The sequence below is a fragment of the Xyrauchen texanus genome, chromosome 11 (assembly GCF_025860055.1).
Source record: "Xyrauchen texanus isolate HMW12.3.18 chromosome 11, RBS_HiC_50CHRs, whole genome shotgun sequence".
In the NCBI taxonomy this organism is placed as follows: domain Eukaryota; kingdom Metazoa; phylum Chordata; class Actinopteri; order Cypriniformes; family Catostomidae; genus Xyrauchen; species Xyrauchen texanus.
This window is the reverse complement of record NC_068286.1, coordinates 35,250,179-35,306,819: the sequence shown is the minus strand read 5'-3', so window position 1 is coordinate 35,306,819 and position 56,641 is coordinate 35,250,179. Positions and strand designations below refer to the sequence as shown.

Genomic DNA, 56,641 nt, shown 5'->3' with positions numbered 1-56,641 from the left:
GTAACATAAAAAGGCAACAGAAACCCTAGCCTGAAATAAGTTGAGGCAAACAACGGTAAGCTGAACACTAATCCTCAAATATTAGCTGATTTGATCTTTAAAAAACAACATCGCTGTAACAACATACTCATGCTACATACATATGTCGGTGTGTTACATAAATATATAAAATAAATGCATTTATTGACTACTAATTACCAGAAATCGCAGTTCTGTCACTCTACTCTAACAGTTTGGAATGACCGCAAAAGCACTTCCTGGAACTATCTGAAGTCTACGTGAATCACGTGACGATCAAGCATTTAGAACATAAGTTATGACCATAACTATGGATCTATGAGACCGAGCGATGACCGTCACCACGGTCTTACCTTGAATGATGCCATTCTTCCGACTATCCTCGAGACCTAATATCAACAATGTCAGGTGACTGACCTTAGGGGTTGGCTATATAACATCCAGGTGAACCAACCACTTCCTCTTGCCTGGAACGCCCAGTTCGTCCCGAGTGACAAGGGATGGTGACGGTCATCGTTCGGTCTCATAGATCCATAGTTATGGTCATAACTTACGATCTATTTCGACCTCACTCAGACCGTCACCACGGTCTTACCTTGGATGACTTATACCACCAGGTTCACGAGGGGTTCATTTAGTCAAAGATAATATAGCAGACCCCAAAGAATTCGGATTTGCTAAGTCTTTAGAGAGGTCTTTAGAGAGGGGCTGAGCAAGGGCCATACCCACAGTTGTAGTATCTCTGGTTTTGGGTGCCAGATTTGGCCCTCCGCTTGGGAGAGAAGATCGGCTCTCTTTGGTAACTGCCAAGGTTGACAAGGTTCGGAAACCAATGCTTTTTTGGCCACCTGGGGGCCACAAGTAAAACTTGTGATGACCCAACGCTACCCTGTTGAGCACCAGGTGAATCAGAGGTAGGGGAGGAAAGGCGTACAACAATCCCTCCAGCCATTCTTGAGATAGTGCATCTATCCCCAAGGGACCTCCCTGGTTGTTCAGGGAATACCATAGATCGCAATGAGTAGTCTCTGTAGTCGCAAACAGATCGACCCTCGCCATTCCGAACTGACTCCATATGATTCTTACCACTTCGGGATGGAGACGCCACTCTCCCGGGAGAGGTCCAGTTCGAGACAGCAGGTCTGCTGCTCTGTTTGCTACTCCCGGTATGTATACTGCTCTGAGTGATGAGAGCTTCAGAAATGCCCAAGAGAGTAGTTCCTTTGTCACCTGGAGACATCGCGCTGATCTGGTGCCGCCTTGGTGATTGATGTGGTACACTGCAGACATGTTGTCTGTTCTCACCAAAACATGTTTGTTCTGCAACAACGGGAGCAAAGCCCTCAAGGAGAGATGGACTGCCTTGAGTTCCAGCACACTGATGTGCTCCGAGGTCCAAGGGGATTCCCAGAGTCCCCTGATGGACCTGCCTTCCCAAACTGCTCCCCACCCCGTTAGAGAAGCATCTGTCATTATCACAGATCGCCTTGCTGGGATGTTGCCTAGAGGAACCCCTTGTGATGGTAACGTCTTCGTATTCCAAGGGCGTAACATTTGGATACATCTTCGTGTAACCTTTATCTTCACATGCCTTTGTAATTTGGGATGCAAGTGGAAGTTGTTCAACCAACGTTGTAGTGGACGGGCTCTGAGAAGGCCGAGTGGGACCACAGTCACTGCCACTGCAATCATGCCCAATAATCGCTGAAATTGAATTAACTTCATTCTCTTGTTCAGACGAAATGACTGAGCTAGACTGGCCAACTGTTCCACCCTCTGGGGTGACAAAGATGCAGTCATCAGTTGGGAATCCAGCGAAATTCCCACAAACACTGTCTGTTGTCTGGGACTTAGATTGCTCTTTTCCCAGTTCACCTTGAAACCCAGTGACTGTACATGTTGAAGGACCATTTCTGTGTCCTTCAGTACTTGGCTGCGAGGAGGAGCACAAATTAGCCAATCGTCCAGGTATGATAGAATTTTCAAACCTGCACATTGAAGAGGACGAAGGGCTGCAGAAACCACTCTGGTGAAGACCCTTGGAGACAGAGACAGGCCAAATGGAAGGACCCTGAACTGGTAGACCCGATCTTGAAAAGCAAAGTGAAGAAACGGGCAATGATCCTGACAGATGGGTATGTGGAAATATGCATCCTTTAAGTCTATGGAAGTGAACCATTCTCCCGGTTCTATGGATTCCAGAATTTGAACTGTAGTCAGCATTTTGAAGGGCAATACTTTTATGAATCGGTTCAGCTGTCGTAAGTCCAGAATGGGTCGAAGTCCCCCGTCTTTCTTTGGTACTAGGAAATACTTTGAATAGAACCCAGTGAGCTGTTTGCTGGTACTTATCTGTACAATTGCTTTTTTCTGTACTAAGACTGTGATTTCGTTGGCCAAAATTTGTGCCTGGACTGGGTTTCTGACTATGGTCATTTGAACCCCTGAAAAAGTAGGAGGGCGCCGCCGGAACTGTATCCTGTCTTGATGGTATCTAGAACCCAAGGATCTGATGTTACCTTCTCCTAACTGTCCAGGCATAGTTGGGAGCATTCTCCGGCGACTCCAAGACCGCTATGCCTGGCCTCCCTGAGGTTTGAAACCCCTGGTAGTACGCCTCTTAAATGACCCTCCCCTGACTGGAGTATGAGACTGGTCAGTTTGGGGAGCCTGGTAAAATGGTCTGGTGTCTCGATCATGGAATTGGTAACCCCTGGTTCGCCTTCTGTCATACCCCCGAGTTTCTGAACGAGGAAAGTGTGGGGGCTGAAAGGAATGGGCTGCTCTATGGCCATATTTGGTAAGTCCACCAAATGTCTGCTGAACTGATTCCCTTCTGCGTCTTGCTTGATCAGCAGTGTCCAGCAGAGACTGTGAATCAGTGTGAAATAACCGACCTGGAACCACTGGCATATTAGTCAGGTCCTTCCTAATAGCATCAGGCAAAGATGTCTGCGCCAACCAGATTTGTCTTCTGGCTAAGATAGACATGGATGCTCCAATATCCCTAGTAAGCTGTGAGTGTGTGATGAGTGCTGTGTCAATTAAACTCATCATATCATGCTCTTCTTTATTAACAACCTTCCTCAAAGCAGCCAGAACTATTGCTAAAGCATTTCCTGATCGAGCTGCTCTGGTAGCTGCATTATACGCTTGGCTCATTAACCGATCGGTCTTTTGACACTCTTTACCAGGACAACGAGGGTTATCTGTAACCTTATCAGGTCCCAAAGTGGTTAAGGCTGCGATCTCTCGCTCCACTGACGGCATGTTCCCCATACCACTCTCAGGGGGATAATCCAATTTAACAAACCGCCTGCAACCTGCATTAAACTGGGGTGCAGCCTTTGGATTATTCCAGGCTTTCCTCAGCATCTGGGAATAATCCTCAGCCACAGGAATGGACACAGTAGGCTGTGCAGGGGAAATACTCGTCCATACACCTTGTGTGGGGGTTGGAGCTGTAGCTTCTTCCTGAGCACCAAGGCCCAGGATCCTTGCTGCACTTAAAATGCGTAAAAGAATGTCAGAATGCAGGCTTCCTTCTGAAACTTCGGACCTGGATTCAGCTTCCTCATTGTCGCCAATATCCTCCTCACTACCATAAAGGGAATTATTTGCATGCAGTGACAAGGCATCCATAGAATCATCCCTCTCTTCCTGATGTGGTGTTAACTCATCTCCAGGAGAGGGTGCAATAGGGGCTGCAGATGGCTGTGTGCTTATTGAAGTGTTACGTGTTTCAACCTTACCAGCTAAGTCACGTAATGCTGCCAATATTTGTAACTGAGTATCGTCCTTGGGCTCTTGCACTACCGTGGCCTTCTCCCGTTTATCTTGAGGCATGTCAGAACTTGGAGACCTGATCGACTCATCAGGCCTCTTGCGTTTGTGAGAGGGACTACTGGGAATAATTTCTTTGCCACCAGTTAAATGTTTGGCTCTCTGCACTCTTTCCTGCAAAGTTAGCTCTATTGCAGCTGCACAGGGGTTTTCGATATCATCTAACAGATGTTGCATACCCAAACAGGAGGGACATTCACGGTGCCCATCTCTTGACTGTATGCCAGTTTGGCAAAACCAACATCTTGAGTGACTCATAACAACAAGCCAGAGGTCAAGTCACTCATATAATAATGGTCTATGATAAGAAAACTAAATAAATAGACAGATTAACTGTAAGAATCACAGTATTTTAATTAATTCTTGGAGTTGAACTGCAAGATTTTAAAATAAACTACCGGCATTTAGTTGAAAAACACAAGCGACAATGCCATTAACATAGATTGTGACGAATCACCATTCATTAATCAAATCAAACACTTCCTTAAACTGCAGGTATTAGTTAAACACAGTTAATCAGATATCCTTAATATATATAGATTGTGACAAATCACTTCATACTCATCTTTCAAAATAAGTCTGCGAACAGAACTCCTTGAAAATCATATAATCTATTAGAAAATAATATATCCATCACTCTACGTGCGCACACGCAGTAAACAAGATGGAAAAACTCTCTCCTGCTGCGAACAGCTGACCCAAGAACCAATAATAAATACCTGTAAACAAGCTGAAAAAAATAAAGAAACACTCACCGACGTGCGGAGAAAACCACCTCAATCCTCAGGCACTGTATGTGACTTGTTTTTTTTTTTTGCATAGCCGAATTTCAAACATTACAAGTAAACATGCTACTAAATGGACAGAAAACATGGACAAGTTCTTGATAAGGAAAAATACTGACTATGGTTAACCTATGTGGGATAGTGGTCCATGTCTCTCACTGTGCCTATTGTCCTGTTCATTGTTAAAAATTTCTTGTACTGTCCCGTACTTTCTGCACATGTTTGCACATGCACTTTATATAGGTGTGTGTATATATATATATATATATATATAGGTATTTTATTTAGTTGTGTAGTCTCATGTGGTCCTGTGTTTGTACTATGTTGTTTTTATGTAGCATCATGGTCCTGTAGGAACGTTGTCTCGTTTCGCTGTGTACTGTACTAACTGTATATGGTTGAAACGACAATAAAAACCACTTGACTTGGTGTGCCATAGAATTTTTTAAGTCATAAAAAGTGTGCCGTGGCAGAAATAAGGTTGGGAAACAATGGTCCATGTAACACACTCATTTAGCAGGTCAGAGAAACACAACCAGTCAAGCCCCATGCACACACCTAACATCCCTGGGTCCTTCAGCTTCATACGGAGGAAGTTATCATACAAGCCCTGTAATAGAGAGAGAGAGAGAGAGAGAGAGAGAGAGAGAGAGAGAGAGAGAGAGAGAGAGAGAGAGAGAGAGAGAGAGAGAGAGAGAGAGAGAGAATGAGACAGAGGAAGATTAATTTGCATATCTTTGCTTAGAACCATCACTATTTACATACTCTTTTTAGAACAGCTGGGTGTCTATTTGTGTCAGGCTAGACTGATTGTAAACATACTGCAACTTCTAGAATTAGCAACACACAAAAAAAAAATTTAAACATTTTTTTTATGGTTGCAATGTCACCACCATATATATATATATATATATATATATATATATATATACATAATATATATATATATACACACACACACACTTTTTCTTTTTGGCCAATTCATCATTTACTGTTATGGATCATCACAATGTAATGCAGGCCTTGTAAATTGGCTGTTATTGATGAATGGGGCACCTACTATTTTGGACTCGTCAGTAAACCAACAACCTGTGTTTACATAGGAATCTTAAAAGGTACAGTTAAAAAAGAAAAGGCCCATTCAATTTTATGGGTCAGAGAGAGGGTGGGAAAAAAATGTTTCTTTAAAATTATAAGCTGACCTCAGGGAAAAACTAAAAAGCTAGATAAATATAAATCATCTCTTAAGTAAGTTTATCATGCTCTCCATTAGACGAGACCATAGGTAAGATGTGCTGAAGTCTTTGTGCGCCATCTTTAGGCCCCACCTCATCAAAACCTCCAAAAGGATCTCCACCAATCCGCTTCCTAAATAACAAAACCAACAACCGAGGCCTCAAACTTAGAAGTGCAGCAATCAGTGACACAAACCAGTGAAACACATACACAATATAAAGTACAAAAAGCTGTCAAAAACCATCTATAATTTATCCTAATGAACTACTGTATATTACTTGGAAGAATCATTTATTGTGATCATAATAAATACATTATGTATTTATTATGTATTTAATGAACATTGCCGTCTTACATCATATTGATGTTGCTGCCATTTAAAGGAACAGTTCACCCAAAAATGAAAATTTAAACATCATTTACTCACTCTAATGCCATCCCAGATGTGTATGACCTTCTTTCATCTGCAGAACACAAAGATTTGTAAAATAATATTTCAGCTCTGTTGGTCCTCGTAATGCATGTGAATGGCGATTAGAACTTTGAAGGTCCAAAAGGGAAATAAAGGCAGCATGGATGCAATCCATAAGACTCCAGTGGTTCAATTCATTTCTCCTGAAGTGATAATGATAGGTGTGGCTGAGAAGACCACCAATAGGTCAAGTCCCTTTTTACTGGAAATCTAATTTATGTATGTATACGTTTATAAAATTGCTTTAAGACGCTTGTATATAATAAGGGCATTTCCCACTGGTGGTACTAAAGCCCATTTAAGGTACTTTTCCCCAGAACTAATGCTTTATATCACTTTCACACCTAAGGAACTATAGTTCCTTGAAGCCAATTTAGGGAACATTTTAGCTCCAACCAAAACCAAGTATCCAAAGAGAATCACCAACCATGCGGTGTGTCTGACTTCATGAGGAGACAAGATTTGAGTTTTCATCGGATATCTACTGTTTGACTATAAAGAAAAATGATTTCTGGATTACTACATCAACTTTTTCCTGGGATGATGGATATAAACAATAAGATGCTTATCGAGAGTGGGTAATTTAACTTTATAATACATTAAACTGTCATTAATCTAGTACACTGTACATGAGGGAAGTATTGCATGCCTGTTACTGCATGGCTAATTTGCATCAAGATGTATTTAGTCAATAAGTATTTCAGTACAATAATTTATGTTGAGTCATAAAAGCCTTTATTGTAAAATATTGTGTTGATAAATAGATTTATAGTGAACTTTCAACATGTTGTCCGCTGAGTTCAGCATGTGCTGCGTAGTTAAACAGAGTTTTTGCCACTGCGTCTCATCTCGTACTCTGGCTGCAACACGGAGCAACGCATGGATGCTTCACGTAACCTGAAGACACAAGCTGCATCAGAAAACTGGAAAATGTTGCATTCAGAGGCTGTACAAGGATGGATGAAGGCAGGATGAAATAAGGTGTTCAGAGAGTTCCATTCATCCAAAAAACAATGTTGTTTAAACCATTAACTGATAAGGCAGCAGCCTACGTTTTCCTATGCAGCCAAAGTTCATATAAAACAGCCCTAAACAAACAAAAGTGCAGCTCTGATCTCGGCGTCCTCCATCAGTGTTGTTGAATTTGTTGTTGTTGCTATTGAAATGTGCATGCAAATAACATCAGAATAATAATGGTTGATATTAGATGATGTCACTATGTTGGTTACTTTATGAGTGCAAATGAAATGGGAAAAGTTTCCTCAGGTGTTCCGTTCCTCGTAACAGTTGTCATCTAGAAAGTTACTAAGGGAAAGGTACCAAGACTGTAGGTGTGAAAGGGCCTAAAGTAATGCTTCACCTCTGCCAATCTTTGAGCCAAGCAGGAGGGCAGTGTTTGTGGAAAGGTCAATAGCTTGCGGTCTCAGTGGCATCAGAGCTGGAACATAACTGACAAGAAAGACAGTCAATTAAAAAAAAAGATACTATAGGCTTCTTGCACTGACATAACTATGCAACTCTGTGAGAATAAAGTCATAAAACCACACATAGAAGAACATCTTCACATGACAAAATACACCCTACTGAGCGAGGACCATAAAACGCAGTTACATACCTCACTTCAAGTAATTTTAGAGTCACTTAAAACCAAGTAATGACTTGTCCTGTTCTGTAATGTAACTGACTGGTAACACAGTCTCATTCTCTTTCAGCAAAGTCAAATCATAAGTAAGATTTAAGAACTTAGTAAAATACTGCATTCTTTCAGAGGCATAACCCCTCCCAGGTGTCTCACAGAGAGTGCATCTCTGTATGCAGATTAAATGCATTCTTTGTAAACATAAAAAGATCTATTCAATCACAAGTTTCAAAGGTCCACCTTCAAACCCCTAAATTGTAAACTAAAACCTGGATAACATCAAACATACACATCTGAAATAACAATAGAATCACTTGGTATTTAAGGAGAGATGACAAAGAAATCGGGGTTCTCTTTAGTCAGACGATCCCACTCATTGTGTAATTTTAATAATGGGAATCTGCATTCAGATCTCCTGCACAGATTGATGTGTGTAGTTTCTACAAGGTAATTGCTATTTGAATTTCTTATGTTTTGATAAAATGTCTAAATTGGACTTATTGTCTAATTGGAATTGATGAATTTAATATTTTACCTGGTAAATAAATTGTTAATAATTTGAATTTATTCCGATTTACTCTGAAACTATTGCCTTTAGTAGATTACGTTAAATCCATGTTTCCGCAAATATACGACCAGGTTAGTAGCGGACTAAAGCTCAGTTCTGAGTGGATCATGAGGAACACAACTGAGACTTTAGAGCTCCGAATAACAAATTGGCATTATTTCAAGTGTACTTAAGATAGTACAAGCTCGATAGGGAATTTCCATTTAGGACAACATGAAGTTGTCTACCAAGCCTTAATAGGGTGAAGTCTAAACCTCTGGTTATAGTAATATTTTCTAGCTAAGTGTACATAGGAAACTATGCCATGATTATATAAAGCTATATTAACTTAGGTATTGTTGGTCTATCTTTGTAAATGTAGTGGTCATGACCTCTGGGTAGAAATAATGTTACTATCTAAGGGCACTAAACTAAATATTTTTAGATAAAAGGGCAAGAGTGAGCAGCCACCTAATTAGTATTTAGTAAAGTACTGTTTTAATGACCAATACTGGCATATTTGTGACCGTGAGATCCGTGTACACTGCTGGCGTAAGACTCTCTAAGCAACAGGAATCCAAATGAATGAGTACAATATAAAATGGAGTTAAATATGATGATTAAATGTTAAGTCAAATTTAATAATAACTAAGATTAGAACATATCCTTAGAAACTTTTATAATTGGGTGGATTCCCTATTCCTCCTTTACCTTATTCCCCTTCCCCCTTACAGGTAAATAGACTTCAATGTAAAAAAATCTAGCATTGCAATTTAAAAAAAATACAACAAAATAATATAATGTTTTTTATGATATTTTCTTGTCTTATTAAAAACACACATTTAAAAAAATAATAATAATAATAATTTTATAAAACACGTCCACCATTTAAATAAACATGCCTTGTATCCTGTCCTTAAGTTAAAACGTCCCATAGAATGCTAAAGATAAATATTTTTAAAAAGTCCTCTGGCTACTTTCAGCAATATAATTTAATGAAAAAATAAAAAAAAATAAGGGGTGTATATTTATCAGAAAGCGATATTACATTCTGTGTTAGATGTAGGCCGATATATCGGTTTGAATTTTTTAAAAAAATGCATTCCTATTAACCTAGTCACAAAACAAGATGTTTTTCTTTCTTTGTTTGGTGAAAAACTCAAGACTAAAAAGATGAAATCAGTATTCCAGATACCAGTGGAAAACACAAATGTTGATATCGTTGGGCTCAAAAACCAATTGTAACCAAGCATAGCATAAAGATTTGGTACGAAAAGCAATTGCTAATAAAGTGGATGTTCAGTATATATTACACTACTACAACAACCAAATACTATTTTATAACAAAAACTGTACTATTTTATTTCTTTTGACATTACAATACTATAATTGTCATTATGCCATGAGCTATACCTATATCTTGCCATTTGTTTCATCAAAAAAAATTGTTTCAGGTGGCTGGTGTTTTCCCTTAAACAAAATAAAATCTGTATTGTCAAATTAATTGTATCTTGCATTGAATTACGATCTAAAATCATAATTGTGCAATACACAACATAAGTAACTGATCAAATGTACCTATTCAGCAGCTGTCAGTTTTTTTAGATTCTTCAACCACTTGTCGATGGAACCAAAAAAAAAAAAAAAAAAGGTAAATTTTTTTTTACAGATTTCCCTATTATCACTATTTAAAAAGGAGTGGTTTACCCAAAAATGAAATTTCTCTCACCTTTTATTCACCCTCTTGCCATCCCAGATGTGTATGACTTTCTTCTGCTGAACTTTTCAAGAATCAAGATATTTAAAAGAATATATCAACACTGTAGGTCTATTTAATACAAGTAAATGGTGACCAAAATGTTTAAGCTCCAAAAAGCATATAAAATCAGCATAAAAGAAATCCATACAACTCCAGTGTTTTACATCCATGACTTCTGAATTGACACAATTGGTTTTGGGTGAGAACGGACCAAAATAAAACTCCTCTTTCACTATAAATCTTGACATCAGCAGTCTCCTTGGCGATAATAATTTAAAGTTTAATTATACCACCTAGAGTCATCTACTATTATTATTCTACAGAAGAAAGTCATACACATCTGGGATAGACTGAGGGTGAGGAAATTACTTTCATATTGGGTGAGCTATTTGGGTGAACTTTGTTTGTGCATGCATGCACACATTCTTACTCTCTCTGCAATTTGTTCTTTCAGCACTTCTATGGAAACAGCATCAGTCCTAGTCCATTCAGTGAGTTACGGAAGCCTGTTGGGTCTGGCACCTATGAAATTAGAAAATGCAACTCATAAAACAAACTTTATCCATTACAATTGTTTGTTTGAAAGGGTTTGTGGGGTCACAAACCTTATCCTCTTCCTTGCTAAGATAGACTCTGCTCCCCGTGGAGTCTGTTACAGTGATGTAATCTCCGATTGCGGGCGGGCGTTTCTGGGCATGGCGTCTTGCTGCAGTGACCCTATTTGGTGACTCCTGCAAAGCTGCTTGTCCACTAATATCACCAATATAGAATTTTTGGCAAATACCACAACCAATGTTTTATTTATTATTATTTTGTCGTGTTATAGTCAACAATGCCTATATTATACATTTATTATTTTGGCTGATTAAAAACTTCACACATTGTTTTCTATTTATCTTCGAAATAGAACAGTATATGATTAACTTATCTATGAGAACCAGCGTCCACATGTGGACATTGTATTTTGGCTTCGCTATACACAACGCATATTTTCAATTAATTTAAACAGACTAAATGCTGTTCATAAGACTCTACACTGGCATTTAAGGGTTAAACTTCAAGCGCACAGAGTCATGTGACACAGCAACATGACGTTGATTTCCGTGAAGCGCTTCTACAGGCACAGCGCCAAGAAATGTGACTCTGGTAAGAACCCACTAAGTTTTTGATTGAAGCCTGTTTGGTTGTAGAATGGCATGTCTAGTTTGATATGCTGCTTTAAAAAATCCATATATTTTCCACATGTCAGCGCAGTGATACACATGATGTCCACATATGTGGAAAAAAAGGACCTTATTCCCTCAAAACTTGAAAAAACATGTTAGTTACTTTGAATAAATATTATCACTGTGCAATAGGTTCTATTCATTAACATTAGTAAATGTATTTCTATACAGTGCTGTAAAAAATATTTCTATTTGATAATCAGACATTTTCTGGTATAGAGCAGAATTATTTTTCCCCTCAATTATTGCAAGTCACCCTGGCCCTGAAGAAGCAAAGCATCCCCACACCATCACACTACCACCTCCATGCTTGACCATAGATAAGATGTTCTTTTTGTGGAATTCTGTGTTTGATTTATGCCAGATGTAACGGGACACCTGTCTTCCAAACAGTTCCACCTTCAACTCATCAATCCACAGAACATTCTCCCAAAAGGTTTGAGGATTATCAAGGTGTGTTTTGGTAAAATTCAGATGAGCCTTAATGGTCTTCTGGGCTAGCAGTTGTTTTCGCCTCGCCGCTCTTCCAGAGATGGCATTTTTGACCAGTGTATTTCTGATAGTGGAGTCAAGAACAGTGACATTTATTGATGCGAGAGAGGCCTGCAGTTCCTTGGATGTTGTCCTTGGCTTTTTTGTGACTTCCTGGATGGGCTGTCGCTGTGCAATTTTAGAAGGAATTTTAGAAGGTTGGCCACTTTTGGGGAGATTCACTACTGTGCCAAGTTTTCTCCATTTGGCAATAACGGCTTTCAATGTGGTTCTTTGGAGTCCCAGAGCATTTGAAATAGCTTTGTAACCCTTCCCAGACTGATGTATTTCAATCACCTTTTCCCTCATGTCTGGAATTTCTTTCAGCCTTGGCATAGTGTGGTACTGAGTGAGAACTTTTAGCCAACTTCATGCTGCTAAAAATTGTATATTTAAGTGTTGATTTGATTGAACAGGGCTGGCAGTAATCAGACCTGGGTGTGTCTTGTCCAGATGAACCCCATTCTGAATGCAGTTTCATAGATTTTGGATAATGTTTCACACAGGCGCAGATGGTATTGGATAACTTTTTTGCTTCAATAAATAACATTATCATTTAAAAAACGTATGTTGTGTTTACTCAGATTGCCTTTGTTATATGTTAGATTTTCTGAAACAATTTAGTATGAGATATACACAAAAACAGAAGAAATCATACTTTTTCACAGTACTGTATACTTAGTGCATTTTCACATTGAAAATAAATGTATTCATCCGAAAGCTGAAAGCTGTTGCTTTCAGAGGCTTTATATGGAGTTAGGATGAAAATAAGGTGCATTTCGAACTGAAGTTCTGAGTGCAGATAGCACAATGGAGGTCATTCACTAAACAGCAAGGGAGCATCCTATAGCTTTTTTTATAGCAGATACATGAAAGTGCATTCACTCGTAAAATCTGACCAAAATTTCAGTTTCAGGCTGCGGATGATGTTTGGCACACATGAGACAATAATAATCAGTACATAGACTCAGAATTTTAGAATGCTACATTTTATGTTAACATGATTGGTAGTGATTTGATGATGCTGGCTATTCCTTTCTATCAGAATTATTTATTTAGCTATATTGAAAATCAACTGTAATTTCTATTTCAAAAACATGAATAACTAACACTCCTCAACAAAAATTAAACTATTTGGTGAAAAAAATAAAAATAAATCACAACTTAGTACAGCTGTACAATTTTTAGGAAAACGATTTGCTCTAGAAAACAAATTGCTTGTTTATTGGGTGCTACTAGTTACAAATCAAAGAGGGAAGTTGCAAATGCACACAGCAGTCACGCAGGGGTCTCATCTGAACTTAAATCAAGCATTGAAACAATGTTTATTATGTTGTAACATGTCCTCCAAACGTAGTATACTTGGTTAAAAATTATACTAGTCATAACTAGTTCAAAATATAAGCCATGATATCATAGCTACTCCAATGTAGAATGCCAATAGTGTAAACATTGGCTGAAACTGATGTATCGTGCATCCATACTTTGACACTAACACGAAGCAATTTAACACTTTCAAAATGTTCGTCACAGTTATGAAATAGATAGATATTACAATTGAAAAGGTGGAATGACACATTAAATGCTTTGTAAACTAGCTATAAACGAAAAGGCAGTTAGCATTAATACTATCAGCGAGTGGATAAATACACATCTGTCTGACTCACAGTCCATTTCAGCCATCACTTCCAGCAAACTGTTGCTCAAAATGATCTTCAATCCCGTACATTTCATCATATTCGCCCATGCTTGTAGTTTGTAGTCTATTTTGTCTGGGAACGGTTAATAATACAAATATTTTTACATATGAAGTGGCAGAACGAACAGAACCTTTCGCGCAAAAAAAAATTGTGTGCGTTCATGTATTTCCGGTTCCTTTAGAAGACTCACATCCGCTCGATAAAAGCAAAGTCTCTGATAAAAGTCCTGCTAGCAGAGCTGCAAGATACGTTTCTATTTCAAACGCTAAATAGTTTAATAAGTTTAATAAGAAAGAAAAATGTCTGCCTTGTAAATGTGTCATGGGCCAGAAATAGCTGTTTGTTTGGCGTTTCCAGTTACTTGCTTCTGATATGCAATGTGTGAATAATGACAAAAAAGGGAACCAATCACATCTGCAAAACCGTAAACATTAATGATTTATAATACAATATTTTGCATGTACCGCAGAAGGCGCCACAACGCGGTGGACCGAAAACCCCACAAAATTGTAGGATTTGTTTATGTTTTATTTAAATAAAAAAAACAGGCTTAACTTTTAAGCTAAGCTACTATTTAAACTACTATTTAATAATGCGGGGTTTATTCTAAATTTGCTTGTCAATTGTCACCATCGTCCTTTTTAGTAAATTGTATCTGAAAATTTTATATTGGCATACATTCTAACGAAAGCGTGTTACACATGGTTGCACATTGGTTGCACATATCAAATTGGATCGAAGCAGAGGTTAGTATGGACCCCGCGAAAGGACGACACGCAGTACCGTGAAGTTGATTACAAGTTTTTTAAAGGATTGAAATGATTTAGAAACGCGTTAATAACAAGATGAAACAAAATTAGTTTAATAGCAATCAAATATTATAATCAATTGAAAGCCGTTTTTAACTATATTTAAAAAAACAAATCGGCATATATTTTTGTGATCCTTTTTTGAATGGCTTATTATAAATGTACAAAAGAAATGTGAATTCTACAACGTAAATATTTGTATTACAATGCCAAATAAAAGCCTTTTATTTTGCTTGGGAAACATGTATTTATAATTTCACACTTACTGTATTTTGCAATGTAAAATTATCATTGGATTACTCGAGCTGTAGATACATTTCTCTTCCACTAGGGGGCAGAAAAGTTCATTGTTAGCAAGCAAACGTCCGAAATATTATGAAATTCAGGTTACTCTGCATGAACACCTTTATGAACTTGAGGGGAATTGACTTCATGCATACACTACAAATGGGTTTGACAACAGTTGAAGTAATTGCAAAAATGGCACAAAAATTGTTTCCTAATTCAATCAAATCTAAACATTTTTTTAGGTAAGCTTAAGTGTCTATATACTTTTTGGGGCCACTGAATATGTTATTACTATTAATAATAATATTAATATATATATATATATATATATATATATATATATATATATATATATATATATATATATATAACCTGTATATGTTGTATATATGTTACTAAATATGCTGGTATATCTACTGTTAATCATTATCTACATTATTCTTGTACATTTTTAAATGACGAAACAAAAATGTCTAAACATGAATGACTAAACAAAGATGGCATAAAGGATGGCATACATTCCAGCATGTCATTTTACTGAATTAGTCGATGAGAGAGAATATTCTATGTTGAACTTCCAAAGTCTCTGTTTTAGAAAAAAGGGAACTAACTGTGCTGTCATCAGGGCAACACTGTTATTGTTCCACGTGTTTTTAAATGACATCCACTTTTCTCGAAACCCCGCCTTTCAACTCATTGCAGCAAGACGCCATTGGTCATACGTGCCGTCGGACAGACATGGCCGCGCCTTCTCATTTTTACTCTAGGCTGTTTGATTTGAGTGACATCACCAGTTCCGTCCCAACGCGGAAATGTGTAATATTTGTTATAGTATTAGGTATAGTATTATATGATCAGTTGTCTGGCTTGTAACGGTTGTACAGTAAATTAATCAGCATGCTGTTGTGAAGTTTTTCCGGTACTTTGTGATAATGGCGTTTTGTTGGAGTTTAGAGCCTATTCGACCTTAGTATGTATTAACTGACACGCACCAAGAACACGCAACTTTAACCACTGACATAACTGTCAAAATCAGGATGAGAATTATGGACCGGAGACAAATGTTGCTGTTGTTGCTCTGCCTCGCGGGAATCGTGCAACAGGTAAAATCAAGGCTCCAGATCTCATGTGTTTACCACTTCGTGTTGCTAGTAACCATTGGGAATTCATGGGATATGTGTGATGAGCTATTTTTGGCATGTTTAGGGGAGCCAGTGGCCCCCGGAATGATGGCAGAATGACAGCATTGGGAGGTCCGATTTATTTGAGCGAATCGGATCAGTCGGATGGTTCGTTCAAAATTAACCTGTTAAAAGATTCAAACGGGAACTAAATGCTAACGTATGTTAATATAATTTATGAAGTTAAAGTGTTAATTATTCCCGATATTTAAAAAAAAAAAAAATACTGTTTCACCTCACTGCCATTTTTACTTGAAATTGTTCAACTCTAGAGATAGGCCTACTGTCACTTTGTTTATCGGTTCGACCAGTAAAAATAATCTGTTCATGCGTGGTGATCATACAGTATATTTTGCATATAAAGAATCGGTTCAATTGAATCGGACAACAGGGCGAGTTTTCCGTGCACTGAATTTCAGTAGCAACGATTTGGAAGATGGCTCTAGGCAACATTATTAGTTCTTTATGCTCATTTCTATTTGTGCTTGTTCCGCGTGAACTTTAATATTAAATGAACCTGAGCACGACGCCCTTATAAGATCGCGCGTTTTGTATTGAGAGCTCGCGCGAAGCATCGTTCCTGGAGCTGGTGTATGTGAATGGCAAGACGATTTAGATTTTAATACACCCAGCGTTACTCATTGTAACTGTATTTTTAAGCATACTAGTCATATTAGAGAGCTCTACAATATATTATCTACTAGTAAGAATTTCAAGTACAGATCGGCCTATTATAGATTTTTTTTTTTTACTCAAAATAATTATAAATACAGAGCTCTATAATTAAAGTTTTGCTAGTAAGAAGAATGCAATTCCAGAGCTCTACAATTGAATTACAGATTTCTGTTGCAACTAGTAAAATTTCCAGTTAATGAGTTCTGCAATTCGATTCTTACTAGGAAAAATATCAGTTACAGAGCTCTCTTACTAGAATTATTACTAGGACACACTAGAAAAATTTAACTGAAGAGCGCTCAATTGAAATTCTTTTAAACATTTAATTGTAGAGTTCAGTAATTAAAAATGAATATGAGTCAGTCAAAACAAATGACAAGTAAATGTTCAATTGTAGAGCTATTTTATTAGGATTCTTACTTGCAAAAATCCAGTTAGCGAGCTCTATAATTGAAATTTGTACGTGTAAAAATGCAATAATGATGAGTAATGCTGGGAAAATGTAAAAGATATGTGTATGATTTGGAATAATTCAAAGCTCAGGCAATGGCAAGGAGAGCAGAACATTATTATGCTGAAAGAAAGTAGGAGTAAGACATGAGTGTGCATTTGAGTGTGTATTAAATGAGTGGCCTAGATCACACAAGTTCAACGGCTGGGCTTCATGTTCAACATCTTTAGTTTGAACTGAGTGAATATCACTACAAGTTTTCTTTTTGTCCTTAGGGTAAATATATGGTATCCACTCAAATAATAATAATACGAATATACAAACATAAATAATAATAAAATAATACAGGGTTGGTCAGGGTGGTCAGATATATCTCTTACAGTAATGAGCTGAATTTATGTGTAGGAATGTACATATGTTCAGAATATACAGTATGTACATAAATATGTTTTTTGTTTCAAATGTGATTAATAATTTTTGTATATCTAGCATGTATTATATTCCAGTGATAATTCTATTATATGTAAGTATTTCATAAATAGGGATTATTTCCTAAGCAAAATATATGTAATTAGGTATATTGGTATATGAATTGCAAGCCTCAAAACTCCACCTCAAAATGTAATAAGAAGAGAAAATCTAGAAAAATATTAATTGGAGGAAAGGAAGGAATGTAATCATGAAATATTTAGAAAAAGGAATAACAAGATTTAAAAATGTTAATTAGAGCAAGGGTCACAAGAAATATAAATACTGAAGAAAAAATGCAATTAAAACTTAATTAAGTCAGGCAGTTTTTGGTAAATACAGGAGTGGCCTGAATGACTGTAAAGCAGGATATCCTGGTTAATAGCCGTTTTCTGTTACCTGAATACACAAACATATACATCTCTCTCTCTCTCTCTCTCTCTCTCTCTCTCTCTCTCTAAGGATATTTCAGGCTACATATCAGGTTGCAATTATTTTCATCTTTACAGTGTGGTGTTTGAGTATGTTGTAGTATAGTTAAAGGGATAATTCACCCCAAAATGGAAATTCTCTCATCATTTACTCACCCTCATGCAATCCCAGACGTGTATGACTTTCTTTCTTCTGCTGAACATAGATTTTTTGAAGAAAATCTCAGCTCTGTAGGTGCATTCGATGCAAATGAATGGTGGCCAGAACTTTGAAGGTCTAAAAGCATATAAAGGCAGCAAAAAAGTAATCCACATGACTCCAGTGTTTTAATCAATGTCTTCTGAAGCTATATAATAGGTGTGGGCAAAAAAAAAAATGTTTGCTATAAAAGCTAGAAAGCTTTTCACATTATTCGTCTTTTGTTTTTGGCAATTTGCATTCTTTGTACATATTTCCACATACTGGTCTGGGCAGTGAAAGATGTAGATTTTTAGTAAACAAGGACATATTATATTAATTTGCTTCTCGCCCACACCTATCATATAATTTCTAAAGACATGGATTTCACCACTGGAGTTGTATGGATTACATTTATGCTGCCTTTATGTGCGTTTTTGTGCTTCAAAGTTCTGGTCACCATTCAGGTGCATTGAATGGACATACAGAGCTGAGATATTTTTCTAAAAGTCACATTTCTAGGTAACATTTAAGAAAGAAAGTCATATATATCTGGGATGGCATGAGGATGAGTAAATCATGAGAGAACTAAAATTTTAGGTTGAACCAACACTTTAAATGTGTTTTATTCTTGTTGCAAATGCAAATCAGTAAATGTCTCCAGGCTTGAACAGGTCAAGGTGATTTGATGTTATGGTTTCTCTCACAGTGTGAGGGAGGAAGTTCAGTTTCTCTTCCAGAATCTCTGCTCTTTGTTTCTACACTGGATGGAAGTCTACATGCTGTCAGTAAACAGACAGGAGACATCAAATGGACACTAAAGGAAGGTATGTGTTGTATCAAAATCCATGCTTGGGAGTGTGCATTATGTTTTTGAGATTCTCTGTTATCTTCTTCAATATAAAATGGATTGCTCCGATACTGGATGCTGGATGCAGTTCAGTTCCTGCTATGCTAAAATACAATATAGTAACATCTTTGACACAATGCACCTGTTTTACAGCACTATTCATTTTAGTTCACATGTTAAGGATTATATCTTCTAGTGGATAAATACAATTTTCTTCATAAAATAAGGTTTTAGTGAAAAATGTTGCCCTTCATTTTTTTTATTATGTTGCAGTCTGTATCTGTAGGATAAGTACCTGCCAAACAACTTCTATAACAATTTCAATCTCTTTCCTAGATCCCATCATACAGATTCCTGTCTATTTTCAGAAGTAAGTGTTTAAAAGCTTCAGAAACAAGATATATTATATGTGTGTATTAAGCCATTTGACCTAAAGTGGGTTTTCTCTTGTAGGCCAGGCTTTCTCCCAGATCCCAATGATGGCAGTCTGTATGTACTTGGAGGCAAACACAAAGAGGGTCTTATGGTGAGTGTATTTATGAGAAAGTGGGAGATTTAATGTATTATACAGTATCCATACTCTTTACGTATTTATGCACTCATTTTGTTTATAGAAACTACCATTCACAATTCCAGAACTAGTCCAGTCATCTCCGTGCAGAAGTTCAGATGGAGTTCTCTACACAGGTAACTTGAAACATGTTTGTGTGTTTGTTAGATTTAAAGGGATAGTTCACCCAAAAATGTAAATTCTCTCATTACTTACTCACCCCTCATGTCATCCCAGATGTGTATGACTTTCTTTCTTCTGCTGAACTCAAACAAAGATTTTTAGAAGAATATCTCAGCTCTGTTGGTCCATACAATACAAGTGTTTTTTTTAGTGAATCTAAAATTTTCTAGTCTTGCTCCACTCTGAAATTAGATACTTTGTTTTCTGTGAGTGCTTGTATAGAGTAAAACATTATATTATACAGGAAGTCTGTCCATTGAGAAAAACCAAAATAAATTTCTAAGCATCAATCCATGTCAAATCAGATGAGCTGTTGCTGCACAGACCCATCCAACATTGTCAAATGAGTGCCTCAAAATGAGCAAAATATTTTACTATACCCTTGTTCATGATTTGGATTTTCATAATTGAAAAAGATCAAATTATTTATTAGTATCCTTGGTCTTCTACTGAGTGCAATTAATGCCCCAATACCACCCACAATTTTTTAATTTTTACAAATTTAGGGGCACATTATGAATCTGTTTGTATCCTGAGGAGACTATGAACCATTACTACTTGAAGGGTTTGTCTATGTACCGGTATCTACCAATTTGTATGAGGCCACCAATAATAGCTCTTAAGATGACTCACAAACAACTCGAAAATCATGGAAACCCTTAAAGCAAGTTTATGAAATGATCTGTGAAATGCTGCATACCTTTAGTTTTCTCATTCATTGTATAGTGTATATTTCCAGGTAAAAAGCAGGACACTTGGTTTGTGGTGGATCCTAAGACAGGCGAAAAGCAGACAAGCCTGAGCACTTCCTCTGCAGATTCGATCTGCCCCTCTGCCCCTCTACTGTACATTGGTCGCACAGGTCAGAACAAACATTGCTTCTCTATTACAACCCAACACACTCATGCTTGTGCATTTCTGTTCATTTTCACACCCAATTCCACTTTAAAGAGGGCTGTATACACACTAAGTCATTCTCACACTGCATACCTCTGCTTCATTATAGTATGTAGTCATTTATCAAACACTTTTACCCAAAGTGATTTACAGTACAACTGTTACAGGAACAACCCCCCTTGATTTTGAATGCCCTGCTCAAGGGTATAATGGAGATAGCTTATGTCTTGTTCCTTGCAGGGATCCAGCAACTTTTAAAGCTATAACCACTATAATCACTTTTTGCTGCCTGTGTGTATACAATATATATGTGCTGTAATGGCCATTGACTTCCTATTTATTTGTCCATAATTCACTCATATATCCTGTATCTGTGTGCAGAATATATGATCACCATGTATGATACAAAGACTCAGGAACTCCACTGGAATGCCACCTACAATGACTACTCCGCCCCTCTCTATGACGACAAGAAATATGAATATAGTAGGTTTTACACATTGCATGAACATGCAAAATTTTGGAATGTTTAAATATTAGGGGTGTAAACATTCATTGATACATTGCTATATATTGACCTGGCAATGAATATTTAATAACTCAGTTACAGATTTTAATAATAAATTATCATTGCCATAATAATACCCTATATATTATGTGTAAATTTGTATGCAATTATATTTTATAAATAATAATAATAATAATAAGTTATCTATTTTTGGAAGTAATAATCAGCCTATTTTTGGTTCTTTATTCTAAATCCACTGTGGTGTAAATCAGGGGCCTTTAACAGGGGGTCCGTGACCCGTGATCGTAATCTTGACCAACCATTTTGGAGATTTCGGTCTTTCCCCATTCACTGGCATGCCATTTGTTTGCATAGCTTAAAATAGCTCCCCAGGAGCGTTCCAAATATGGCTGCAGAGTGAACTGACTTGCTAAAAAGACTTTGGCAAGCCTCAAGCCAGTTTATTTCGAAGGAATGTAATTGTATTTACTGTTGATTTTTTCATTTACATTTGCATTGTGCTTATTTTTAAAAGAATTATTCGACAAACACAAAAGCAAAGAAGGCACAATATATAGAGGGAGAAACATGAGGGAATGGTGCAGACAATCAAACTGACAAGGACAAACAAGGTGGAAAAAACAAAGAAGAGCGCATGGCATACAAAAACACAAAACTGAGAGAAACATATTAACTGATAACAGGAAGGAGAGGGCTTTCAGCCAGAGGTTGTGACATTATCTGTCTGTCTGTCTGTTTGTCTGTCTGTCTATCTATCTGTCTGTCTGTCTGTCTTTTTCTTTTTATTAAGGAGCGGGTATGGAACAGTGATTATCAAGGAAAATTAGAAATGTCATTTTGTGTCAGAAAAGTTGCAGACCCTTGCTGTACATTATTTAATGATTATTTCAGTAGCTTTGTGTAACAAATCAGGTTCTTAATGTGTAAAGGAGGAAGCAGGGACCGGGTGAACAGTCCACGTCAGACATTTAACAAACGCTTTTCAGCATCACATTCAATACACGCACTGCTTTTCAGCAGACACATTCTAAATGAAGACATACACACACAGACAGCTTTGTGCATCTCTCTCTCGATCTGCAGCTCCAGCTCCATCTTATCCTTCTCCTCGGTTGATGGCGATCCTTCTCCCCCAGCCATCCCACATCGCTCGGGCATGCCCCCCGTTTGCCACACTTTGCAATATAAACATCATTAAATATGTACAATGGCTGCCAAAAGTTTTGAATAATGTACAGGTTTTGCTCTTATGGAAAGAAATTGGTACTTTTATTCACCAAAGTGGCATTCAACTGATCACAGTGTATAGTCAGAGCATTAATAATGGGGAAAATTACTTTTACAATTTGAAAATAAATGTCAGAACTTCTTAAACTACTTCAAAGAGTTCTCGTCAAAAACTCCTCCATGTGCAGCAATGACAGCTTTGCAGATCCTTGGCATTCTAGCTGTCAGTTTGTCCAGATACTCAAGTGACATTTCACCCACGCTTCCTGTAGCATCTTACGGTCAAGCTAAGTTTTAATATTAAGTTTCAAAAGTGGCTATTTCTTTGTAATTCTTCCCATAAGTCCTGCATCCCTGAGTCTTCTATTTACTGTTATACATGAAACTGGTGTTGAGCATGTAGAATTCAATGAAGCTGTCAGCTGAGGACATGTGAGACATCTATTTCTCAAACTAGAGACTCTGATGATTGTTTAGTTGTACATCTGGCTTTCCACATCTCTTTCTGTCTTTGTTAGAGCCTGTTGTCCTTTGACTTTAAAGACTGTAGTGTGCAACTTTGTATGAAATCTTAAGTTTTTGGGGAAAATTCAAGCATTGTGTAGCCTTAATTCCTCAAAACAATGATTGACTGACAAGTTTCTAGAGAAGTGTTTCTTTTTTTGCCATTTTGGACCTAATATTGACCTTAAGACATGCCAGTCTATTGCATGCTGTGGCAACTCAAAAACAAACACAAAGACAATGTTAAGTTTCATTTAACAAACCAAATAGCTTTCAACTGTGTTTGATATAATGACAAGTGATTTTCTAGTACCAAATTAGCAATTTAGCATGATTACTCAATGATAAGGTGTTGGAGTGATGGCTGCTGGAAATGGGGCCTGTCTAGATTTGACCAAACAGTATTTTTCAAATAGTGATGGAACCAATTTCCTTCCAAAACAGCAAAATCTGTACATTATTCCAAACTTTTGGCCACCAGTGTACATACAATAATATGGAAGCCTACAATACTCATTTTATAGCCATAAAACGCAACACTCAATTTAATAATACAATACGTATGTAACAGAGGTCCCAGCTCCACCTCTCTACCCAACAAGGGGTTTTTGACCCAAAAATGATTGAAGACCCCTGGTGTAAAGTGTCCATCCATTAACATTTTGTCTTCAGCAGGGCTGGGTAAAAATATAGATTTTCCAATTAATCACCATATTCATATACATCCAGATATTGATTCTTAAAATCCCAGGAGCATTCATTTTCTTTTAAAGTTTTAAAGTTGACTTCAGTCGATTATTAGGCTAAATCTGTTAAATAAGCAGCAATTGTAGCCCTGTTTTTATTTTTTTAATTAATATTTTTGTACTGTACCAAGTTGAAAGGTTCCTTGTATAATTTTACAGCTGAATCAATGTTGAATAGAGAGCTTGTGAATCTGAATCGAATCAACTATGGAAATCTGTATCAATACTCAGCCTTAGTCTTCAAATTTATCTTTTAATAATTATGATACATTTTGAAAAAATAAAATCTCAGATTTCTTGATTCATCACATCATTTAGTATAGATTCACAACTGCATCAAATAATTGACAGACAAATATTTACATCCCTAGTTAATATGCTAGGAGTGATTACTGATGTTTGGTTGCTGGTATGTGTGTGTTTCACACAGAGATGTCTCACTTTGCATCCAGTGGGGATGGTCTGGTGGTCACGGTGGATCGAGACTCTGGTGAGGTTTTGTGGATGCAGAAGTTTGATTCTCCAGTGGCAGGGTTTTACCTCTGGAGTCAGGACAGTCTGCGGCGAGCACCTCACCTGACAGTCGCGACAGAAACCCTACGTTACCTGACCTTCACTGCAGAAAATACGCAGTCCCACACCATGAAGTGGACCTACCAGTTCACAAAGGAGCAGCATAGCACCAACACTCAGCTAGTGTAAGAAACATTCCCAGAGAAAGACTTTTAATCTTACAGTGGTATTTTAAAACACTTGTATTATATGGAGCATTTTCCTGCTATTTTTAAAGAATTGAATGCAATGAATAAAATTAATATTAAAACGTCATTAACCACTTAATTTTCACAAAGTGTCTGCAGAAATATGCTCTAAAATTACATTATTCAGTTTTCCTTTTCATTAACATAACATTTTGAAATTGGCTGTGCTCATGAAAATTTAAATTAAAAAATAAAAGATGAAATAAAAAATACAATTAAAGCTGAACTTTCCATTTTAATTTGAATATTGGCACTATTATTGCATAGCTCACCCAAAAATGAAAATTCTCTCATGATTTACTCATCCTCCTGGCATCCCAGATGTGTATGACTTTCTTTCTTATGTATAACACAAATTAAGATTTTTAAAAGAATATCTCAGCTCTGTAGGTCCTCACAATGGAAGTGAATGGATGCCAACATGAAGCTCCAAAATACACATAAAGGCAGCATAAAAGTAATCCATATGACTCCAGTGGTTAAATCTATGTATTCAGACACTATATGATATGAGATATGTGTAGGTGAGTAATTTGTGTAAGTAATTTCTATCATAAATTCTCCTCTCTTCCCAGTAGTGGGTGATATGCATTAAGACTGTGAATCACCAAAAACAGAAGAAGAAAAATGGGAAAGTGAAACCAGAGATTCTTTTAATTACTGAGATAACATCCTCCGCAGATCTATCATAGGAGAGAGCATAACAGTGAACTAGCATGTTAGTAAGTCACCATTTGCATATACCATACAAATAAATGGGGAGAGCCATAAAGAATAAGAATCAGAATGAGCTTTATTGCCAAATACTGTATGCTTACACACAGAAGGAATTTGTCATGGTGACAGAAGCTTCCAGTGCAAAGAGAATGCAACCATATATACATACATACAAACATATACATTTTAATAATGGAGTTGTCTGGAGTACTTTGATTTAGCCCTTATGTGGATTTTGGCACACATTCACTTTTACAGAGCTGAGAAATTCTTCTAAAAATCTTCTTTTGAGTTCATCAGATGAAAGAAGTTCATGCACATCTGGGATGGCATGAGGGTAAACCATGAGAGCATTTTCATTTTTGTGTGAACTATCCATTTAAGAAAATGCTTTTGGGAAAAAAATATCCATTTCGTTTTCATATTTGCCTTTTCATTTTAATCTTGGCTATCTTTCATCAATATTGCAGAGAAATTGGCATGTCAAATCAGCAATGGCATTTTAGTTTTTAATTTGAGAGGGACGATATATTGGCAATTTGAAAATGAAAATAAAATGTTTTTAATTTTATCGCATATTTTGCAGACACTGTGGAAAATGAATGGTTAATGAGGTTTTAATTTTAATCACGGCATTCGTTTATTTTAAATGGCAGGGGGGGGGGGGGAACTCAACCGTATTAGTGTTTCTTGTTAACTCAACTTTAAAGTAAATAATTTAAATAATTAACTAATAATTTAATATTTTAAGTAATTTATTCAGGTTCCATTGATAAAGTTTGGGATACCCTGATTTTAAGGATAACTGATTAAAGCAAATAACAACAAACTTAATCAAAAGATTACTGATGTTTTTTATTGTAATAAATGATTGTTTGTGTGCGTATATCTCAATAGTCCCACTCTCTATGTTGGCAAGACGGACTCTCATCTCTATGCTTCTACCTCCCTTGTACACCAAGGAGTGGCAATAGTGGTAAGTTCTGCTGTCCATTTGATAAATATTTTTTAAGAAAACAAAGAAATACTTAAATTTGATTAAACTTGTCCTGTTACCATGGCAGCCAAAAGGTCTAACTCTGGCTCGTATTGAGGGGCCAGTCACATCTGAAGTCACAATGGGGAATGGACTGGCCGAGTGCGAGATCATGCCCAGCACGGATGTGAAATATCCACCAGGAAGCACCAGATCCCTGCAGAATCACTGGCTGCTGATTGGTACGGCCTACTCACACACTTGCACGCACATCATGTATGTTTGTGCATACTTCAAGATAAATCCATTTGTAATGCCACAGTCCATTTGTTCACCCTGACTCTGTCTTAAAAAATATTGTCATATTCTTATTGTAACAATAAGAGAAACAACTTACTGAAGTGCAAAGTGTAGTGTTGTTGGAGCACGTATTCTTTTGACATAAAAGGGCTGCAATGCTCCTGTCGGTACACACACAGGTTCGAGCCCTGTCTGTGTAATTTCCTGATCCACACACACTTACTCTTTTTACTTTACTATCTAAAAAAGGCAAAAATAATATAGTAGAAGCTCAAATGAAAATCAAATGTGATTAATTAAATGAGTAATTAAAGTGATAGTTCACCCAAAAATGTAAATGCTCTCATTGTTTACTCACCCTCATGCCATCCCAGATGTGTATGACTTTCTTTATTCTGCTGAACTCAAATGAAGATTTTTAGAAGAAAATATCAGCTCTGTAGGTCCTTACAATGCATGTGAATTGTGATCAGAACTTTTAAGCTCCAAAAAGGACATAAAAGCAGCATCAAATTAATCCATACCACTCCATAGGTTAAATCCATGCGTTCAGAAGAGTTATGATAGGTGTGGTTGAGAAACAGATCAATATTTAAGATATTTTTATACTGTTAATCTCCACTGTCATTTCACGTTCTTTTTTGTTTGTTTTTGGCAATTTACATTCTTTGCGCATAGCACTTGCTGAGCAAGGAGGAGAATGTGTAGTAAAAAAGAAATAACGATCTGTTTCTTCACCCACATCTACCAAAACGCTTCAAAATATATGGATTTAACCACTGGAGTCTTATGGATTCATTTTGTGCTGCCTTTATGTCCTTTCTGGACCTTCAAAGATTTAATCACATATGCTTGCACTGAATGGACCTACAAAGCTGAGATATTCTTCTAAAAATCTTTGTGTTCAATGTTCAAATTAATACATTTACTGAATTATTATTTATATATACAGTTGAAGTCAGAAGTTTACATACACCTTATCAAATACGTTTAATCTCAGCTTTTCACAATTCCTGACATTTAATCGTAGAAAACATTCCCTGTCTTAGGTCAGTTAGGATCATTACTTTATTTTAACAATTTGAAATGTCAGAATAATAGTAGAGAATGGTTTATTTCAGATTTGATTTCTTTCATCACATTCCCAGTGGGTCAGAAGTTTACATACACTTTGTTAGTATATGTCAGCATTGCCTTTAAATTGTTTAACTTGGATCAACCGTTTTGGGTAACCTTCCACAATAAGTTGCTGGAATTCTGGCCCATTCCTACAGACAGAACTGGTGTAACTGAGTCAGGTTTGTAGGCCTCCTTGCTTGCACGCACATTTTCAGTTCTGCCCAGACATTTTCTATCGGGTTGAGGTCAGGGCTTTGTGATGGCCAGTCCAATACCTTGACTTTGTTGTCCAGAAGCCATTTTGCCACAAATATGGAGGTATGCTTGGGGTCATTGTCCATTTGGAAGACCCATTTGCAACCAAGCTTTAACTTTCTGGCTGATGTCTTGAGATGTTGCTTCAATATACAGTATCCACATAATTTTCCTTTCTCATGATGCCATCTAGTTTGTGAAGTGCACCAGTCCCTCCTGCAGCAAAGCACCCCCACAACATGATGCTCCCACCCCCATGCTTCACGGTTGGTATGGTGTTCTTCGGCATGCAAGCCTCATCCTTTGCTTCCAAACATAACAATGGTCATTATGGCCAAACAGTTACATTTTTGTTTCATCAGACCAGAGGACATTTCTCCAAAAAGTAAGATCTTTGTCCCCATGTGCACTTGAAAACTGTAGTCTGGCTTTTTAATGGTGGTTTTGGAGCAGTGTCTTCTTTCTTGCTGAGCAGCTTTTCAGGTTGTGTTGATAAAGGACTTGTTTTACTGTGGATATAGATACTTGTCTACCTGTTTCCTCCAGTATCTTCACAAGGTCCTTTGCTGTTGTTCTGCGATTGATTTGCACTTTTCTTACCAAACTACATTCATCTCTAGGAGACTGAATGCATCTCCTTCCTGAGCGGTATGATGGCATGGTGTATATACTTGCATACTATTGTTTGTACAGATGAATGTGGTACCTTCAGGCATTTGGAAATTGTGCCCAAGGATGAACCAGACTTGTGGAGGTCCACAATGTTTTTTTCTGAGGTCTTGGCTGACTTCGTTTGATTTTTCCATGATGTGAAGCAAAGAGGCACTGAATTTGAAGGTAGGCCTTAAAATACATCCACAGATACACCTCTAATTGACTCCAATTAGCCTATCAGAAGCGAACTGGCTAATTGCCTAAAGGTTGACAACATTTTCTGGAATTTTCCAAGCTGCTTAAAGGCACATTTAACTTAGTGTATGTAAACTTCTGACCTCCTGGAATTGTGATATAATCAATTAAACGTGAAACAATCTGTCTGTAAACAATTGTTGGAACAATTGCTCATGTCATGCACAAAGTAGATGTCCTAAATTACTTGCCAAATCTAGTTTGCTAATATGAAATCTGTGGAGTTTTAATGACTTTAACCTAAGTTTATGTAAACTTCTGACTTCAACTGTGTATGTATTTATATATATATACACTCACCTAAAGGATTATTAGGAACACCATACTAATACTGTGTTTGACCCCCTTTCGACTTCAGAACTGCCTTAATTCTACGTGGCATTGATTCAACAAGGTGCTGAAAGCATTCTTTAGAAATGTTGGCCCATATTGATAGGATAGCATCTTGCAGTTGATGGAGATTTTTGGGGTGCACATCAGGGCATGAAGCTCCCGTTCCACCACATCCCAAAGATGCTCTATTGGGTTGAGATCTGGTGACTGTGGGGGCCATTTTAGTACAGTGAACTCAATGTCATGTTAAAGAAACCAATTTGAAATGATTCGAGCTTTGTGACATGGTGCATTATCCTGCTGGAAGTAGCCATCAGAGGATGGGTACATGGTGGCCATAAAGGGATGGACATGGTCAGAAACAATGCTCAGGTAGGCCGTGGCATTTAAACGATGCCCAATTGGCACTAAGGGGCCTAAAGTGTGCCAAGAAAACATCCCCCACACCATTACACCACCACCACCAGCCTGCACAGTGGTAACATGGCATGATGGATCCATGTTCTTATTCTGTTTACGCCAAATTCTGACTCTACCATCTGAATGTCTCAACAGAAATCGAGACTCATCAGACCAGGCAACATTTTTCCAGTCTTCAACTGTCCAATTTTGGTGAGCTCTTGCAAATTGTAGCCTCTTTTTCCTATTCAGTAGTGGAGATGAGTGGTACCGGTGGGGTCTTCTGCTGTTGTAGCCCATCCGCCTCAAGGTTGTGCGTGTTGTGGCTTCACAAATGCTTTGCTGCATACCTCGGTTGTAGCGAGTGGTTATTTCAGGCAAAGTTGCTCTTCTATCAGCTTGAATCAGTTGGCCAATTCTCCTCTGACCTCTAGCATCAACAAGGCATTTTTAGCCCACAGGACTGCCGCATACTGGATGTATTTCCTTTTCACACCATTCTTTGTAAACCCTAGAAATGGTTGTGCGTGAAAATCCCAGTAACTGAGCAGATTGTGAAATACTCAGACCGGCCCGTCTGGCACCAACAACCATGTCACGCTCAAAATTGCTTAAATCACCTTTCTTTCCCATTCTGACATTCAGTTTGGAGTTCAGGAGATTGTCTTGACCAGGACCACACCCCTAAATGCATTGAAGCAACTGCCATGTGATTGGTTGATTAGATAATTGCATTAATGAGAAATTGAACAGGTGTTCCTAATAATCCTTTAGGTGAGTGTATATATGTAATACAGATAATTTTTTGGATTTTATCACCAAAATATACTTGCAGAAAAACTGATATCAGTTGGTTATTGTTTGCAATGAGTTTTAATATTCGTTCAACCAATATTAGTTATGTTTTAGAAACAATGCATGGTGCATATGTACGTGTGTGTTTGTATGGACAGGTCACCATGCAGTCCCTCCTTTGGCTCACACCACCATGTTGAGAGATTTCCCAGAGAACCTGCAGCGCTCTGGTGATGTCATCCCACCTCGAGGTCCTGGATCTTCTTTCCGTCCTTCATCTCAACCAGTGAGTCAAATGCACGGTTCCACTTGCAAGGATTGTTTCACCCAAAACCAAAAATTCTTCATTTACAGTACTTACCTTCATGTCCTTCCAAATCTGGATGACTCCTTTTCTTTTGTGGAACACAAAAAGAGAAATTTACAAGAATGCCCAAGCTGCTCTTTTCCATATAACACAAATGGATTTACACAGCAAAGCACCAAAAGTGACACCATTAAAATATGTTGTAGGTCTCCAATCTCATTCGTGCTTGTTGACACTGTAATTTGCTGCCTTAATACATGAAGTGCCACATTTGGCATCAATGGTATTTGGTCACTAGACACAAGAATCGATAATGTTTGAATTTTTAAGCATGGTAGATTGTTTTTAGCAGGTATTTCAGTGAGCATCACTTAACTGATATAAGTGTTTTTTTAGTTGGTTATGGTTATACGTTTTAAGGTTCAGATAATGGAGTCTACAGTTGATTGTTGAAATCTCATGCATGACAAAACTGCAAGCATGCCACAAAAGGTCCAAGCACAAACTTGTCATGTTTTGTTTACAGTTGCCACCGGTAACACACCACAGCTCTTCTCATGTGTTGCCTGACTCGTTAAACTCTGACCCCATGACTGTGCTGGTGGTGACACTGCTGTTGGGAGCCTGGATCGCCTTTCTACTGACACACAAAAGGGTGAATAAGAGAACGTGTTTGTGTATTAGTGCTCTGAATTCGTTAATCTTGTATGTCTTTAAAAGAAAATCCTAATTAATGCTCTTTTCAGGGTTCCCACAGTCATGGAAATATCAGGGAATTTTTAAATTGTGATTTCCAGGCTTTAAAAAAGTAATTCATGAAGAACTTGATTCAATCTAAAAAAGTCATGGAAATTTCTGTAGACATTTTTCTAGTTATGCTTAGCTCTAAAAAAAATCCATCAAGTAGAAATTGCTCTTTGTGAGTGCATTCTCAATAAGATTAGTTTTGGTTTTTTATCACAAACAACTGAAGAAGAAAAAAAAAAGCATTTGTCAAATTCATAGGTCAAAGGGTAGGAACCCTCTCCTGACATTCTGATGGTAGCTGATATACTATAGCCATAGTTATCATTAATATTAAAGTATTAGAGAGGAAATTAATGAGTTTAATTTTTAGATGGCAGAACTTTGTTTTTATTTTAATCTTTTTTAATCAGCCAGTCAAAATATCCCAGAGATCTGAAGAGCCAATGGAATCCAACCCTCTGCCTGGTGAGATCAATCAAATTGCTTTAAGAGAACCCAACACTTCACCCTCATCATCCTCCTACAACAACAACAGCCATTCAGAGAAGACTAGTTCTGTTGCATCCAATCAAACCAAGCCTTTCTCAAGCAAAGACTCCGCCCCAATAACAACAGCTAGCCAATCAGAGAGTACGTAGACTATTCTGTATCTATACTATACATTTTTCCTTGTTTATCTATAATAAGCAATAAATGACATTTATAAACATGGATATTGTTCACTAAAACGTCATTTTCAATTTTATGACAAGATCCAGTAATTTAATTGGAACATATTTAGGCACTCATGTCAGGTGTATCAGTTCTTAGAAACTTTTCTTCCCATTACATAGCATTTTCTCACTTGTAACTTGCATATGAATGTTTTTTAGATGAACAGCTAGAAGTGGTGGAAGTTGGCAAAATCTCTTTCATTCCTTCTGAGGTGCTAGGCCATGGCACAGAGGGAACATTTGTTTTCCGGTGGGTTATCATGGAGTAGGAAATTGGTTTGCCCTTACTTTCTTTTTCTCATCTAACATTGTGTGCAGAGAGGACATTTTTGTACATTACATGCAGTTTCTGCTGTAAGCTGTTAAATTCTGATTTCTGATTGTTTGAGCTTTACCCTTAAAGAGACAGTTCACCTGAAAAGTGGAAATTTGTCACCATTTCCTCACTCTTATGATTGTTTCATCACTTTTTTCTTCTTCCATGGAACACAAAAGATGTTAGGCAGAACGATAGCCTCAGTCACCATTCACTCTCGTTGCATCTTTTGTCTATATAATTAAAGTGAATGGTGACTGAGGATGGCTTACATTCTGTCATCTCCTTTTGTGTTCCACAGGATAAAGAAAGTCATACAGATTAACAACAACATGAGGATGAGTAAATGATGACAGAATTGATGGCATTTTTGGGTGTACTATCTCTTGAATTCACTGGTCTTATTCAAGCCAACTTGAACAGTGTGTGTATTCACCATATGCATGCAGGGGTCATTTTGACAGTCGGCGTGTGGCAGTGAAGCGGATCCTCCCGGAATGTGTGGAATTTGCTGAGCGAGAGGTTCAGCTCCTTCGTGAATCAGACGAACATCCCAACGTCATCCGTTACTTTTGCACAGAGCGGGACAGACAGTTCACTTATATTGCCATTGAACTGTGTGCCGCTACACTCCAACAGGTGTGTGTGGGGTGGGACTAACTGTTTTTTTCTAACAATGGAAGATGGGGTAGTGTTCAGGAAACCTGTTTTAAAACAGTCATTATTTTTGCAATTCTGTGGGGTGACTTTAGTGGTGCAGAATTTGTACACTTTAACCACAAATTTAAATGTATAATTAAAAACAAAATAGCGTCCACAGCAAAAAAGAAATAAAATTAATTAAATTAGGCTTATTTTTAAAACAAGAAAATTAACTGCCAATGGAACAAGTCAAAATACACTTAAAGGGATAGTTCACCCAAAAATGAATATTCTTTTATCATTTGCTTACCCTCATGCCATCCAAGATGAGTGACTTTCTTTCTTCTTCTGAATACAAACAAATATTTTTAGAAGATATCTCAGCTCTGTAGGTTCTCACAGTGCAACTGAATGGGTACCAACATGTTGAAGCTCCAAAAAGCACATACAGTGCAGCATTAAAGTAATCCATAAAACTATAGTGGTTTAATCTATGTCTTCAAAATTGATATAATTGGGGTGGGTGAGAAACAGATAAAAATGTAAGTCCTTTTTTGCTATATATTCTCCTCCTTGCCTAGTAGGTGGTGATATGCACTACAAATGCCAAATTAGCAAAAACAACTTATGAAGTGGATATTTAAAGTAAAAAAGGACTTAAATATGAATCTGTTTATCTAATATTATTAATATAATATTATTAATAATACTATATTAATCTAAATATCACCCCTGTCATATGGACCTTCAAAAATGTTATACCCATTCACTTGCATTGTGTGGACCAACAGAGCTGAGATGTTCTTCTAAAAATCAGCAGAAGAAAGAGTCCTATGCATCTTGGATGGCATGAGGATGAGTAAACGATGAGATAATTTACATTTTTGGGTGACCTTTTCCTTTAAATGCAAAAACTTTCTCTGACAACTTGTCTTAATATCTTATGCAAATTTAACTTCTCAAGTTAATGTATCTTTTAAGGAATTAAAGGAATAATTTATCCAAAAACATTTACTTAGCCTCGTGTTGTTCTAACCCTGTATGACTTTCTCTTGTCTGTTGAACTCAAAAGGACTCAGTCATCATTAACTAATATTGCATGGGGAAAATCTAATAGAAAATGTAATGGTGACTCATGCTGTCAGTCCCTAACATCTCTTTTTGTGTTCCACATAAGTTAAACATGTTTGGAACAACATCAGGGTGAGTAAAATTAACAAAAAAGTAAAGAATTTGTGAAGAAAATTTAGAATTGTAATTTTTGGGTGAACTATCCCTTTAAGGATATTTAAGTAGTTTTATTCAAAAACAAGTCCAAGATACTGAATAAGAATAGGACTTATGCATTTTACCACTAATTCAAAATAGTTCAAAATACACTTATATTCTTGAACTCGCCCTAATATAAAGAATGTGATATAATATGAGTTGTATTTTTATGTAAGTTTGCTTCTTTGGCAAATGTATCTTATTTTAAATATGTTTAGTTTAACTCAAAACATGACAAAGTAACTGATTAAAAATAGGACTTCTGGCAGGATGCCACTTCTAAGCCAACAATAGAATTTTTTTTACTTAATTTACTGTATTATGACTATAATTATAAGTTTATTAAACTAAACAATGTCATCAAAAATGATCAATATTCAGTTTAAACTTTATTGTCATAAATACAACGTGGTTGTTCTATGTGTTGCAGTACGTGGAGGACCCAAGCTGTCCTCACTCAGGTCTGAACCCTGTGTCCCTACTTGAGCAGACCATGTGTGGCCTTAGTCACCTGCACTCCCTAAACATCGGTGAGTCACTGCTGCCATAGCAACTGTTTCACATAGGATCCTCCTTCCTGTTGCAACTACATTAAAATACATCATGGTTCCACATAGCATTACTGCATTGCATGTATGTTTATTCATTGTTATTGAGTAACTGGATGGTGATGGCATATATGCCTGCATGTACTTGGAACATATGCATGTTGTAATCATCTATTACATGATGTCCCTTCATGTCTCTTGCGTCTCTGACTCAGTCCATAGGGATTTAAAGCCACGGAATATTTTGCTCACTCTCCCGGGGGGACTGGGTCGAGTCCGGGCAGTGATCTCAGATTTCGGCTTATGTAAGAAGCTTCCAGATGGTCGCCATAGTTTCAGCCTACGCTCAGGAATACCAGGAACCGAAGGCTGGATTGCCCCAGAATTACTCATAAATGCTTCAAAAGGAAACCCTGTATGAAAAACACATATATATATATGTGTGTGAGTGTGTGTGTGTGTGTGTGTGTGTGTGTGTGTGTGTGTGTATATATATATGTGTGTGAGTGTGTGTGTGTGTGTGTGTGTGTGTGTGTGTGTGTGTGTGTGTGTGTGTGTGTGTGTGTATATATATATATATATATATATATATATATATGTATATATGTATGTATGTGTGTGTGTGTGTGTGTGTGTGTGTGTGTGTGTGTGTGTGTGTGTGTGTGTGTGTGTACAGTACTGTGCAACAGTTTTAGGCACTTGTGAAAAATTTTGCATAGTGAGGATTTCTTCAAAAATAATGACATAAATAGTTTTAATTTATCACTTAATGTCATACAAAGTCCAGTAAACATAAAAAAAGCTAAATTAATATTCGGTGTGACCAACTTTGCCTTCAAAACAGCACCAATTCTCCTAGGTACACGTAGACATGGTTTTTCTTGGTTGTGGGCAGAATTTGCCACAGTTCTTCTATCTATTCCGGCTGTCTCAATTGCTTCTGCCTCTTTATGTAATCTCAGACTGACCCGATGTTCAGCGGGGGGCTTTGTGGGGGCAATGACATCTGTTGCAGGGCTCCCTGTTCTTCTATTCAATTAATTTCTATTTGCAGAAGTAATGTTTGGGAGTCTAACATTTATATTTCCTATTGACACACTAAAGCTGAAGATATAAATAAACATCTTAAGACAAATGCTTTTGTGAAACATCTTATATAAGATTTATAAGACTTTTGCGCATTACTGTATGTGTATATACAGTATATACTGTACATACAATATATATGTGTGTGCATATGTGTGTATTTGTATGTATATATATATATATATATATATATATATATATATACACTGTACAGTACATATATAAACTATGTACTGTATATTAGCCTGATACACAAATTTTTTTGTACTAAATTTGACAACTTTGTCTATTTTTCTTTCTTTAGACGAGTGCAGTGGACATCTTCTCAGCAGGATGTGTGTTTTATTATGTGACGTCAAAAGGACAGCATCCATTTGGTGACACTCTTCGCCGTCAAGCTAATATTCTCTGTGGAGACTATAGCCTCAACCACTTTATTGAGGATATACATGGTGTGTGTACTAGCATCTATGTGTTTTTTAATTTCATGTGTCTGATTTGTTTAGACACTTTAATAACTAGCATGGAGATCAAATTTTTCATAAATTACTGTACTTCTCAAAGTGGGTTTGCAAAGTTTGAGAGCGTTTAACACTTATGTAGATTGATCGGCCAGGCCAAACCATTTGTAAATATTTGGCCATTTAGAAATTATCATCACCGGTCCATACACTTGAACACAGAGAAGTGGATACGAGCACTTAATATTATTCAGTTCTGCTCTTGAAACGCTATTTGACCAATCAAATTAGTGGACCAGAACTGTTGTTAGGGCTGTCAATCGATCAAATTGTTAATTTAATTAATTAAATGATGTGTCGATTAATTAATTGCAATTAAGTGCACATCCATATTTACTGTGAAAGGCCCCCAAATAAAGGTAATTTAGAATATTAATTTAATAATTATTATACATTTATAATTTATAATAAAAATGGTATATAATAAATATTATTATTCAGACAATTCAAATACATGATGTCACGTACATATATTGTGGCAATAGATAAGTAAAGCATTTAGACAATACAAGAAGTTTTATTCTGACAGAATTTTAAAAGTCAAATTATAATTATTTTTATTTCCATTAAACCCTGTTATGTGCTCTATTTTTAATTGTTGGTCTGTGAGTGTCTTAATTTGACTGGAGTGAATGGAGTCCTAGGCAGGGCCGCATTAAGGTACCCAGTGTTTACCCCTCCACTGGGCCCTGCTAGCCGACTGACAGGGGGAGAGGGGGGGGGACTGGTGGAGGGGGCATGGTTTACTCCCTCTTCATGCGTTTACATGCGTATTTCTGCGAAAGTTGAGGGGGGAGAGTAGCGTGACGAATGCCACGACTGGACTCCGCCAGCAGCTATATCCTACTCCATTGGTTTGACAATGTGCATTCCCTGTACAGTTAGAGTGCTGACTGCCCCCTACTGCATCAAGGTGGTGCATCAAGCTTGACTTGCTCCGATAGTAGGAACATTTCATATTACAAAATTAACGTACAGGTTGGGGGCATGATTAATAGTTGTTTATTTTTTTACCTGTTATTTTTCATTTAATTAATCGCACGTAATGAATGTGTTAAATTGAAGCCCTAATACTTAATAACACCATGTCCATAACAGCATTATTTTATTTGTTAAAAAATGCATATTGTTCGACTCGCTGAATGTTTTGCTGTCCGACCGGCCTCTTTGGGATTTAGCAAAACTCCCCCTTTTTGCACCCATTTGAGTTGCATATTTTGCATATCCTGTTTCTACACCCCTCATAAGTGCATTATTATAATGTTACATCACCTAATTAATATTCATGAGCCAAGCTGACAAGATTTATTAATGTTTTATTCTTGTTTTAATGTTTATAGAGGATGTGATTGGCAGAGATCTGATTGAGCGGATGATCAGTGCAGAACCAGAGATTCGCCCCTCAGCAGCGTCCATCCTCAAACATCCATTCTTCTGGAGCCCAGAGAAACAGCTGCAGTTCTTTCAGGTGTGTATGCGTGTTCACTGACGCTTATGAAAGGATCTGCTAAAAGAGAATCAGCTTGCAGTGTTTTTAGTGAATCTAACTATGGTGTGAATTGTGTTGTTTGGCTTTAGGATGTAAGTGACAGAATAGAGAAGGAGCCAGCAGAAAGCAATGTAGTGGTCCGCCTGGAGACCTCCGGCAGATCTGTAGTAAGAACTAACTGGAGGATGCACATATCAGCACCATTACAGGCTGGTAAGCAATGCAACCACTGTTCTTTAAAATTATAAATGAAAATGTTGGATTTTTGATTAAATGTAATAAATGGTGTTTCATCTTAAAGGTGAAGTGTGTATTTTTTATGTTAAAATACTTTTTCCTCTCAGTTTAATGGTCAGTTGATCATTGCTTGGTGTGTTTTAGCTGTCTGACTTGTCAACTTCTGGCTTAACCAATGGCATTAGTTTGAGGCGGGACTACCTGTTTTTGCTCCAAACAATGGCAGACTTCACATTTAAGTGGAAACACAATTCATTACTCACACTCACAAAACTGTTTCAGAAATAATCATTATTTTGCAATTGTGTTTGGCATGACTAGTGGCACAGAAATGGAACACTTCACCTTGAAATATCTTCCTATCATAGCTACAGTATTTACATGCCTGATATAATGTTTTATGTTTCCCATCTGGCAGATCTAAGAAAATTTCGCACATATAAAGGAAACTCTGTGAGAGACTTATTAAGAGCAATGAGAAATAAAGTAAGTGCTTAAACTTGAAAAACTAAATGAAAAGTTCACCCAAAAATGAAAATTGTCTCATCATTTACTCATCCCAGATGTGTATGACTTTCTTTCTTCTGCAGAACACAAACAGGGATGATTTTTAGAAAAATATTTTAGCTCTGTATGTTCTTACAATGCAAGTAAATGGTGGCCAAACCTTTGTTGCTCCAAAAAGCATATATAAATGCAGTGTAAAATAATCCATATGACTACAGGGGTTAAATCTGTCTTCAGAAGCAATAGGTGTGGATGAGAAACGGGTCAATATTTAAGTAATTTTTTACTTTAAATATCCACATTGAAAGTGCTCTTCTCTCCTAAGAGTTCTTCTTCTTTTGTTTTTGGCGATTTGATTTCTTAGTGCATATCACCACCTACTGGGCAGCAAGGGGAATTTATAGTAAACAAGTAGTTAAATAATTATCTGTTTCTTACCCACACCTATCGTATCTAGTCAGAAGACATGGATTTAACCACTGGAGTTGTATGGATTACTTTTATGCTGCCTTTATGTGCTTTTTTGAGCATTGTATGGAAATACAGAGCTGAGATAATCTTTAGAAATCTTTGTTTTTGTTCATCAGAAAAAGTTCTACACAACTGGGATGGCATGAGGGTGAGTACTGATGGGAGAATTTTAATTTTTGGGTAAATTATTCCTTTAAATAATTACTTTAAGGGCTGACAGCTGCAGTCACCATTCAAATTCATTGCATCTTTTTTGTTCTATGCATGAAAGCGAATTGTGACTGTGGCTATCATTCTGCCTAACATCACATTTTGTCTTCCGTGAAAGAATGAAAGTCATACGGGAGCAACATGAGGGTGTGAATCTGTCAGTAATCACAGCAAAATACATTGTTTCTGTGTATTTTTTTTAACAGAAACATCATTACCATGAACTCCCTCCAGAGGTTCAAACAGCTCTCGGTGAAGTCCCTGATGGCTTTGTGGTGTATTTTACCTCCCGTTTCCCACGGTTACTGCTACACACACATTCAGCAATTAGCATCTGTGCCCCAGAGAGACTCTTTCATCCCTACTACCACCACTAAACGCCTGCAACATCTCCAAAGACTCATGCTTATTTGTTCTGAGTGATGACGGTGCAGCCGGTGGCAACCAGACATCACTTCAGTATATTACGATGGACTTCAGAGGATGAACTGATGCCAACTCCAACCATACGACATGGGATACTTCATAAGCCAATGCCAGAACCTTGGATTTTGGATATCACCGAAATGACCAGCCAGTTGAACTGCGATGCACCTCACTGATCTCTGCCTGAATCAACTTGGTCTAATGATGCACTACACTCCTGAAATGGAATACATAGACTATCAATGAATTGCCAACAAAAGCCTTCATCAGCCAACTAACAAAGGACAATTGAATTTATGTGAACTACTGCAGTTAATCCAGGATGGACTGCAAAGACATTAGTCATTAATCTTACAGTTCATAGTAAATCTTTGTTTAAACACTTGCCCTTAACACTTATTTAGTTTACGCATTTTAAACCATGACTTGCACTGCACATAAATAAGTAATATTGGCATTATATCCATGATGTGGTGGGGAACTGGCCCCCACAGTGAGTCTGGTTACTCCCTAGGTTATTTTTCTCCATTAACCAACATCTTTTGGAGTTTTGTGTTCCTTGCCACAGTCGCCTTCAGCATGTGCACTGGGATTCTAAATACAATTATTATTTAATTATTTATTTTTATACTAAATTTACAATCATATTTCATCAAACTACATAATGATGACTTTACAGATATTACAGTTTCATTTTCTGTTAATGCATGATTTTCTGTAAAGCTGCTTTGAACCGATGTGTGTCATGGAAAGCGCTATACAAATAAAAATGACTTGACTTGTTCTTGCACTGGATTGGATTGGGAAAATTGATTCATGGATATTGATTCATATAATACACAAGATATTTTATGCCAATGCTTTTATAGAGGCTCAGATAATGTTTGAAGAACAGATCTTAGGTCAGATTACAAAACCATTATTAATATTTTTATATTCAGGAAATAAAGCTATGTTACACCCTGAAGAGCCATAAACATTGCGGTAGATTATAAACCAAGAATATTCTGTTATCTGAGTCTTATTGAAAACTTAAGTGTTCACTTATAGGTATTTATTTGGATCCGATAAACTGTGACTAAATAATGGCAAAGAAGATGCAACTTTCAGATATTTATTTATTTTTTTACTTTGTGTGGTTTTTATTTAAGCTCCATGCTACTTTTATGAATGTATTAGTCCGTTAGGAATTAAAATTTCATCCTTCACTCTGAGTGTTATAGCTTTAAAACAAAAATGTGGTGTTATACATTATAATTTTGATAACAATGGCAGTTCCCTAAGTATTCTTTAGAGCCTGTTATATACCTAAAGAATGCCTATATTGCACAGTTTTGAAGCATTTAACATCACTCAGTATTTTTTATACTGCAAGTTTAAAAAAATACTTGTATATAAATTAAGTTTCAAAGATTTTTGCCATAAAAAATACCAAAGAAATACAAGTGCTTTTGTATTTATATCCAATGAAGAGTAACATATATATTATTTTTATATGATTATATTTTACCAAAACTTCTGTGCTATTTAAACAAATTGTTGAAGTGTCACAGTTCTGTTGGCTCACACACACATATATATATATATATATATATATATATATATATATATATATATATATATATATATATATATATATATATATATATATTATTTTTTTTTTTTTTTTTTACAGGGTGCCAAAGGTCAACTAATTTACATCTTTTGAAAAATATACTAAAAGAAATCATTCACCCAAAATTCATGCATATCGCCGCCTATTGTGCAGAGAGAAGAATTTATAGAAAAAAGGACTTAAATATTGATCTGTTTCTCACCCACACCTATCATATCACTTCTGAAGACATGGATTTAACCACATGTGGATAACTTTTAAGCTTTCTGTGCTTTTTTGATATTTGTTTTTGAGGGGGAATGTTCTCCCCCTTTTCTCCCCAATTTGGAATGCCTAATTCCCAATGCGGTCTAAGTCCTCATGGTAGCATAGTGACTCGCAACAATCCGGATGGTGGAAAACGAATCTCAATTGCTTCTGCATCTGAGACCATCAATCAGTGCATCTTATCACGTGGCTTGTGGAGCGTGTTACCGCAGAGACATAGCAAGTGTGGAGGCTCACTGTGGAATAATTAATGCTTCTCAACAACTTCTCTGGTGATGTAATGTGGAATAATGAAGGCCTCTTTTATGTGTCTCTTGTTGGGGGTAGCTACAGCTGTTTCCTGCTCTAAAGATGTTCTAAGGAATGTGTTTTTGTCTCTCACGTTTCACACTACCTCGAATGTATGTCACCCCCATATAAGGTAAAGAACTATTTCATTGGTGAGGGTCCAGTGGAATGTGGTTTTCTGGACCATATAACAGAATGCTGAGACAATAAATGTCGAAGAAAGGATTTGATACCATTCATGTCTGTCAGTTCTTTCTTTCCTCAGCTGAGCCGTATCGAGACGGGGATTGCAGATCAACAAATAAATTCACATTGGATGACAAAATTATCTAACACTCACGCTATTTTCTGCAGCATTCACGGACAACTCACCATTCGCCCCACCGAGAGCGAACCAAATTATAGCAACCACGAGGAGGTTCCCCCATGTGACTCTACCCTCCCTAGCAACTGGGCCAATTGGTTGCTTAAGAGACCTGGCTGGAGTCGCAAGTTCGAATCCAGGGCGTGCAGAGAGACTCCAGCAAGGTCTCCTAAGCAACCAGTTGGTCCAGTTGCTAGGGAGGGTAGAGTCACATGGGGTAACCATCAGCGTCTTTAGCTTTTTTGAGCTTTAAAATGTTGGTTTCCACTTGTATTGTGAGGACCTATAGAGCAGAAATGTTCTTCTAAAATCTTTGTGTTCAGCAGAAAAAAAAAAGAATGTCATACACATCTGGGATGGCATGAGGGTGAGTAAACAATGAGATATTTTAAATTGTGATCTATCCCTTTAAAAATGTTCTGTCTGCTTCTAAACAACATTAAATCTTGAAGAACGTCTATTTACTGCTTCAGACATAAGTTATCTCTTTTTCTTCAAAATCGCATACAGTTCACAGCCAGTTCATTGATCACCACTGCTTCGTTTATAAAAACATATACAGACAGGCTACAATAATGTTACAGTATGCTTTCATCTAAAAATGCATTGAATTCGGTTTTTAATTATTCTTCCGTCTTGTGGTTGCCAGCTTCACTCATACTGATCAAAGCATTTGGTCTTGTTAAGTGAACAGCAGAATGCAAAGATTCACAAAATCTTTGCATTGCATATAGTGGCAGTGTAAAAGAATACTTTAATTTTACCTAAGTGGACACATTTCAATGACACTTCGTTTATACTTGTGAAGCAAGTACTTAAAGGTGTACTCCATATTTGTTTTCCTCATTTAAAAAGGTATTATACATAAATTAATTGTAAATTTGAAACATGAATAAAATCATTACCATTCACACAAGATTAAGACTCCAGTCATATCAGTAACCTTATCAAATCTGTTTTATTGTACATGTGGAGGATCCTCTCATGGAGGCTGCCATGTTAGGATCACATGACTATGACAGATACTACTTGCTTAATCTCAGTAATCGCACTGTTTTCGGACACTTTCACGAATGATTTAATGTGTTCATTGCTTACCATGTATATTGCATTTCTGCAATGGCATTAGTCACTTAAAAAAAATTGCATTTGACTGATGCTGCATCTACGTTCCTGTCAGTGCAAGTCCAAAACAACATGCATAACATATTACGGAGTGCTATCTTAAAGTTAAAACTATATTTGTGATAACCCTCACGCTGCGTACCCAAACCAGTCAACATTTCATTTTACAATCATGTTCGTGGAACATGCTATTGTGACATGTTCCGAAATTTAAAAATTGTTTTCTTTTATATGATTTTGATACAAAACTTGCTTATTACTGTAGTCATAACAAAGTTCACATTTCTCAACTCCCGCCATGACTAGTAAGACCTGCAACAGTCACATGAAACTAGGACTAGTGAAGATTTCAGAAAGGGTAATGGCATAGTTAATTGTTCTAACTGAGAGACAAGTCTAAAAGAATTTTCTGTGGTAATCAACAGCATGCTGTAGATGTAGCACAAATTGTAGACCTATTCAACCCAGAATATTTCTTCAAACACCCATGTCACTATTAATTGCAAACATTAACAATGGTGGCCAGGTTGAAACACAAACTGCAGGGTTTCAAAACATTCATATTTTAATTACACTCATTTATCATCAACAGCATATCTAACATTGAAAATTCTCAAAAAAAAAAAAAAAAAAAAAAAGATTTTTATTAATCTGAAATAAATTATTTCAGTTATACTCTTACACTTTAAAATATTTATGCCCAAAAGCTTTTATACAAAGAACAGTCAAAAGTTAAACAGAAGTTCTAAAACATGTACAAAGAGTATTCACATGATACAGATAGGTTGCATGGTCACAAACTCTCCAACCCATACAACAAGAGATAGTGAAGAGTAAACAAAAGATCCAGAGGAGGAAGAGTTCATGGTGTAAAACCCAGAAAACTGTACAAGTTTTGAAATATTTAAGGGCCCTCAGACTCAAGCGAGGAAGATCAGAGTCAATGGAGACCTCATAAAGCCATGTGATTTGGGTTAGCGTGTAGATGTAGTGGCTGTAGCAGTGCCTTTGCAGGCCATGAGCTTCTCCACCATATTACGAGCGTAGCGCAAACGGCTACCCAGCTCTTTGCAGCAGCCAAACTCCTCGATCAGGGTGATTTTATAGGTACAGAACTCTCGCTTCTCATTGATGTACGTTATTGCTCCCATCAGAGGACACAAAATAAGCTTAGTGTGATCCTGCAGGGCACAAAAAAAGGACAATAGTAAGCAAGAGCTTTAAAAAAAAAAAAAAAAAAAAAAAAAAGAGACAAGTGTCTTTACAATGTCCAACAAAGACCAGTGCTACTTGCTAGTCAATGTCACATGATGGTGCAGGGACAGTCCTTCGTTTTATTGGCAAATTGGTACAAATCTCTGAAAGATCATTATCGGTCAGAAGATAAAGACAAAATTAAGATGTTTAAAGCTGACAAACATAACGCAAACTTCAGTTTTCTGCTTGCCACTACATCTTTAACGGTGTGCATGATGCAGATCATCAACAACAGTCCAAATGGAGCCCAGTTTTTGTAGCCTCGCATACATGTACAGTACATCCAGAAAGTATTCACAGCGCTTCACATTTTGTTATGTTACATCCTTTTTACAAAATGGATTAAATTCATTATTTTCCTCAATTCTAAAAACAATAACCCATGACAACGTGAAGGAAGTTTGTTTGAAATCTTTGCAAATTTATAAAACATCACATGTACAGAAGTATTCACAGCCTTTGCTAAATCCTTTGTTGAAGCACCTTTGGAACCAATTACAGCCTCAAGTCTTTTTGTGTATGATGCCACAAGCTTGGCACACCTATTTTTGGGCAGTATCTCCCATTCTTCTTTGCAGGACCTCTCAAGCTCCATCAGGTTGGATGGGGAGCGTCGGTGCAGAGCCATTTTCAGATCTCTCCAGAGATGTTCAATCGGGTTCAAGTCTGGGCTCTGGCTGGGCCACTCAAGGACATTCACAGAGTTGTCCCGTAGCCACTCCTTTGTCATCTTGGCTGTGTGCTTAGGGTCGTTGTCCTGTTGGAAGATGAACCTTCACCCCAGTCTGAGGTCCAGAACGATCTGGAGCAGGTTTTCATCAAGGATGTCTCTGTACATTGCTGCACTCCTCTTTCCCTCGATCCTGACTAGTCTCCCAGTTCCTGCCACTGAAAAACATCCCCACAGCATGATGTTGCCACCAGCATGTTTTGGCCAGGTGATGAGCGGTGCCTGGTTTCCTCCAGACAAGACGCTTGCCATTCAGGCCAATGAGTTCAATCTTTGTTTCATCAGACCAGAGAATTTTGTTTCTCATGGTCAGAGTCCTTCAGGTGCCTTTTGGCAAACTCCAGATGGGCTGTCATGTGCCTTTTACTGAGGAGTGGCTTCTGTTTGGCCATTCTACCATTCAGGCCTGATTGGTGGAGTGCTGCAGAGATGGGTGTTCTTCTGGAAGGTTCTCCTCTCTCCACAGAGAAACACTGGAGCTCTGTCAGAGTGACCATCGGGCTCTTGGCCACCTCCCTGACTAAGGCCCTTCTCCCCCGATTGCACTGTTCGGCCTGGTGGCCAGCTCTAGGAAGAGTCCTGGTGGTTCCAAACTTTTTCCATTTACAGATGGAGGCCATGGTGCTCATTGGGACCTTCAAACTGCAGAAACTTTTCTGTACCCTTCCCCAGATCTGTGCCTCGATACAATCCTGTCTCGGAGGTCTACAGACAATTCCTTGGACTTCATGGCTTGGTTTGTGCTCTAACATGCACTGTTAACTGTGGGACCTAATATAGACAGGTGTTTGCCTTTCCAAATCATGTCCAATCAACTGAATTTACCACAGGTGGACTCCAATCAAGTTGTAGAAACATCAAGGATGATCAGTGGAAACAGGATGTACCTGAACTCAATTTTGAGTGTCATGGCAAAGGCTGTGAATACTTAAGTACATGTGATTTTTTTTTTCAGTTTTTTTATTTGTAATAAATTTGCAGAGTTTAAACAAACTTCCTCACATTGTCATTATGGGGTACTGTTTGTAGACTTAAGGAAAATAATGAATTTAATAAATTTTTGAATAAGGCAGTAACAAAGTGTGGAAAGTACTTCAGTACAAAAAAAGTACAAAAGTCCAGTACTTATTCGAGTCATGAATACTCTCATTCTAACGGATACATTTTCCCATGGGGCCTTTTTACCTTGCTCCAAGAGCTCAATAAAAAAAAAAAAATGTTTTAACATGTCAGGTTAAAATGTAATACGGTGTCAAGTTAAAGTTCATCTATCAGTTTTACCAGGGGCCAGGGTAGCTCTGAAAATAAAGACGCTGACTACCACACCTAGAGTCGCAAGTTCAAATCCAGTGCATGCCGAGTAACTCCCGTCAGGCTTCCTAAGCAACCAATTGGCCCAGTTGCTAGGGTGGTTAGTCACGTTGGGTTAACCTACCGGGTTCGCTACAATGTGGTTCTCGCTCTCGGTGGGGGGGCGTGGCGAGGTGTACGTGGATGCCACGAAAATAGCATGGGCCTCCACATGAGCTAGGTCTCCGTGGTAACACGTTCAACAAGGCATGTGATAAAATGCGCAGATTAACGGTCTCAGATGCAACTGAGATTCATCCTCCGCCACCCGGATTGAGGCGAGTCACTACGCGACAATGAGGACATAGAAACTAGTGGTTTTACAGATTAAAAATTTAATACGGTGTCAAATTATATTTGAACTCTATACTAGGAGGTAGACCGATATAGCAGTTGTACCAAAAAAAAAAATTTGTATACTGTGTCAAGTTAGATTTGAACTATATAGAGGTAGACAGTTATCTGTTTTGCTGATTAATCTCTATTCCAATGAACTTCATCTAGCCATTTTTGAACACATGCAGTTTGACAAGCCTCCCATCATAAGAACGGCTCCTAGTCCTGACAAATCCTTGGGACAAAGTGGAAATTATGCAAACAGCCATCTGACAAAAACAAGTTGTCAACATTATTTCTCTCTGTTCTGAGTGTCATGGTACATTTTGATGTAACCTATAAATCTACATGTTGATTTCTCACCTGGAAGAAGTTTATTTGTACAGTTCCGTTGCTGAGGTGCAGCACGATGGCGCTCTTTGTGCGAAACCAGTGACGCAGGTATGGCAACCGGGTCAGCTCATCTCCATCCCGGGGTGTTATGTTTGCCCCAGCCTTCAGCAAGTGCTCACTCATGTAATTCCTGAAATATTTGAGGAGTGTAATCTAAAGAGAAAAAAAAAATTAAATCAGAAAACCAATGACCTTAAAAACCTTAAGTAGATGTACAATTGTGATCATGAGTGTATCGTAGGGATTTGTCCCACACACAGAATTCACTCACCTTTTTGGAAAGTGCAGAGGGGTAGGAGCGCACACTGAGGTAGGATTCTGCAGTGTTACGGTCAATGTACTGCAGACTGTCACCATCAGCGTACATGATCAAACGTGTGGAATCGTTGAACAGAACTCCAACACTGTTATCACACAACTGATAACCTATGAAGGGGCATTACAGCATATTTTTTAGCAAGGGTGTCAGCATTTGCCATAATTTCTCATTATATTCAGAATAATACTAGTCAGGCAATTAAAAGCTCTTTGATGGCTTGGTCAGTGCTTAAGGAAAACAACTTCCTGACAATGGATTCAACAGCTGGCGCATAACTTAAAAATCACACTCGTTTAATTTCAGCCACACGTTAACTACAACCTACTGTTCTTCCTAGAGCTGCAACAATTATTTTGATTAAAAAATGTAAAGCTATCGAAGCAAAAAGTGAAAAATTATCCATCACGAATTGAGCAAGATTAAAAATCAGCCCAGCTCAGGGTAATGGTGACACCAGAATAGAAATATGAATAATCCTGCTCCGCTGAAAATACAGAATTATTTTTGATAAACATGTTTGCACACAATCGATTAATTGTTGTAGCACTAGTTCTTCCAAACTATCTCAATCCAGTGTCTTCCCTGCATCACCATTTAAGCATTACACGTTGACCAATTAAATATGCTCATCTGTGTCACAATATCACAATCAATTATCTTTTAACTCCGATATGAGCTACCCCACTTTTGATTTGATTTTTAGTACATCAGCGTCATTTCCATCCACATTTTTGGATATCGCATAACTGCTGGATAGAAAAACCAAGGTGTAAAATAAAATCTACAAAAATGCAAATAATTATATTTATATAATTTGAGGTGGATAATTTTTTTGGAGTGTCTATTTGCTCCCTGTAAATAGCACCTGCCACACAGGGCAACTATTTGCACCCCAATAGTCTGGTGGAACCACAGAAATACATGACAAACGAACTAATAGATGTTGCTGCAGCGGCATGGGTTGTAAAAATTGAGTGACCTTCTCCCCTTCGGGTTTCATGATTTTATTGCAGTGATTTGGTGAATGTCGGGGAGTGCAGAGAAGGGTTTGATCCGAAGGCAGGGTCTGTCGATCGCACTAGTTCCCGCGTGAAACCATGGTTACTGTAGTAACCATGTCCACCAGGGTGAAAATAATATCTGCCACTATGTGCACTGGGGATGTATAGCATATACAATTATTTGCACCAGGTGCAAATATCATCTGCCTTTTTTTTCCAATAAGAAATGTTTATAAAACTATGGAAACACATTTGCAGAATAAACTATTGAATTTATAAAGAATACAACATGCACATCAAAAAAAGTAATGTGACTGAATATATTGTTCATTTATGGACTAACCAGCGCACCAATCACCACATCTGAAATGTTGCTCTTGTCATCCTGAAATAACGGGTCTAGAAACAACAAAGCCTGCATAGAGTTTAGAGCAAATAAATGGAATACAAACCTGAACTGTGCCGAAGAGTAGGTTTATTGACACTTATAAATAATATATTTTAGATCCGCACTTTAAAGACGCAATTAAGACACAAATAGTGCTCCTAGAACTGTGACACGCCATCGCTCACAGACATGAGATGACATCTTTTGTGCGCGCACGCGCTCTGAACCGGAAGTATTTTATTATTAAGAGTCACAGTGGCTACAATTTCTCTGGAACTGATGATTTTGTATTTAACACGGGATGGGAAAAGCTTTTTTTTTTTTTTTTTGCGATATTAGGATTTTTCCACATAAAATAAAACTTGAAATAGAAGCATAGCTACAGTCTTACCAAGGCCATATTTGTCAGAGTAGTCAACCCATTTGCTAATCCAGAAGATAGGAATACAAGCAGGGTCCTCAGCTTCCTCTGTATGGGGAAAAAATAAACCATTACCATTTTACCTGTTGGCATTTATGTGAGAGTACTTGCTTTCTACTTGGATAAAATGTATAGATCAGTCACTTTAAATGCATAGTGATCAACTTCAATACAGCATGGGTCAGGTATCTACCCTAATTCCCAATAAAACCATTTTTGTGTTGTTACCTTGTCTAATAAAGTCTTTCTCAGATGGCCGGGCACCATTGAGGCTGGTCAGTTGCTGCAGCATATCACTCAGGTGGCAGTCAGGCTGTTCAGATCCATCCCTGTGTACAGTATAAAATAAAGCCTAACCAGACACCTCCAATGATTCAAAGTTGATTTAAAAGGAAGAGCACGTCATTACATTTCGATTAAAGATAACGAAGAAACACTTTTGGAATATTGCACACCTAATCGATCACAGTAACACCAGGAACATGCAGTTAAAGGATTAGTTCACCCAAGAATGAAAATTCTCTCATAATTTACTTAACCTCATGCCATCCCAGATGTAAACAACTTTTTCCCTTCAGAACACAAATGAAGATTCTTTTTTTAATATTTCAGCTCTGTAGGTCCATAAAATGCAAGTGAATGTCATCCAAACTTTTGAAGCACCAAAAAGCACATAGAGCCTGGTTTAATTAATGTCTTCTGAAGCAAAACTCTAGGTGTACAAGAAATGGATCAATATTTACAACTAATTTAACAAAAAAATTTACAAGGGTCGAGGTCAAGCGTGTTGGCAAGTTAATGCGAGAACTGATGCATGAAATACAAAAAACAACATGGATGCCTCACTCAGCTGATTTGAATAAGTCAACTGTAGCACCATTAAATGCAAGTGAGGGAGTGGAGGAGATGCCTCATATCGAGCTCCTTGCGCAGACCACTGCATAAAATCCTTTTGTGTCAAAAAAGTACAGTGGCCCATAGAAACACCTGCAACGAGATCTACGTATGAATATCAATGCGGAGGCGGCTTATGCACTTACCGTGAGAGGCCGTTTGAAATCCACCCTCATCAACACACAAATCTCCAGGTGGTCAGGAGCAAAACATTTTTGTAAAAAAAACTTTAAATATCTATTTCTTATGCACACCTAGCGTTTCACTTCAGAAGACATTAATTACACCACTGGAATCGTATGGATTATATAAATGAGCTTCAACAAGTTGGCACCCATTTACTTGCATTTCATGGACCTACAGAGCTGAAATATTCTTAAAGGGTAACTAAACACCTGCTCAGAGTCTGACTCCACCCACTAGAAATATTTGAAAATGCAGGAAAAGTGGGCAGACCCCAGCGGCGATAGAGGGAACGAACCGAGTGCGGGGCTGAGCGGGGGGGTGGGGGCACCTGAGACTCGTAGTGACGGATTAATTGACAGCTGCTGTCAGACTCTATGTTATTATTATTCCTCACACGGTCACAAGACGACATGTACATGAATCTGGCATGGTGAGCTGGAACCTGCTTACGTCAGCTGTCACCGCTTACGTCACGAAGTACCGCAACAGCCAATAGGAAAATTCAACTGCAGTAGCCACCGTTCAACCTGAAGAGGGCAGCACTCAGACGTTTTTACACCATATATTGTAGAATTAAAACACTTTATACACAAATGTCAAAAGAATTACTTGAATCAATGACCAGTACTAATAAAGCCCCATGCTTACAGATCATTAACTAAAAAAAGTTGGTTTAGGGTTTAGTTACCCTTTAAGCAAAACAGTAATAAAAAATAAAAGAATTGTTTTTAAGACAGACAGTCATACACCTTGGATGGCATGAGGGCAAGTAAATAAGAGAATTTTCATTTTGAGTGAACTATTCCTTTTAGTAATAAGGGTCCATTTTAAATTTCATGTTGAGTTTACTCACCTTTGCTGCATATCGTTACTTTGTGGCTGCTCCATTTTCCCCATTTTCTCAATAGGACTGTCTGTTCCTATAACACACAAGAGTAGTTTTTCAAAAAGAATTCCAAAATAATACCAAACAACATCAAGTCAGAATTTTTCCACACATTTACCTTTATTCAGTGATGAGAGGGGTTTGCGAAGGAGGGCAGGATCCAGGCTGGAGGGGGCAATGGAGAACCTGGGAGGTACAGTGAGACAGGAAGTGGGCAATCGTATGGGAGCGTATCCAGAGGTGAAAAACTCATCCGTCAACAGCTCGGCCACAGAAGGTCTAAGTGTGGGGTCAGCGTGCAGCATTCGACGAATCAGAGCAGCAGCAACTGGATTAATATGCTACAAAAAAAGTGTGAGGTTTATGTCATTTTAAATTTAGCTTTAGCTGCATTTCACAAAAATACAGATTCACCTAGTACACTTGTAGCAGAGGAACTTACCCTAGGGATTGCGTAGTCATTCTTCTTGATTTTGATGTACGTCTCCTTAAGACAGGAGGTCTCAAATGGAGGCTTTCCCACCAGTAAAGTATATCTGAATGACAATGTCACTGTCAGCAATAATATATTGAATCAACGGAAAAATCTAATTTAGGGAGGAAAACATTGGTAGCCAATGCCCCACTTAGACCAGACCATGTTTAAAGTGATATTTTACTCAACTGAAAAAAAAAAAAAAAAAAAAAAAAAAAACACACTCACCCATGTCCTTCTAAACCAGTGTAATTTTCTTCCATTTTGCAAAAATTCAGACTTCAAAATTGGCACAATTCAAAATTGGTTGCGAGCCACATGAGAACTAATGCCACCTGGCATCACTGGCCTAAAATGTACCACAATGTGTCTTCACATCAAATTCAAATATGCTCAGGAGTGACTAAATTTGAAAGCCAATGCAGAGGAGAAGATTCAGGATTGGGGTTGGGGCTTTTGTGTGGGGTTGTTCCTCACACAAAAGCTATAGCATGGCTTCAGAAGACTTTGTATGGTCTACTTTGAAGGTGCGGTCACAGCATGTTTTTGTTGTATGGAAAAAAAGCAACATGAACATTCTTTGAAGATTAGACAGTCACACGAGTTTGGAATTAAAATTTTGATTTTAAAAGAACCATTACTTTCAAGGAATAGTTCACCCAAAAATAAAAATGGTCTCATTTACTCCATCCCAGATGTGTATGATTTTCCTCTGCAGAACACATATTAAGATATTTAGAAGACTATCTCAGCTCTGTATTGTAGGTCCACACAATGCAAGTGAACAGTGACAATTTTTTTAAATAAATCACATAAAAGGCAGCATAATTTTATAACTCCTGTTTCACTGTACATCTCACAGTTACAGTCTTTAGGCAAGATAATGATTTCAAGTTTGATTACACTTCCTAGTGCTTGACGCATGAACGGAGCACTAGATAGCGCTAGGAAGTGTTATCGAGCTTAAAATCATGATCACCAAGAAAACTACTGATGTCAAGATAAACAGTAAGAAAGGAGTTAAATTTTAGTCTGTTCTCACCCAACCAGAAGACATGGATTTAACCAGTGGAGTCGTATGGGTTACTTTTATGCTGCCTTTATATGCTCTTTGGAGAGTCAATGTTTTGGTCACCATTAACTTGCATGGACCTACATAGCTGAACTATTCTTCTAAAAATCTTCTTTTGTGTTCTGCAGAACAAAGAAAAGTCATATACATCTGGGATGGCATGAGGGTGAGTAAATTAGAATTTTAATTTGAGTGAACTATTTCTTTAACAAAAACCTTTCATCAATTCAGACATTAAACTAGGGACTCACAGAATGCATCCCAGTGACCATACATCCACCTCAAAACTGTGGCCCTTCTTGCAGAGCACCTCTGGGGCAATGTAGTTTGGAGTGCCACATAGGGTTTTCTTTCTCTCGCCATCAAACTCAATCTTAGTAGCCAAACCAAAGTCACCTAAAGAGAGGAAAAAATGAGAAATGATGCCCATTAGGTCGAAAATGTCAGGATTAGAAGCACATAATGTGTATGGAACGATCAGTATTTGCTTACCAATCTTCACATCCATGTCGTCATTGAGGAACAGATTTCCAAGTTTGAGATCACGGTGAATGACCCTGTTGTTGTGCAAGTACTGGCAACCCTGGATAGTGTGGCGCATAAAGTATCTGGCCTCAGGCTCTGTCACAGCCTTTCTTCGCTTGTGCAACTCAAGGAGAGACTAAAAGGAAAGAAATAATCAGCATGAAGCATCAAATGTAGAGCAGGCGGAAACTAGAAACATCTTAAATGCAGTTAAAGAAAATCCTATTGAAATTTCTGTCAGTATGTGTAACCAATCCTAAAAAAAATATATATATATATATACATACATATACACACACACATACAACTTTTTGTTTTTGACATAAAATAATGTAAATCATAAATCTAGTGGATAAACCTTAAAGGCATGGTTTACTCAAATGAAAATTCTCATCATTTTTACTCACCCTCAATACTCATTTATGTTCTGCAGAAGACAGAAAGATATATATACATCTGGGGGTGGCATGAGAGTGAGTAAATTAGACAATTTTATTTTTTTGGACGAACTAGGGCAGCTATTCCGGTAATCCTTATTCGCCATTTGATTTTTAACACAAATGTATCATATCTATAAAGAGGATTCTGAATTAATAAGTCAATCGCTTTTTATACAACGCACCTTTCCACCGAAAATGTTATTAATGCTCGTTCAACACATAAGAAACTTTGACAGGAACCAAATGTAATTATATATACACACACACATTAAAAGGCAATAAAAACCATTCAGATTTGTCTGACGGGAGTTTTTTTTATTATTATCATTATTATATTTTATACTTTTTTTGAGGCAACATCTCAAAGACACACAAAATCAATTGACGTCACATCCTCCAGTTTAAAATCCACTGGTGTCGTCGACGGAGAAAGTAGAACCTGTCAGCTTTAATATATACATCACAGTATTAAACAAACAAAGATCTTAAGGCAACTACGCAAATTTACAATAATTAAATAGTTTAATGGTGTAAACTTAAGACACTGTAGTGGAATTGAATCTTGTGACTGGAATTCCGACCGTTGATGGTCTGTTTTCACATGTCCTGCTCGTCAGCATTATGCTTACCCTTCTCCGACAAATCTCCAACACCACATACACGAAGTCGTCGTCTTCAAAAAACCCGTGAAACCCAACTACATGCGGGTTATCGAGACTTTTGTGAATGGCGATTTCCGTGCTCATTTTCTCCTTCTGGTGTGGCTTCAGTAGCATTGATTTCGGCACCACTTTCCCAGCGAAAACTTCCTTTGTGTCCATATCTGTAATTTCGTAGCATTTAGCAAACCCTCCTTTCCCGAGAAAACGACCTCGCATGTATCGCTTCATGGTTCTGGGATCCACTAAAATATCAGGGATCTCTTTCAGCGGCGCCGATTTGGGATCGACGTGAGTCGATGGCTTCACCGCCTTTGCAATTCCAGCGCTCATCCTTGGAAATTTTGCAGCCGATTAGAGAACAAAAAGGGTCCTGAAAAGTAAGTCAGGCGAATTTAAAACGCAGTTGTTCCTTTATCCCGAAACTTCATACAACTCGTCAATCGTCCACATCCGCAGTAAACAATCGAAAACTACATTCGAATAATAATTCCAAAAACTAGAAAACAATCAAGTGAATGTCTGATCTAAATGTGTAATATTCACCGGCCTGAACCATGCATCTGTCCAATTGTGTTGATAAGATATAAATTAAACGGGCATAGTTAAAGTGTGTCAGCCCACTCCTCGGATAAGAATGCGAGTCACTGCTACTTTTTGAAATGTGCTCGATTCGTTATCGCCGCCGCTGATTGGCTGACGCGATTTAAATTCTGACCAAACACAAGGCATCACCGGACTCAAGCGTGCACGCTCTGAAAAACTTTATTTATACAGATATTAAATTATTTATTTTTTTGTAAACGACTTAATCAATATTGTAGCTTTTTGTTGTATAGGTATTATTGGTAAGTTCGAATATATTTATTGTATTTCATTGTATACATTTTATTTGTTTTAATGTTTATTATTTAATTATAGCAGCATGGAAATGATAACATGCCATTCAAATGTAGACACTGAATAGTGCATTTACTTTGGTGTTGTTTAATTTAAAAATGCTGATTATTTATTTGTTTGTTGGATTATTTTGACATTGGCCAGCATTTGAAAGCATACATCTCTGTAACTATAAAGGGACTTAATAATGTCTCATTCCTATGCCTAAACATTTAAGGGTTTATTTTTGTTGTTGTATGAGTGGCAAATATAAATGATCTGAGAGACAGATTACTAACATATTACTAATCATATCATTTACCATAACAGATGTTATATTTTTAACTGTTAAGTATTTGCATAATTTATTCAGCTTTAAATTATTATTATTTTTTTTGCAATCATTAAAGGAATAGATCTCCCAAAGTCATGTGTCATATGGATTGCTTTTATGGATTTTTATGTTTATGCCTCCTTTATGTGCTTTTTGGACTATCAATGTTTTAGTCACCATTTCCTTGCATTATATAGATCTACAGAGCTGACATATTCTTCTAAAAAATTTAATTTGTGTTCTGCAGAATAAAGAAATGAATGGGATGGGATGGGTTGGCATGAGGGTGTGTAAAAGATGAGAGAATTTTCGTTTTTGGGTGAACTATTCCTTTATGTACTTCCCTTCTCACTGAGGCAATGCAGCCCATCTTTTTATATATGCTAAAATTACCCAACTGCCATGACAACCTATTACAGAGACACTTGTAATGTTTTGTTCAGGAAACGGTGGATGCATGCATGCATTTGTGAATGGACTAGAAATATATTAGAACTAAGCAGTGTACCCCCATATCCATTAAAAACGGTGTCTCATCTATTTCTCTCAAATACTTGATAAGGAATTTATTTAAGAATGTATTACCTTTGAATTAAATCAACATCAACATGTTATACCATAATACTAAACTATAACATTTATAGATCAGATGCTACAAATG

The 56,641-nt window shown here is 37.3% G+C and overlaps 2 protein-coding genes and 1 long non-coding RNA gene across 5 annotated transcripts; 1 reads left to right on the top strand and 2 right to left on the bottom strand.

The window, feature by feature from the left end:
• Positions 1 to 7,078: 7,078 nt before the first annotated feature.
• LOC127651707 (uncharacterized) lies at positions 7,079 to 13,882 on the bottom strand. Of its 3 annotated transcripts, none has more exons than XR_007971605.1 (3): positions 10,730 to 13,882; positions 10,119 to 10,157; positions 7,079 to 7,803 (listed from the first exon to the last, which is right to left on the bottom strand). It is a non-coding gene; the product is annotated as an uncharacterized LOC127651707 (long non-coding RNA). The 3 variants fall into 3 exon arrangements; XR_007971604.1 differs by lacking the exon at positions 10,119 to 10,157 and having other exon boundaries at positions 10,730 to 10,821; positions 10,905 to 13,882; XR_007971606.1 differs by lacking the exon at positions 10,119 to 10,157 and having other exon boundaries at positions 10,730 to 11,049; positions 13,724 to 13,882.
• Positions 13,883 to 15,655: 1,773 nt separating this feature from the next.
• On the top strand, positions 15,656 to 40,566 carry LOC127651606 (serine/threonine-protein kinase/endoribonuclease IRE1-like). Its single transcript, XM_052137517.1, has 22 exons — positions 15,656 to 15,956; positions 18,947 to 19,064; positions 19,424 to 19,457; positions 19,541 to 19,613; positions 19,702 to 19,774; positions 20,560 to 20,682; positions 21,099 to 21,203; positions 24,154 to 24,421; positions 26,099 to 26,177; positions 26,266 to 26,419; positions 30,446 to 30,573; positions 31,121 to 31,249; positions 31,752 to 31,971; positions 32,214 to 32,304; positions 32,820 to 33,009; positions 34,712 to 34,811; positions 35,045 to 35,244; positions 36,220 to 36,367; positions 37,777 to 37,904; positions 38,015 to 38,138; positions 38,581 to 38,648; positions 39,557 to 40,566. The coding sequence occupies exons 1-22, from the start codon at positions 15,891 to 15,893 to the stop codon at positions 39,725 to 39,727; spliced, it is 2,790 nt and encodes a 929-aa protein (XP_051993477.1). The 5' UTR covers positions 15,656 to 15,890; the 3' UTR covers positions 39,728 to 40,566.
• A 2,770-nt stretch (positions 40,567 to 43,336) lies between these two features.
• On the bottom strand, positions 43,337 to 55,404 carry LOC127651170 (serine/threonine-protein kinase PLK1-like). Its single transcript, XM_052136877.1, has 11 exons — positions 54,738 to 55,404; positions 53,636 to 53,804; positions 53,395 to 53,539; positions 52,039 to 52,132; positions 51,715 to 51,937; positions 51,564 to 51,630; positions 49,859 to 49,959; positions 49,601 to 49,678; positions 47,773 to 47,927; positions 47,472 to 47,654; positions 43,337 to 44,616 (listed from the first exon to the last, which is right to left on the bottom strand). The coding sequence occupies exons 1-11, from the start codon at positions 55,098 to 55,100 to the stop codon at positions 44,410 to 44,412; spliced, it is 1,785 nt and encodes a 594-aa protein (XP_051992837.1). The 5' UTR covers positions 55,101 to 55,404; the 3' UTR covers positions 43,337 to 44,409.
• Between the last annotated feature and the right edge of the window lie 1,237 nt (positions 55,405 to 56,641).

Excerpts from the sequence above, each read along its gene's own strand:
- LOC127651606 (XM_052137517.1), top strand. The coding sequence starts at position 15,891 with ATGAGAATTATGGACCGGAGACAAATGTTGCTGTTGTTGCTCTGCCTC. Across the intron at positions 19,065-19,423 it reads CAAATGGACACTAAAGGAAG|ATCCCATCATACAGATTCCT; the intron begins GTATGTGTTGTA and ends TCTCTTTCCTAG. Across the intron at positions 24,422-26,098 it reads AGCACCAACACTCAGCTAGT|TCCCACTCTCTATGTTGGCA; the intron begins GTAAGAAACATT and ends ATATCTCAATAG.
- LOC127651170 (XM_052136877.1), bottom strand. The coding sequence starts at position 55,100 with ATGAGCGCTGGAATTGCAAAGGCGGTGAAGCCATCGACTCACGTCGAT. Across the intron at positions 53,540-53,635 it reads CGACATGGATGTGAAGATTG|GTGACTTTGGTTTGGCTACT; the intron begins GTAAGCAAATAC and ends TCCTCTCTTTAG. Across the intron at positions 51,631-51,714 it reads CCTCTCATCACTGAATAAAG|GAACAGACAGTCCTATTGAG; the intron begins GTAAATGTGTGG and ends TGTGTGTTATAG.